General features: G+C 44.5%; 1 protein-coding gene and 1 pseudogene across 3 annotated transcripts; both read right to left on the bottom strand.

The window, feature by feature from the left end:
- Positions 1-4,351: 4,351 nt before the first annotated feature.
- Positions 4,352-26,857, bottom strand: Msantd3 (Myb/SANT DNA binding domain containing 3). Of its 3 annotated transcripts, none has more exons than XM_028882762.2 (3): positions 26,665-26,857; positions 13,083-13,534; positions 4,352-5,021 (listed from the first exon to the last, which is right to left on the bottom strand). In XM_028882762.2, exons 2-3 carry the CDS (start codon positions 13,498-13,500, stop codon positions 4,612-4,614), a joined length of 828 nt encoding a protein of 275 aa, XP_028738595.1. In that variant the 5' UTR covers positions 13,501-13,534; positions 26,665-26,857; the 3' UTR covers positions 4,352-4,611. The 3 variants fall into 3 exon arrangements, with proteins under 3 accessions (XP_028738595.1, XP_028738594.1, XP_028738596.1); XM_028882761.2 differs by lacking the exon at positions 26,665-26,857 and adding an exon at positions 26,366-26,452; XM_028882763.2 differs by lacking the exon at positions 26,665-26,857 and having other exon boundaries at positions 13,083-13,937.
- A 29,448-nt stretch (positions 26,858-56,305) lies between these two features.
- LOC114702317 lies at positions 56,306-56,579 on the bottom strand (annotated as a pseudogene).
- Positions 56,580-61,626: the final 5,047 nt, after the last annotated feature.

Raw genomic sequence — 61,626 nt, 5'->3', positions numbered from 1 at the left:
TCACAGATGGAGAAACTGAGGCAGAGATTAGTAAACTGTGTTGAAGAGCATAATATATGGCACACTTGGGAAAGCATCTGTTGCTGTCACAGGTTCCTGGTCACCTTTCCCAAGACTTTGGAGTCCCACGAACACAAAGGTAGCAACTGCATCATGGAAGCACGTCACGGAAGCATGGACTGAGGCTACCTCGGGTGCTGAACGAGCCGTCCTCTGAGCATATCCAGCACCAGCATTCTCAGACTTTCCACCTCCAGCATGGGCGAGTGGAAGCTGTGGTGAGGGCAGAAGGGGGCTGGAGAAACGGGGCTTGGGGGCGAGGGGAGACAAGAGAAAATACAGATAAGGAAGCAAGGGTGGGGAGGAGCAGGAGGACCGCCTGGGAAACAGCCCAGCAGGAAGGAAGGCACTGCAGAAATGAAGCGCCCTCCATCCGAAAAGCTCAGGCATCCAGAAAGGCTTCTGAAAGGGTCATTCTTAGCAATGGCATTACGGAGAGCCAAGCCGCTCCTCACAGCTTTGCCAAATATAATCACCAGGTCCTTGCGACATTCCCAGGAGGCACAATCATGCCTTTCCTCTGGTCTACACCAAGTGCTGATGTCACTGACCTGACACTGCAGACTGTTGACACCTCCAATGTACTCTCCTACCACGCCATCTCTGCCTCCTAGTCTCCTCTGAAGAGGATCAAAAGGAAAATGCATTTAAAGATTATCCCAGCAAAAAACCCTTGGACCATTCCTAAACTGTGCACCCACTGGGTAGGATCCCGTCTTTGAATTTTTTTTTTTTTTTTAAGGGCTGTGATATGCAGACATGGAGGTCACCAGCCTTTTTCAGCCAGGACTTCTCTACTCAACATGAGACATAAAACAAACAAACAAGCAAAAAACCCACCTCGAATTGGTGGGTACCAACTATCTAAAGAAAAACTGGAGGCCACCACAAAACAACAACAGCAAAACCCTCCTCTGCTCATCTTAGAGCAGCCCGATGTAAGAGATATCCAATGTGCCTCTGGTGGCAATGGGGATGTTGGTGACAGAGTCAGAGCCAAATGGGTCACGTGACTAAGGCCCCAGGAGGGCTAGTTCAAGCGAACAGGTGGACGGAACAAGGGTAGGTGAAGAGGAGAAAGTCACTGCAGAGACATGACAGCCAAAGACCCGAGAACAAGCACCAGTGTTTGTCCCTCGGCTCCTCCAGGACAGGTCATGTGTCCTAGAGGGCACCTGCATCATCCCTTCGGTTCAGTCATCGGCATTATTCTCTCACGAGTCTAGCTCTGAACACCTTCCACTCCTGTCCAACACAAACCATCACCAAGTCTGAGTCTACCCTTCACACTGGTCTCTTCTCCACCTCCTCCTGGTCCTGACCCCGCATCTAACCAAAGCCAAACCCTCCTACTTGTAATCCCCAACTCCAGCCTCCTCTCCTCTCAGTTCCATCTTCTGATTTTCCTCCTGCTGAACAGTTCTGATCCAATTTGAAAATCCCCTCTACCTCACTTTTCTCTCTCCCGTCTACGTGCTATCTAGTGATGTGCTCTGCTTTCCAAATCCCCACCTGCCAAAATGTCAGCGCTAAAGACTCAATTCAAATACCACCCCTCTATGATTCCCTTCCTCGTTTTTCTTAGTTTTCTATCAGCTAAAAAAGCATTTGGCGATGTGTTAAATCCACAGCCCGCTGTGTAGAAACCCTCCCCCCTCCTGGGTAACGTCTGAGATGTTGAACCATGTCTTAATATTTTTAATTATGTATCTTAATATGTACCTACCCCACAATTCCTTTCAAGAAATGGTTATTGCATTTCTACCTCAGGTAATAAAAGGCTTGAAAGTAAAATGAATGGGGATGTGCTGTGTTTGTTCATGAATGAAGGTGCTTCGGCAAGCACTCTGTAACATTATCCAGGTCTCAGCATAATACAAACTCTTGCTATGGCCGCAAGAGAAAGGGGAAAGGCAGCAGGTGGGGGGCTGTGTGTTCCAGAACCAAGAGACCCTGCCTGCAGGTCTCCATTGCTATTTACCAGCGACAGGCCACGTACCAGATGGGTTCTTCTCTGAACATCAATTCCTTACTTCTTCATGGCTGTGTGGACTTAAGAACCAACAGAAACACACTCATGAACTCTGCACAAAGTGGTTCTCAATCTCAATTAGTCATAATCATCTACAAAGGTTCCAAAACTACTGAATATCAGGCCCCACCACAAGTCAACTGACTCAGAACCCTCTGGAAGTGAGACCCAGCAGGACTAATTATTTATAAAATATTATTTCTAACACATAGTCAAATATTGCAAACCACTGTTGTAAACTCATAAATACCATTAGCGGTACAGCAAGCGGTTTTCGGCTCTGGCTTAATTATCCTGTATTTGTTCAGTCAGGAATTAGTTCAGTACTTTTATAGTCCAATTAAAATGCACTACGGTGTGGGGAATTTTTTGTTATTCTATGTTGCTGTTTGTGAGTTTAAGTCATAATTTCTTAGAAAAGCATAGCCAGCACATCACTGTATACAAAAGATGCAAAACTTCCTAAGGTCCCTTTAAGTCCTGTCATTCTGAGGTGTGCTGAGCAGACTATCAAATCAGGCAAAACCTGGGATTGCAAGAAAAGCAGAAAGAATCTCACGCCTTTCTCTGGGATGTGCATATTAATAAGATGTTTGGATAGATCAGTAGGTGAAGCAAAGGCAACCCTCTTCATCTTACATTTGTGTTTAGACCTTTCCATCCCTGTCCTAATCCTGAAGGGGGCACAGGGAGTCAATTTCTATCTTCCACATACCATCTGAACTGGAAACTTTAAAACCCTTCATTCTCTGAAGGATTCATTTAATAAAAACTAAGAACAGAAATCCTCATGAAAGGATCCTACATCTAGTCTCTCGTTGCAGGATATATCTAAAATAATGGACTAATTCCTCTAAAATATTTAAAATAGATTCAATGTACAAAATTGATACCTGCTTATGTTATATGCAGTGCACAAACTGTGAGCCTGTGAGAACCTTACAAAACCTTACAGGCCCCAGGGCCCAAATCCCAAAGCTTGGCCACTTTGGTCTACACTGGAGACAACCCTGTGTAGACCCATGCCCTCCTGGCTGCCGTGACGTCAGCAGTATGCACAGAGGCTGGTACAGGCTCCAAACGTTATATAGCTCAACTCCCTCGTTCTGTGGACGGGAAGCACCAAGTCAAGGTTTTAAGGAGTTAGCCAGAGTCACACAGCACCTTTAGGGAGAGCCACACCTAGCACACCAGCCCTGACCGCTCCCCCCTCCCCAGCCCCGTACAGAACCTCATCCTCAGAAACTGCTCATCTGCCTGGGCACTTAACTGTCATTCTGCTGCTTCCAGCTACTACTGCCCCCAACTCTAAATGATCTAAAGACCATTAAAAAAAAAAAAAAAAACAACATTAGGCTACAGCAGAAGTCTCAGAGTTCAATCAAAACACCCATTTATCCATCCATAGCTCCACATATGTTAGTAACAGATCCTTAGAAAGCCTAATCCTGACTGGCGGTGCAACACCAGCAATACAGCATTACCATCGGCTAGTACCTTGATGAGCACAACGAGAGCAAGGCCTTTCCTAAGGAGGCTAGAGACTAAATAAAGTCAGGGCAACCATTCACTCAGTAGTAAAAAGTTGGGAGGGATCTGGGCTGGGATGGCAGCACCTTCAAAAACATACACAGTGTAACTAATAACATTTTAAGACGTTTTTTAATAAAACAAAAACAGGATGTAGGAACCTAAATGAACATTAAACCCTCAAAGTTGTTATATCCCTACTTCTACTAAAACCACCATTGTGGGAGATACTACTTAGAAAGCCTCTTTGGGGAAAGCCTTGAAAGGCAGTTTGTGAGCCCTGTTAGGAAATACCCTTCCAAAGGCCGGGCTTTCCAAACATCCATCCACACTCAGAGCACGACACCAAAAAGATGGAGACACAGCCACGCAGGGCAGCCGCTACAGTGGGAGGGCTTTACATCCGGGTGCAAAAGCTCCACAGTCAGCTGAAAAAAAAAAAAAAAAAAAAAAACAAGCCTGGTGGTGGTGGCGCACGCCTTTAATCCCAGCACTCGGGAGGCAGAGCCAGGCGGATCTCTGTGAGTTCGAGGCCAGCCTGGGCTACAAAGTGAGTTCCAGGAAAGGCGCAAAACTATACAGAGAAACCCTGTCTCGAAAAACCAAAAAAAAAAAAAAAAAACAAAAAAAACACCAAAAAATAAAGTAGAAATCACCAGCCACACTCCTTTATCATCACACTCGCATTTCGTTAAAATAAAATAAAATAAAAAACACAACACTCACACATGGTTCTTCTATGAATTCTAATTAAGGAACATTACATTCAGAATGATAGCACGTAGTGGTGGTCTTCAGAGACTGGAACAGCTTCGTGGCCATGTTAGGGGGACATGGGTTCAGCTGTTTACCTGAATATACTCTTAAATGACTGCCTGCTACCACTCTAATTCACCTAGCCGTAGGTCTGTCACCGGCTACTGACCGCAGAGGTCACATCCCAAACTTGCCAACACAGATTCACTACGTAAGGGCGCCATCCCCAAGTCTTAGGGTGAATTGGGGAAGGGCCGGTTAAATGAGGAAACAGGCCACTCCTTGGTAAAAGTTTGTAGTTTTCTTTCCCAGTACATCTTCTTCTTATTGAGGACTTCCATTTTGATCCTGTGTTCTTCCTCGGCCATCTCACACTCCCGCTCTATCTGCTGGATTTTGGCCACGTGCACCTCATTCATTTGGATCAGCTGCAGCTGTAAGATAGACATTTGCTGATGGTGCTCTTCCTCGTGCATCTTTTTTAAAGCACCTTCCTGAGGGGGTTTGCTCCTGTAGTTTTTATTGGCTGTTATTCTGACGGCTGAACATGAAGGTTCGGGTTGTGAGGTCCCCTCACATACTGGGAAATGGACGAACTCTTTCTCATCATCGCACAGTTCTCTATTGGAAACAGCAAAGGATTCTGGAAACAATAACAGCAAAAACAGTAGCAGAAAACACGTTAAAAGATTTTTACAGGCAGAAGAAAAATGTCAGCCCAATTCCAAACAACAGTGCCTCACTGCAGGATGACTATAAACCAGTGTCTGCATTTGGTCCTCATGTCCAGGTCCTCTGACCTCACTTGACTTTGATAAAGTGTTTCACTTTGTCACTGGGACATCTCTGGGACATGGACAGAGATCCTGAGACAGTAATGCAAATTCCAAACTGAAATGTGCCCAACTCTGAGAAGCATGAGGTCGTAGGATGGGGGTGACAATGTGAGTCATCATGTTAAGTTCCCTGTCCGTCTGATCACCTTGGACAGTTTCTCCATCAGCCATGGGCCTTTTGTCCTATCTCAAGAGTACCATGGGGCTTCCTGCCACTGGGTCAGCCCTTACATTGCTCCTCCTTGGGGAGGAGTCTACACTCTGGTCTAGCTCCCGCATGTCTCTTTAATCACTTCCATCTGGCTGTGTGCCAGTCGTGTTCGGCTCCCTTCCCCTCTCCCCAGCACTTGACAAACCTTGGACTCTCCTTCCTCAGTTAGCTCCTGACATTGCCCTCTCCTAAGTGTTTTCATAGCCCCCTTCCTCTGAGTGCCCCTCCCAAGTCTCCTTGGAGTACTGGGGTTCCTGTTCCACTCACCTGTTTCCTTTTCATTATTCCCTTGAGGTCCCCATCTCTGGCTCTATTCTCAATCTAACTTTATAATCGGCTCCCAGCCTTGCCTCTTCCCTGTTTTACTGTTTTGCTCTTCAAACTATCCTGTGCACACTGGGGTCCTACCCCAAACACTCCTGCTGCTCTTCACAACCCTGCGGCTCACTATTCCCACAGCTTGGAGTTAGGCTCAATACTTACCCCACCCACCCTTTTCAAGCTCCTCTGTGACCCCTGCTGGTTCAGGGCCAACACTGCTGTTCCGAAACCTCAGCCCTCTCCTTCCTAAGTGCTCTCCTTCACAACACTCAGCACACAGTGTTCTGTTTGGGCCCAGGCCTTGCTCATTTCATTTATCCTTGGATACTAATTACTTTCCTTGGTACCTAGTGGATGGCTAGTAATACTCACTGGCCTGAAGACACAAAGAAAAGAGCACGTGGATATAAAAAGGTTCCTTTTGGTAGGTGCCGTGTGTACACTGGTATTTTTATCGGGCAATATAAGTATTAGAGAATGTCAATAAGAAAAGCACTAACTCCAAGCTTGTGGAGTCTTTTTGTTTGTTTGCTTGTGGCTGTCCTCCGACTTAACTGTGCAGCTGAGGATACCCTTTAACTTTTCATCCTTCTGCCTCCACTCTCCACCCCATTGCCTACCCTGGGATTGCAGGTATGTGAACCACCACATGTGGTTTTATATGAAGCTAGGAACTGAACCAGGGCTTTCTCACAGTAGGCAAGCACTCTCTATACCTCCAGCACGCCCAGAGACTGTGACTCCAAGACTTTCTTGAGAAGCTCTACATTCTCAATAAAGAGAATCTTCTCCTTGGAGAAAAGAAATTCTAATTTATTAACAAAATTGATTACATTATATGTCTATTACATTATTCGGGAAGATGGGATGCTGGGAATGTTAACAGCTGCTGGGGGAAATCTAATTCATGATGCTCTGCTAATGAAGGGAGAATGGCTACTGTCTGGATGATTCCACTCTGAGGGGTAAGGAAACAACTCTAAGTAGTCTCTAATTAAGACTAACGGAAAATACAGAAATCTGAAATTCTGAAACTTTGGCAGAGAAGGGAAAAAAAACAACTTGAGTATCATCTAGACAATGGAAATGTCTCTCTCGTACTCCTACCAAGTGCGACGGCTCTCACCAGGACTCGGTGTCCTTCCTGCAAATTCTTTCTGTCTTCCTGGCACTAGTTTAAGCCAGCTATTATTACACATGTCTGTCTCCTAATACCTAGAAGACTGAGGTGGGAGGTTCACCGGTGAGATGTCAGCTTAGGCTACATAGCAGACTTCTGTCTCAAAAATAATATGTGGGGCTGGAGAGATGGCTCAGCTGCTGAGAACACTTGCGGCTCTTGTGGAGCACCCAGGTTTGATTCCCAGCACCCTGATTTCAGGGGAATCTGATGCCCTCTTCTGGCCTCTGTGGGCACTGTGTGCATGTAGTACAAAGACATGTGCAGCCAAAATACTTATATACACATAAATAAAAATCAATATTTAAAAATAAATATCTACCCCCCCCAAAAAAAAAAAAAAAAGAAAGAAAAAGAAAGGAGGAAAAGCCTCTGGTTGGTTCCTTCCCTCAAGTCTCCAACTCTTTTGCAATAGAAAGTGCCTCTCACTTCTCTCATGTAGAGCCCAGCACAGAGCCTGGGACAGCAGTAAGCACTGAATAAATGCACACGGGTCACATCTCTCCCTCCCTGACACAGCTGAGGGACTGACTGGAGACGGAAATGGGAAGGGGTGCCAGGAATGGGAAGGGGGACCGCTGAGGACAGAGGCCCTCGGATGTGAGGATCCACCCCAGTACCTCACGTTTCCTTTCTGATCTTAGATCTGAAAATGGTTTTGTTTTGGAAACAGACACTTTTGTTGACACCTCTACACTCACAGCTCAATCACATGCCTAAGGAGTCTTTAAAGTTCATCCGTTCACAAGGTAAAACTTTCTCCCAATTCTCAACTACTCCCCTTTGTCTCAACAATTCTAGGCTTCAAGGCCGTGGGGGTGACAGTGACATCAGCTGCTGTTCAAGTGTATCACAAAAGGTACCAGATTCAATGTCTACAACCCTTTGAGGACAGTATGACTCCAAAAAAAACCAATCTAGTATCCAAGGCCATTTGGCTACATGAAAATCCAGGATTCTGATCCAGGCCTGCATAATAAAAAAAAAATCATAGCATCTTAATGTCTGTAAGGAAAGAAATGATTCCCTTTAAACTATCTTTTTTAAGATGTGTGCTGACATACACATTCCAAAGAAAAACAGCCAGACCTCTTAAGAAGTCTGGCAGAAGACAAGACTTAAAGCCAGACAGACTGGTAAAGTAACTTCCAAACCAATATTAGCACCAATACATAGTACTGGTGGCTAGTACTCAGATAGCCAGGCGACCCCTTAACTGGAAAAAGACTAGCCTGGGAATAGCAGCCTGCTGCAAATGCATACCCTGCCATCTCTCTCACAGGTGAAACAATGCCACCCGAAATAGAAGACAACCCAACTCTATGCAAAAAGAGTAGGAAGGCTTTTCTGGGACTGAGAACACAGCCAAGAGGGTGTTCTATCACTTGGGTAATTTGAGTAAATTTAGCATCCGCAGGAGAAGCCTACTACAGCAACAAAAAGATGAGAAGAAAACTGTGCGGGACCATCTCCCGTTATTCTCATCAGACGCAGGAAAGAGATAACTGAGAAAATGAGAAGGATGCGGTGGGTGCGTACTAAAGGAGCTTACATCTTAACGAGAGTGAAGAGGCTGGGTTTACACACGGCAGTGGAACTGGATCTTAAACATGCTATCCCAGGCGTGGAGAGCAAAAGGAGGAGCTAGCTGTAGCACAGGTTCTGACCTATGTGCGTTAAGGGGTACATGTGAGGGAATACGAAAGCATGGCAGACCCATGAGGATGTGACACAAGAGAATGAGAGTGGGAACGAGAACCAAAAGGGACACACGCGACTGACACACAAGAGGAGCTTTGCACAGACCAAGGATGCAAGTGTGCCCTGACTGGAAATACATCGCAGTCCTCTGTGCCTGAGTTCACACCCTAAAAGAACAGGACTGGGCTCAGCAGTGCTAAGGGGACTTAGAACGAAATGTTCGCACTTCATGATAGCGATACAATGCACACAACATTAAATACAACTTCTCCTAAAATATGAGGCTGCTACTGAAGACGCCTGGTCCTCATGAGTGTGTTTGAGGCACTGGTGAGATGGCTCCATGGGTAACCCTGATGGCCTGAGGTGGATGCCCAGGATCCAAGTGGTAAAGGTTAGAGCCCACCCCCCCCTCATTGTCCCCTGACACACGCCGTGACATGCACACACACAATTAAATAAACAATCTTAATGTATTTAAACTGTCATCCTACCTACCAGACCCCCCTCTCCACACCTGTTCCTCAAAAAGGATAATTAAATTAGCACAGATCACAAAGTCTGCACACTGGAAACTGTTCTAACTGTGCTTACCTGACAAACACTGGTTTTTCTTACAAATACGTCTTAAGTATATTCCTTCAGTGGTAAGACCACTGTGTTCAAACACTGTTGAACATGTTAAAGCCTTTGACAAAGCCATGAATATCCAGAGGTTAGTGACACAGTGATGCCATCTCCCATAACAAATGTAGCTAGAGGGAGGCCTCTAGTGGAATCCGTTAAACTCCATCCTGCTGAACATTGAATAATAAATTCTAGCACATCTCTGGGAACCCAGCCCTGATCAGCAGAGTAGACTATAAACTGCATGAGTAATTCTGAATGCTTACACCCACATTACAAAAGCTACACTGATTTTGAGATATATTTTAATCCAGTATATTTAAAAACTTAAACATGTAATTAACATAAAATTATTGATGAGATTTTTTTTTGTGGTATTAAAGCTTCAAAATGTGTGTGTGTGATTACAGAACACGTCAGCTTTGTCTGCTCATATCTCCACTGCTTCTGAGCCCCCGCCACTGTGGATCAGACACCACAGTGCTGCAAATACAAAAGCAACACACACACACACAGTCATGTGTCAAAAACACACAAGATGTTCAAACTTTCTACCTTTCGCCCCACTGATTTCCAGAAACGATCATCGGGAACCCTAGCCTTCCGCCGTATCTGTTGTTTGTTTAATTTTATTACTACTTGCCTGTGGGAGAGAGACAGAGACAGCGAGGGAGGGAGGTGGGGGGATGAGCACGTGCACCTCTCTTCTAGGCCAGAGGAAGACACCAGATGCCCTGCTCCAACACTCTGCCTTATTTTCTCAAGACAGGGTGTCTCCCTGAACCTGGAGCTGGGTTGGTGACTCCAGAAATCCTCCTGTCCCCACGCCCACAGAACCGGGGTGACAGCGGGCTTTTTATGTGGGTGCTGGACTCTGAACAGCAAGCCCCTTACCTGCTGACCATCTCTGCAGCCCCTCCTCCCCGCCTTCTTGACAGTCAACTGAAACATAAAATAGTAAATCGCCTTGCAAACAGTTCTAGTGCCTCAACTAGGAGTGTTAACATCATCTGGGCATACTTCTAAACTGACTGCGCACCAAGGCTCACTTCTCTCAGGTCTGTCACGGAAACAGGAGCTTTGACTGTGTTTTAATAAACACCAGCGAAAAGGGAAGCCTCCAGTGTTACCTGTGTACAAATGTCCAGGTTAAAATAATGTGCAGAGGGGGCTCAGTCATAAGAGCACTCGCTGCTCTTGCAAAGCACTGGAGTTTGGTCCCCAGGACCCACATCAGGCGGCTCACAACTGCCTGTAACTCCAATGCCAGGGGATCTGACACCCTCTCTGGCCTCCATGGGTACCCTGCATGCATGCGGTGCATATACATGCATAGACACACTAAGTCACATCTACATATGTGTAAAATCAAATAAACCTTAATACATTTCTTACAAATGAGTCTCTAGCAAATGCCACTACAGAAAGAGCATCAAAAATCCATATTTTGGCCAGGTGTAGTGTCCATCCTTTTAGTTCCAGTATCTGGGAGGCAGATAGACCTCTATTAGCTCAATGCCAGCCTGCTCTATACAAAGAGTTCTAGACCAGCCAGGGTTACAGGAGACTAAATCTGAAAGAAAGAGGGGGAGAGAGGGAAGAATGGAGGGGGTAAAAAAAAAATTTTATTTCCTTCTTGCTTGGAATTTCTACTTGAGTAAATGAATTGCAGTTTTTGAAAGAAAAGACAAAAAGACTTCACGAGATGAAATCTCTAGATACTACCTCAGGTTTAAAAGTGTGTGCGTGTGGCAGGGGATGTGCTTTGTTCCCCAAACAAAACCCTATAGGGGCTGGTAAGATGGCTCACGGATAAAGCTATCTGTCACCGAGCCTGACACCTGAGTGCAATCCCCAGGATTCACACCATAGGAGAAGTAAAAAAATAAAAAGACTAGCTGCAAAACTGACACATAACAGTTTGTGTCTCGATCACACGTTTGCTAAATAAATGGCATTCACGTGAGTATCTTCCCCAGCCCAGCCCAGGACCCCAGGACGGTCCGCCACATGAAAAGCAGGCCTGCTAACTCATTCCCTCCACTCCAGGAACCACTCTGAGTGCACTGAGGGGATGCTCTGCGGCCAACGAGAGAAGAGTGACGGAAGGTCAGCAAAGGAAGTGTGTGCCCACAGGAGCAGCACGGAGGAACAAGAGAGCTGGCAGTGCCCACACTCACTGTATCTGCCAAGATTTGGCTTGTCGTGGAAACCCGAGAATCAAGACCTAGACATGAGTCTCCTACATCAGGAAAGGATACACAAGGTCCTTGACAACTGACCACGGTGGTCACCCAGCCTACTAGCCTGGACTTAACCTTCATCAACCAATTAGCAAGCAAAGTTTGTGCCATAATTTAGCTTCCTAGGATGATCTGCCCACAGGGGGAAAAAGTGTTAATCAAAAGCATGTATTTGGCTCACATGGTAATTACCTTTCTCACTCTACACAGCATTCTTGGTTTCAAACAGTTTCTTGTGACTTTTAATTAACAGGAGCCAGGCCCTTGGAGCTCTGTCTACTCTGGGGACACTGAATTCAATGTTCTGCAAGCTAAGAACCAGATTTCCCAGGCAAGTGGTTGCCGGGTCCTTGGAGCACCTCTGTGCAGCCCTGTAGCAACCCCACCAGCCTCCCTCTGCTTCAGGGTGTGCCTTCTGCAGAATGCAATGAACTTTTATATAAAGAGGCCACTCCTGTCTTAAAAGATGTGGGAATTGTGGGAAATTTATCCACATACATGTCCACTCTCTGCCTGCCTGGAGACATGAGGCACTCCTTGACACTCACCTTTTGAAGCTACAAGTAACCATACGTCTTTCATTATAGACAGTCTCTTCCTTCCCTAAGAATTATGTGTGGCATGTTTTGCTCTTTCAACAGGAATATGCTAAAATTTAACTTTTGTCCCTAGAATTTCTCTAAACCCCTAGAATGCCACAAAAACTCTGGTTCACAATTATTACGGTGAGTAAAACCATTGGAATGAATCTGAGTGGATGCTAAAAGGGTGTTTTGCTTTATTTGGTCTCTGTACTTTTGATGCATTACTTTTTTAAGATTTCTATTTCTAGCCGGGCATGGTGGCACATGCTTGTCTTTAATCCCAGCACTCGGGAGGCAGAGGCAGGTGGATCTCTGTGAGTTCGAGGCCAGCCTGGTCTACAGAGAGAGTTCCAGGACAGCCAAGGCTACACAGAGAAACCCTGTCTCAAAAGAAAAAAAAAAAGTTATATTTCTTTCTCTGTGTGTGTGTGACTCTGTGGCTATGCTTGAGCATGAGGGGCCTGCACAAACCAGAATGGGGTACTGATCCCCAGAGGCTGGAGTTACAGGCAGTTGTGAGCTGCCCAATGCGGGTGCTGGGAACTGAACTCTGGTCCTCTGCAGGAGTAGCAAGTGCTCTGAACCACTGAGCCATCTCTCCAGCCACTAACCTCCGTACTTCTGTTTTTAAATCAGAAATAGTTTACTCATTCAGCACGGCCTTGTGAGTGACTTAAAGTAGTACCTAACTACTCAAAAATAACCCTTTAAAAGACTGAGTGAACGAGATCGCCATCAAATTTCCTTTAATAAAATGGAAATCGTTTAAGCTAAGGAACCCGAGTACCTCATTAGGGAGCTTGATGCACACGCGCTCTTTCTGGTTAAGCAATCATCATCTCTAAGAAAGACTACATAAAAAAACGGAACTTCTGTATGCCCTGTGTAACAACTCAGTCTGAGAGCGACATTTCTTACAAGTTTCCTAAAAATGAAGCCTTTCACAATTCCAATGATAAGCTGTTCCAGCCAGCACGGCCCGCTGCGTGGGGGAGGGATACCTTGGGCAGCTGCATCCGGGTGGTATTCGGGCTCCTCCTCGGGTGGGCTCTGCAGGAAGTACAGCTGCTCAGGCAGCATGTTGCCGATCTTCTCCTTGCCCAGGACGTGGTTACTCAGCAGTGGGCTCCCGCTGCGCTTCACTTTCTCCCTTCTCTCATGGGCCATAATTTTTTTGGTCCGAGCCTTGATGTTCTCCCAGCACTTCTTCAGCTGTTTGAAATCCCGCAGCGACACGCTGGGCTGAGAGTTGTATTCGTGGGCCAGTGCCTGCCAGGTGCGCTGCTTGAGGGCAATAGTTCGCGCATCACTTTTCTTACACTCCAACACATACTTGTACTTTTCTACCAAAGCAAGCAAGATGCTCTTCTCCAGCTCTGAGAAGTATTTGGCCGGCTTAATAATTTCGTTGTTTTGCATTTTCCACTCTTATTTCTCCTGGTCGTTAGCTAGCCTGCAAAGGGAAGTTTGAAGCAAGAATTACCAATTCCAGCAATAGAAATGTCACAAATCACTGAGGCTGAATCCCTAACCTGGTTCCCTTCTTTAAAAGGGGGCAAGTAACTTCTTTTTCATTACTGTTGAGCCAGGAACACAGCCAGAACTTCACTGAGAATGGGATTTCACAATCTCCAAGTTGATTTCCCAGGAGTCTTTGTGACACCTACATATCACTCTAATTTCCTAATTTATCTCTGCTTAATATAAGGAGCTGGTTCGTCTCCCAATGCTAGGCAGCACTGGAAATAAACAGCTTACTCTTTTTTTTTTTCTTTCACAGATGAAGGTAGTCTAATCAAACAGATCAAGTTATATAAAAGCACTACCAAGATTTCAGGTTCATAAAGAAAATGCTCCTGCATGTCTGATATTTTTGTTTTAATTGTTTTTTAGATTTATTTATGTACATGTTTTGCCTGTACATATGTCTATGTACCACTCACATGCCTGGTGCCCAGGAAGGTCACAAGAGGGCGCTGGATCTCCTGGAACTAGAATTACAGACAACTGTGAGCTGGGAAGAGAACCCAGGTCCTTTGCAAGAACAAGTGCTCTTAACCATTGAGCCATCTCTCCATCCCTGGTATCTGTTGCTTGTGGTTTTGTATCCTTGACCTAGGTGATGCACCTGGGGCAAGCTCAGGTCCTTCAAAAACGAGAGGGGGAAGCCCTGCATGGCACCTGATACCTGCAACCTCACTGCCACTGCAGAGGCTGAGACGGGATTGCGGCAAGCTGGAGCCCATAGAAGTTCTAGGCCAGCCTAGGCTACAGTGTGAGGTCATGTCTCAAAAAGGAAAGACATAAATAAAAAAATGAGAGGTGAGGTCTATGACCCATTAGGTCTGAAGGCCATTTATTTATCATTCATTCATTCATTCATTCATTCTGGTTTTTCCGGACAGGATTTCTTTGTGTAGCCCTGGATGATCTGGAATTCCCTATGTAGACCAAGCTGGTCTTGAAGTCAGAGATCTGCCTGTCTCTGCCTCCCATGCACCACCGCCGCCCGACAACTGAGAGCCATGTTTAAGACGGGACAGTGTTACGCAAACAATTTCTGTAATTTCAGAATTGAATCTGCATCCTTAGAGACAGAGTGCAGTGCTCCTCGCCACAACTGAGGGAACCAAGGGCCAAAAAGCTGAAGTGAATTGCCCAGGGCACAGAGAGAGTGACACACAGGTGTCTTTTTGTCCCTGAAGACCAGTGCTCTTGGTGTCGTCCTATGATGTTCCTTAGACTGTGGGCAGTTTCAAATGATTCGACCCCGCCCTCCTCTACGGTGCTGAGAACCTCATAAATGCTGTACTGTTCTGATGTGTACGAAACATCTTTCTTCCCACATCTTCTGCTCACAGGAAGTTTCCTAAGAGATGACTCCCACACGCCAGTGGTGGCAAACATGGCCGAGCCACAGCAGCTGCAGGAACAAAGTAGAGCGCTGGTAATATCCCCTGCTGGAAAGGACCAACACAGCCCTGGACCCGTTATGTTCTCTAAGCCTCTGATTTTTCAGAGTCAGTAGACAGCATCAAGATATTGATGGTGTGGTCCATTTAAAAGCGCCCACTTCTTATCAGGACTGGCAATGAACTTGGAAGGAGTCCTGAGAGCTAGAGTGAGGTCATCCGAACACCAGAGTGGCAGATACACCACGTTCACTACATTGTTTTCTCAGTTATTTTGTGTGTTTGAGATTTTCCATAATAAAAACAGAGGGGAAAGGCTGTGGCTTTTCTTTCTTCTTTTTTGATACAGGATTTCATGTAGCCTATGACTTTAAAAAAAAAAATCACATTATGGGGTTTTGAGAGATGACTATTTCAGAGTGCCTGGTGCTCTTCCAGAGGCCCAGAGTTCAGTTCTCAGCACTCAGCAGGGTTCAGTTATAGAGCAGCTCACAAACAACTATAATTTGAGCTTTAGGTGATCCTCCTCAGGCCTCTCCAGGTGCATGCGCGCGCGCGCGCACACGCGCGCACACACACACACACACACACACACACACTTTTTTTTAAAAAAATCTTATAACCATCCTATAAAAATCAAATGTGAAAACAGTTACTCTCACCCACGATACCTGCTGAGAGGTATCCTGTTGTTGTCAAAATGAAGCCGGAGCAGACCAGGCCAGCAGAAAGTCTGGAAGCTGGGCCTTTAAATGAGGGTAACAGAGTCTGATGAGGGCCTTCACAATGCTCTACACCTCATCCCAAGGCAGGCTTAGGATGAATACTACCAGGGAGGGCTAGGCCCTCCCCACCAGACTTCTCTCTTCACTGTCACACTGGGCACACCTAGTACCACAGTTACCAAGACAACCAAACACGTGCCAGAGGCAGGTGTGCCTCAGACCTTAAGCAAAGCTAAATAAGGCGCCATTTTTCTTCAAGGACATGACCCTGGCCCCTTTAAACTTTCAAACCTGTGCTTTGATTATATGACACTCATAGTCCCACAGTGGCACCCAGTCGGGGCTCCCTTTTCCCCACAGGACAAAATTAATTCTCCGCCTTCATCAATATGTCTCTTCACTATAATCCAATGTTTCCCAAACTAAAATTTGTGAACACAGGTCCTGCACAGCTTCCCTCTTCCATGTCATCTCTATCTCACAACCCACCCATGTCCAACCTTCTTTGGCTTTTATATGGAGTCAGTGGGTACAGTGGGTGTCCTTAAAAAACAGATAGCTCCCAGAGCCTACTCTGACTCCCCCACACCAACACCTCTGCCTCAGCAGACATGATATGTCTACTTTCCCCGGGTCCCCCATTCTTTTAAGAATGGCTTCTCTAAAGACTCAGATTTCTTTTTTTTTCTTTTTTCTTTTTTTTTTTTTTTTTTTTTGGTTTTTCAAGACAGGGTTTCTCTGTGTAGCTTTGCGCCTTTCCTGGAACTCACTTGGTAGCCCAGGCTGGCCTCGAACTCATAGAAATCCGCCTGCCTCTGCCTCCCGAGTGCTGGGACTAAAGGCGTGCGCCGCCACCGCCCGGCTAAGACTCAGATTTCTAATTCACAAATGAAAAGGGTTTCACTCTATTTTTTTCTGGGAGGTGTAAAGCTATTTTGTATGTAGCATATATTTGCATAAGCTTACTTTCTAAATAAATATCTCTTATGTTGACTATTGCTTAAAAAAAAAACTCCAGAAGAGGAATTGTTGCCTCAAAAGATGAAAGCATTCAAACTGTCTTTGTAAACTGTGTAGCTGACTTACATCCCATCTACAGCACGATAGTCTAGCTGTCCATCACTTCCTCTGCTCTTGTTGCTAACATTCTAATTCCACCCAACCGTGGAGGTGAAAGACATCCTTTCATTGCTTAATGTCCTATGATATCTTGGCTCTCAGGCAAACAAACCACACTCTGAGGTTCGGTCTCTGTGACACTGGTAGAGCTGAAACTGTCAAGCAGTTTAAGAATTCTTCCTTGCCGTGTGTGTGCAGTACCGCTGGCTGCCAGCAGGTGGTGATGGAAAGGGATGGGCTGGGGTGGGAGTGTCTACATTTCACAGAGTTCTGCCTTAAGGGTGGCCAGGTTGAGCCCCAGTGAGAGCAGGTAAGTTTTACTGAGTTCTTATTGTGAGTTAGACTGTATACCAAATGCTTTAGGTGCAGTATATCATTTCACCTTCCCCTAAATCACTCTTGAGAGCATCATCCATTACACTTTAATTTTTCTGTTAAAGAAAAATCTAAGTACCAGAAGAAATTATACAACTGCTCTCAAAGCAAATACCCAGAATTACCAACACCTGGGGACCATTAACAGCCTATTAACTAAACTGTTATTTAATCACTAGCTAAGTACAACCAGAGTTGCTAATTTACTTTGCTTAATTTCGTAGAACACCAGGCCTCTCTGGGCCGTGTGGTTGTGTTCGACAGGAAGTTAAAAGGGACTCCAGTGTACGCCCAAGCTTTTGTACCCCAAAGTTTCCTTATGGATTACCAACAGTCTTGTCAGATAGGCTGCTTAACTCTACAAACTCATCATTATTCTATTTCCAATATAAGAAAGCTGAGGCCCAGGAACCTGCCACGATGACAGAGACAGTGAGTGGCGAAGCCAGAGTCACAGCCGGCGCATGTCTGCCAGGCCCACACTCCTCTACTCTGCCCAGCTCTCTCCGTTCAGCTCTAGTGATGGTCTCTACTTCCTGCTAAAATGGTCTCAATTCCTTAGCGATCCAGGGAGCCGCTGGCAAAGGTCCAGTGACAGGGCAGCTCGGGAACTGTGTCTGCTCTGCCCACCTCCACTTGTTGGCTCTGCCCTCTTTCCTCCCCACCCCCTTGCCTCCATTACCTCCTCGCTCCCTCTTAAACGGAGGGCCCACATCTCTCCCAGGAATGCACCCCTCACCCCGTCTAGTCAGAACTCTGAAATAATTTCCCCAGCCGATCTGATACAAACCGGAAGTAACTGCAAAGATAATGTAGAACTTTAAAGTGGTCCCCACCCCAGGGGTAGGCAGCAATCCCACTACAATCCCACGGGAGCAGCTGACTGACAGTTCTCATCAAACAAACAACTTCCCAAGTAAGAGATCTCTCCAGCAAAGCTCATCACTGGAAATACCAAGGCCAAAAAGCATAATCTAGCTTAAAACTAATCCACAATGTCCGTAATAGGTTACAGATGGCAGCTCAGCAAGCCTTCCCTGTTGTGTGAGCTTTTGCTAGAGCTGGGCTGCCTTCCCTGCCCCTACTCTGCTCAGCAGCAGCTCCTCCTTATGGATGCTGTTCTGTTAGTATACTCCCTGCTAGTATATTGCATGGTTGTAATCCAACAGCAGCCTAGTGACCCTCACAAGTGGGCCCCAGTAGACAGCGAATGCATATGTACATTTTATATAGGTTTAAAACTACCAGCCACACGCAGAATATTATAAGACAAGGCTGTGTTAAAGTGTACTAAAAGCTGCATTAAAGTAAAAATGGTCAATAAAACAGCAAAATCCAAAGGCAGTCAAAGTTCCCCTGGGGCTTGGCAAAGATCTGAAGACAGGTCTAAATAAAAGAGCACAATAATTCTAATATCGTAAAAGAACAAAGGGGAAGCGATTAGCACAATTCCCAAAGCACTAACATTGATTAGACCACCAGAAGTTGATGACCAGGTACTAGTTCATTTAATATTCACCTTAAAAGGAAAAGCCAGCTGTTTGTGAACTGAACGACTGTATGTTACCAACTTCCACTGCCACACGGTTAATCTCCAGTGGGCCGCGCTTGGGATTAGACATTTAAAGAAGTAATTAAGATTAAATGTGACCCTAAGTATGAGCCTTTGATCCAACAGGAATAGTGCCCTAACAAAGAGACATCGGAGACCTTGCACACTCTCCCCCGCCCCCTCTGGACAAAGGGGGAGGGACAGATGAGCATACTATGAAGTGGCAAGGACTGACATGCCAGGACAAGAGCCTCACAATGAAACCTTTCTTGCCAATACCTTGATCTAAGACTTCTCGGCCACTGAAACGACAAGGGAGAAACTTCTGTGCTCAAGCCACTCAATCTGCAGTATTTTGCTAGGGCAACCAAAGAAGGCTGATGTGACAGTCTGTGATTTGTAAGTCCACCAAAGGTGAAACTAAGTCTTAAGGCTTGAGCAAAGTCTAGAGAAATGGCAAAGATTTTGTTCCTATTGCCTTTTGTAGGGGGAAAAAATCACCCTTTGAAGTTAATCCGGTACCTGAAGAGCTAGGATGGAGAACTCAGACAGGGGTCAGGACAGTAATAAGCTAGGCTCCCATCGTGAGGCGAAATGAAGCAAGACAGGGCTACTGAGAACCTGTGCTCATATCCTAACATGGGAGCTGTGCCCCTCTGTGCATCACCTGTGAGATGGATTAGTAACCCTGAACCCGCAGGAGGCACAGCAGTGTAAGAAGCAAGATCAGAGCGTCCGTGCACTGTGCTTCTTTCTCTGTTTGTTCCCATTTCAAACTGTTTCCAAAGTAGCATGATCTCTATAATGTATACCCAAACGTATATTGACCAGCCTTTTATTTCATATACATAAACTTTAACCAGTACAGAATACACTCCCATAGATGCCTCAGCACTGTTCTAAAATATAGGGGGGACACAAAGATAAACCCCACATCTTGGGAAGAATACTGACACAAACTGATGCCTGAAAGGAAAGGCGTTCAGGAACAGACACCCTAACAAAGGACCACGTGCCCTGGCTGCTCAGGGGAGGGAAGAGGGGGTCTGCCCTCCTGTGAACAAGAGACCATGAGTTAGACTTCTAAGGATGTGAACAGGAGGAGCCAAAGGAGAGAACTCAGATTTCTTTAAAAAGGGAGGGGGTGGGATAAGAAAGGCTCTGCACCCGGAGTGGGACAATGCTCACAGGGAGAAAGAAGCGTGTTAAAGGATGCTATGCCCAGGACGTGTCTGTGCACACACAAGGGTAAGGGAGGCAGAGCATGCAGAGATGCTGCACTGAGATGCACTAATGAGCGTGGCCTGAACGAGCGACAGTCCAGGCTGGCATCAAGGCGAACGGTGCTCCCTAAGGTGGAGAGATGGCAGTCCCACAAAACTGAAGCAGCAGAGATCTGTAGTAGAGAGGCGAAAAGGCAGCGTGAGGAACAGCAGCAGAGCCGTGCCCAGGACTTAGTTCCAGGACAGAGCTATTCCTAAGAATATGAACCTGAACGCCTACGAGAAACAAATTAGCAACAGAACAAAACAGGATCACAACCTGGGAGACACAAAGGACTAACATATTATACATGGGCATTGTGGGTGGGCCAAGCAACCTGTCATACACCTCCCATGGAGGCCTGCCAACAGGCTCTAGGCTGTCCTAAAAAACCAAAGGCTATTTCCTATTTTCTGTTACCACTCTGTATCCTGATTCAACATCTTGAAAATAATCATTCTTTGAAATAACCTAAACCCTAGCATATTAAAACTTTAAAAAGAGAGAAAAAAAAAAAAGACCTCCCCCAACCTCTCTTTCTTCACAAATGAGAAATCTAAGGCTTGGCACAAATAAGCGCTTCCTAGGGACCTGGTACCAGGGAGGGGACAGCCTGCTGCTGAAAGTTCATGGTTTGTTTCCCAGCTCTTTCCCCACATCTTCCCATTAAGGTGCCCTTTTCTGTGAGGTATTTTCAAGCCGTTCCCCCCCGCCCCGCGCCATCCCATCTGCTGTGATTTGGATCATAAGGCCCCTTGTGTGAGAGCCTGGTGCCCAGCTTGACATTCTCAGGAAGAACTGGAACCGTCAGATGTGGATCTGGTGAGGTGACTTCAGGACACGAACTAAGCGCCTAAAGGAGAGAGCAGAACTCCAGCGCCCCTTCCTCATCTTGTCTTGGCTCCCTGGTAAGCAATTTTTCTCTACCATGTACTCCCACCATGCCACACTGCCCTGCCATAGGCCCAAACCAACAGGGCCAACTGAATGAATGAAGACCTCCAAAAGAATGAGCCTAGCCACATGGATGGCACACACCTTTAATCCCAGCCCTTGAGGCAGAGGCAGATGGATCTTTAGGAGTTCAAAGCTAGCTTCATCTAAATAGCGAGTCCCAGGCCAGCCAAGGCTACATAGATCCTGTCTCAAACAATCAAAAAGTATGGGCCCAGATAGCCTTTACCACCCAATTCCCAAACGCAGTGCTGGGGACCAAAGCCAAAGCTTCATGATGCTGGGCAAGTGTCTGCTACTCAGCGACACCCCCAACCCAGGCCTTTTCTTTTTATAAACCGATTAGCTCAGAGTTTAGGCACAGTGACAGGAAGCTGGCTGACATGTCATCTGAAAACTTAAGGGCACTCTGTCACTTAGTCTGTGACATGCAGCAAGCCCTCCTTCCTTACTGTCAGTTCTTCATCTCTACATTACCCCTAAAGCAGGTGTTCTCCAAGCCCCTTCCAGGCCGGGCAGTGTTTTTCTGCAACCTAATTTCCACCACCAAACATGGACGGCATTTTCTGATTATTCACGAAGCTAGTAGGGGTTTGGACCAGTGAAATAAAATACTGTTCAAAACAATGAGATGTTTTCCTGGCACTTCAAATAGCCCTTCTTGCTCTAAGGCCATATGTAGGTTTAACTTTATAAAGGAAGCAACCCCGGGTAATGCAGCTAAGGCCAGTGATCAGTTCTCCAGTGTCCTGAAGGCTGTCCACCATACTGAAGGCACTGGGTACATATTTGCTGAATGCGTGGTGACACACACCTGCTTGCCATTTGTATGTTTTTACTAATTACAGCTACACGTTCTACTATCCAAAGTATCTCTTTTGATAAGGAATAAATAGGGGAATTATAGTTTTCTGGTTTCTAGAAAATACCATGAAGAGCCTAAAGGAAGTAGAAATGGCAGTTGTTCAGAGCCTCATGCTAACTGTGGCTGTCCTTTTCTGTTCACATGCTCAGACCTCCCTGCCCAGGACGGGCGCTCACCCACCCCCTTCCCTCCCCTCCACCTTCTTTCCTTTAGAGGCCTTGCACCAGCAGTGGCCTTTCCTCTGTGTCAGCCCCCTTCCCCACTCTCTTCAAGTAGCCGCAGAACGTGGAAGTGTTTATTTTTGCCATCTGTATCTGAGTGTGACTGAGACCGGATCCAGCCTTGTGTTTAAGGCAAGCCCCCCACTCCTCACCCTCCTCTTCTCTGTCCTCCCACTTACAGAAACCCTTCTTTAAACTAGATGAGAGTTCTTAAAAGTCCTGACCCCCTCCCTTCATCTCCTCCACAGCTCCATTCTAAACCAGCCCCCGCCCAGGCTCCCCTGAAATGCCTTTAGATTCATTATTAAAGGCTCCCCTGCAGGAAGCATTTCTGACACGCAGAAGGTGCCCTTCTGGGGGTGTTCCACACCATCCTGCTTCTTGTCTTAGCCAGGACACTCTCCTCCACTCCCACACTTCAGAAGACTGAGTCTCAGATCTGCTCTAGCCCGGGGCTATCAAGTCCTCAGCTCTTACCACAGCATCTCTTATAACAATTTCTCCACACTACTATCCATCTGCTCTGTCAAGGGGGAGCTACACTGTGTGCGCATCTTTCACACGGTAGACGATCATTGCTTGTTCAGACATATTGCCATCTCTCTACCAACTTCCTCTATCACTGTCCCATATGGGCACCTCAGAAATTATTAATTCTCCAGGGAGCTAAAGCCATACTAATTATTCCCCCACCATCTACAAGTCTCATGACATCTGGTGACTTCAGCCCTACCCACGGCGCTTCCCAAGCAAAAAAAACCTCAGCATGCTCTCCCACATGAGCAACCAGTAAGAAAACCCATCCTATGATTTCCTTCACTATCTACTGCTGCCTCCCCTACTCTCGCTGCGCATCTCTTCTGTCAGACCTTAATCTGCAACTGCTCTCCCGAATGCCCAAAGCATCCTCCATACCACCATGGGACAGGGTGTCCTGCTTTTACCCTGTGACACACCCCTGCTTGTACCCCGTGGCATCTCTTCCACTTCTTAAGTAATAAAACAAGTCCAAACTCCTCACAAGACACTCAGGCTTTTCTAGATCCTTCTTGAGTCTCAGCACCTCCTCCATCTGCCCCACCTCATGTATCTTTCAACCTAATCCGACCAAACTCACCCTCACGCCCTTAAATTGGCTATCTTCTCATGGCTCAGTTCATGTTGGACTCCTCTGCCTGTAATCTTTGCTTCAAGGTCCATTCAGTACCCATTTCCATCCTAACAGACCCAGCTCCCATGTAATTGTTCTAAAGCCTGCCTAAACTAATGCCCACAGGCCTGCTTATAAGTAACGGCTTTCCTTCCAAACTGAGTTTAAGCCGTGTAAGGTACGTTATATTGGTTAACCGTCCTCTGCTCTTACTGGGTGAAGGCTGACGCTGGGAGAGGGGAGGCCCTGCACTGTCTGGGGAAGGCTGGCTCCTTCGCTCTCTAACTAGGAAAAGAGCAAGCCACAGTGGGCATTAGGAACACTGTCCTTGAGAACAGATTAGGAGATAAACTATTTGCAACCACCTTAACTGAACACGAAGCTAGAAGTTCATCCATAGAAAGCTCATGGGCGGAGAGGCTGGAGAAGACCCTCCTGCCCAGGAGTCTCTCAGTCAGGAACTCCAGCTGACTGCCTCAGTTTCCACAGTTTGTTTCTGCTGGTTGTAAACTCCCGATTCGATGATGTTCTTGGTCTGCTGGTGTTTGTCCTTTACCTGAGAAGATGATCCCATTCTACCTAGGACTCTTGATCGGAAACTCCAGCTGGCTGCCTCAGTGGGGCTTCTCCAAATTTCTGCCGCCTATTTGTAAGCCCTAGATTTGATCTGGTCCAGTGGTGGCTCTCTCACTTGGTCTACATCCAGTCCGTTGGATGTTGTGATCATCCAGTTTGATGTTCTGCCATCTAGCTATGGCCTTCCTCTATCTGCTACTCACTACTTAAGTCTTTTATTTTTGCTAGCTATCTGTTAAATAATTCACTCATTCAACACTGAAGGTGTGACTATTGTAGAACATGCTCCAGACTCTGCCGAACCAAAGAGCTTACACGCTATACGTACAATGCAACTGCGTTTTTTAAGACAGGGAATGTCACAGCTGAGACTCAACAGCATGAATGAGATAAAAAGAGGTGGTCATAGAACATTCAGAATTTCTGCCCTAGGGCTCAAACTCAGTGTGAAGCGCACTGGCCCTGAGTCTCTAGCAAATGAGGTGACCCACTCTTCTATAAGCCCACAGTCAATCATAAATGTCAACCAGTAGCACATCTCACATTTTTTTATAACTTGCTCTTTGTGTCCATCTCCCTCACTGGAATGGGAAACTCCTGAGGAAATATATAATTTCTGACTCATCTCTGCATCTCCACATGTAGCCTATGACTCAGCAAAGGACTGGCACTCAGGAAACATTTATTTTGAATGAATTTCCTAATGGCCAGGAAATATAGTAAAATGTTGTTGAGTTTCCTGCCAACTACTTGAAAAAAGAAAATCATCTCTCTCTCTCTCTCTCTCTCTCTCTCTCTCTCTCTCTCTCTCTCTCTCTCTCTCTCACACACACACACACACACACACACACACACGTACTATAATCACAAAGGTAAGAGATAGCAGGGAAATGGCTGAGCACCCAAGTTGTCGATCTCTCCCAAAGCACTTGCTCTTTCCACTCTGCATAATATTTGTTGCCCTTACCATCATCACTGTGGACCCCAAACCCTCTTCCAAGTCCTGGTTTAAAACAAAACACCTTTATCCAAGAAATCTGTCCTGCTCACTCACGGGAAGGTGACACTGGGTAAGCAATCCAGAGAGCGCAGAGTGCCTGCCTCCCTGGTGGCTTCCCGCAGTGTACTGAAGTGGCCAGCTCCACTGCTCTCCGTCCTACTGCAGACCCGGGCACCTTTCCTGTCTCCCTCCTTTTCTTTCCTTACAGTTCTTAGAGTTCTCCCCATTCCAAACTGAAACTCAGAAGTTTCTTCAGTCCCACTGTGTCACTGAAGCAAGTGAAGAGAGGTCCCAACTCCCCTTCTTCACATCAGTTAGGCTTTTAAGCATCTTACAACCAGGAACCAACCCCTGCATCCTAAGACGCGCAATGCTTTGCCAGGCCTAATGTTAGTGCCTGCAATTCATCGGAACACTTCCGCCCAGCTGCAGGAGTAAAGAGAGACAACTTCTGATCTTTCTTCGGGCTCCTCCCACTCCCCCCCCCCCAGGGCAGACCTGTCTCAAGATGCAGCTGTGGGGAGAGGAAATGGATAACCCCATCTTTCTCCAGGTTTTAGAATTCTTTTTCCCCATTCCTTATCTCCCTCTCTGGCCTCAAACTCTCACAGCTGTCCTCAATCCTAACTCAGGAACTATTTTATTAACAGTCAACAATTTCCTGAGTAACCACATACCCGTGGCCTCTTCTGACACGTTTAAACCCCTACACAACTCAGGCCCTAATATCCCAGCTCCCGTTTTAAATGTGTGAAAAGATGTGTCTTCACCCTTGATCCATTCTCCTAAGTAGCGCAAAACATTTGTACTGTTAAATGTTATCACAGCGATAAAACATCCATTCTCTATCATCAGAACAGGCAGACTAAATTCGTGTTTCTTACTCCAACAGAACAATTATCCCTGCAATTTACAGAGCTACCTCAGGGCCAGTGCGATGATTTAATAATTCATGTCAACTGTTTAGGACCTGGGCCCTGGGACATGAAGTACTTAAATTTAGCTATCAGCAGATACACATTATCTCTCACAATAGTACCTGGGGGTGGGTATTACATCACACCCTACTCCCCCATTATAGAAACATCAACCCAGCAGCCTCGGAGCAAAGGAGCTTCCCCAAGGTCAGTCGGGCAGGGATGTGATGCGCTCTTTCCCTCCTAAGATCCTCTGAAGGAGGGACCCAGCCCATTATCCACAGGACCGGACCGAAGGCGGGGGTCTCAATGGAGACAAGTACGGAAAAGCGGCGAGCGCAGTTCCCTGCACACAGTGGGAATGTGAGGACCGCGGCACCGCGGGGCTCGGCTGGATTTTTCCCCCAGCGCCTCCTGGGCCCCGGGCTCGGAGTTCCCCCTCCCGGGAGCTCCAGCGCGTCTGCGAGGCCCGCGCGCCGGCGCTTTGTACGCGGCAGGCCGGCCGGGTTCCCGGGGCACCGCGGCGCGCGCCGGCGGCCGGCGGCCTGCGGGGAGGAGGGCGCGGCGGCTCGGCCCCAAAGCCCGCCGGACCCCCGCGCTCCCGCTCCGCCCGCCTCCCCGGCCCGCCGCGGCCCTCCCGGCCCCAACCTCCTACCTGCAGCGGCGGCGCGGCGGCCGCGGGTCCCGGGGAGGGGCGCGGAGGCGCGAGCGCGGCGGCCTGGGCTGCTCTGGCGGGCTGAGCGGCCGGCAGGGCCGCGGGCTCCAGGCGCCGGGCGGCCGCGCGCCCCCGGCCGGCCAGGCCCCGCCGCGCGCGCCGCGGCCACAAAGCCCCGCGCCGCCGCCCCCTCGCGGGCCGCCGCCGCCTCCTACCGCTCGGTGGGCGCCGCGGAGGGCGGGAGCGCGGCCCCGCGCAGTCCCCACCTCCCCGAGCCGCGGTCCCACTGCGCTGCCCACCTTGGCCCGGGAGCTGCGGAAGGGGACTGTCTCCGCCAACAACAAAAGAATGCATTTTCCTACACTGGGGGGATGTGGCAGTCACCCGCAGGAGTTAGCGCCAGCCTCCTGATTGACATGGGCCCTTTTCTTTGCAGACTCCAGGAGGCTAGGAATGGCACCCCCTCCTACTCTGAGTTCATCGCCAACTTTTGTGGGTTGTTTTTTTTTTTTTTTTTTTTTTTTTTTTTAAATCGGCCGGATGTGTCTCCTAAGAGGGTGTGCGCTCTCCCTCCCCCCCAAAACCCCGGCAGTGCCCACCGACCTCAGGACCCGCCCTGGGTGCCGACACGGTGGGACCCAGCGCACGCGGCTTAAACAACTGTGCTGCTTGGGGCCCTTCTTCGGACAAGGCCTCTACCCCTCCCCCAAGGATGAAGACTCTTTCTTTTGCCCTGGATCGGTAAAGAAGATTCCAAACCCAGAGAAGGGCAAAAGAGGGTGCTTAAACTTTTACTTTTTCCGCGAGATGAAACTCAACATAACATAAAGATAACCGTTTAAAAATTTACAATTCAGTGGCATTTATTATACTTAAACAGTCAGCAATGACCCCCTCCTAATTCTGAACGGTTCCATCAGAAGGAAACCCACACACAAATTAATCAGTCGCTCCACTGCCTAGTCCTCTGAAAAACCATTAATGCATTTTCTTTCTCTATAGATTTACCTTTTCTGTATATTTCATATAAATGGAGTCGTTTTGGGCAGTGTGTGTGTGTGTGTGTGTGTGTGTGAGGCTGTTAGTGTGTCGTGCTGTTGTGTGTGTGTGCTGGTGTCCGCGACAGGCGCTGCGCCATGCAGCGCAGGCTCGCACTCTAGAGTTACCCCAGGCTTGGCCTAAATACCTAATACTGCACTGATACTACAGAATGCAAGGTCATATGGTAACTCACTTTGAGACAGTCTCTGTTACCACTAAGCAGAGGATGAGCTTGAACTTCGGATCCTCCTGCCTCCACCTCTGAAATGCTGGGATTACAGGTGTGAGTCACACATCCAGTCACCCACAATCTTTAAACAGGTGATCATCCAGGGTTTTGACTGCAGAAAAAAAAAAAAATAGAGAGACACCCAAACATTCCCTGGTGTGGGGGCAGAAGCACCTATAGAATACTCTAGACTAAGAATTATAGCTGCTTTTTGTTCCTTAATTTAGCAATGATTTGTGTGGTGTCCCAGGAGCTTTGAAATTGCCCAGAGAGCCAGGGAACAGACTTGATGGTGTGGTGAGGTGAGGGGGTGGGGTGGCATTCTATTGGAAACAAACTTTATGACACACCATTCCAGAAGCCAAAGCTACTCACCATTTGCACGTAAGCTTTCCATGTAATTCTGTGCTAGAAGTCCTTAAAGATAGTATTCTTAAGTGAGGATGCAGTGAAAGGAAAACTGCTGGGCTATGAAATGAGAAGATCACAAATTTTGAATGATAGGCAATAAAGTGTGGGTAAAGCAGGAGGTGTATGTAGCAAGGGGGCCTGGCCTGTACTACTTATTTCCACATGGAGTATTTTATCTGCCTTGAATCTGTTTTCTCATTGCTTAAGAGAGAGCTAATGCTGCCTACCTGATAGGATAGGTAAAAGCTTCCAGCTCGATGGGCATGGTGGCACACACCTTTAATCCCAGCACTCCGGCACAAAAGCAGGTGGATCTCTGAGTTTGAGGCCGGCCTGGTCTACAAAGCAAGTTCCAGAACAGTCAGAGCAACACAAAGAAACCCTGTCTCGATAAAAACAAACAAACGGAAAACAACAACTTCCAGCCTAACCTCAATAAATGATCAGCGCTTTTGATTTAAAATGCTGAAGATTGGCATGCGCCCCATGAAGACAAGCTGCTATGAACACAGTTGACCATGTGTTTCTCCTCAAATCAAGAAAGCAGGCTAACTTTAAAACGATTAAGACCAGGGTAACAAGTCAGATCCCTAACACAATTTCTGCATCTCGTCTTACTCTGTTTCCTGACTCAGGAAGGCAAATTACCCTGGTCAGGTTTTTTAACATGGCTCAATCTTATCTGTCAAGTGGAGTAACACCTACTTAATAGGATTTGACGAGACGGTGCATACAGAGGGCTTAGCCCAGAGCTGGCAAATAAAAATACTATTACATGTATTGATAACAAAGCTATTCTAAATTCTCCAAGGAAAGTATTAGCAGAAGATCAAGATCAACAGAAAGGTGAGTAAATCAAGCTATAGGGGAAAACTGGTCCATTGGACAATTGCCTTAAGACAGCCCGGTCCATTCCCACGATGGGTATGAGCACTACACTGTACTCGGACAGTTTGTTGAGAATAGCTTTAAGCACAGCTTTTTTGCTCTGGCCCAGGCTTACCGAGCAGTTTTGACAGAGCAGCCGGATTCCACAAAAGCTCTCTGAAGGAAAGAATATGAACTGAGCATCTAACCTGAATGCTGCAGCATTCTGAAAAATCACAATGTCCTTTGCAAATTGGCATTTCATTTATCTCTCTGTTACTATTTTGCGTGGACAATGTTCCTGAAATCTAACTGAGAATGGATATTAGAAAGTACTTTAAGCTGCCTTTTCTAGCAAGTAACAGAGTCTCATCCAAACTTGCCAAAGGAGGATGTTTATTTAATCTGAGGCGAACTGGAACTGCAAAACCAGCCTGAGCAGGACGTGCAGTTAATTAAAAGCCACTAGGGACTGATGATCTCCATCTATTTCGCTTCAGGCTATCAATCCTTCCTTCTCTCTCTCTTTGTTTGACAGTCTTGCTATGTAGTCCAGACTGGCTTCCAACTCTCCTGCCTCGGCCTCCTGTATGGCGAGATTACAGGAGGGCACCGTGACAACCCGTTTCTCAGTGTGGCTTTCCATGTCTCTCTCTGCCCTGCTTTCTTTAGTTTCTGTGTCTTCTCTTTCTTTCTCATGTAGATGAGCTCCAATTCTCCTCCGACTCCCAGCCTGCTTCCTCTGCTTGACTATCTTGCACTCAGCCATAATGGACATCACGACCACCATCACACCAGCCTGTGGTAAGTGTGGAAATGTCCTCTCCCTGGGTTCCTGTTTACCCAGACAAAAGGCAAACAAACAAGCTGAGCCCACTGCTTCAAGCAAGCACACGCTAACAACATACGTGCTGACTGCTTTTGGATTAGAAATCTACTTCTGATAATAGGTGGTTCTGGCATAGAGGATGGGGACACCAGTTGAGAAATAGCCACCCAAAACAAAGGGGCTACACGTGGAAGAATTCACCAAAAGTTAGCACAGGAAGAGAGATACTCTGAAATCCTTGCATTAATAGAACTGTATTGTTGGAACAGCAACAAAGAAAATTTGGGATAGAGTCACATGGCATGGAGATACATATAAGTGTAACCCCACCTTCTTTTTTTTTTTTTAAAAAAAAAAAGTTGTCTTTTTGTAACAAAGACCATCACAGAAAACCACAGCTGGTTAAAAGGTAAAGAACAAGGCATGATGGGGTACGAGTGATCCAGCCCCAGTGGATACATCTATAACACAGCTGCACCCGAGGCTCAGGAAATATGATGGGCAAGGGAACAGAGAGAGTGTGAGAATCAGAGGACCCGGAAATGACAGGGAACCTCCACCCATGGTGCCTCAATAAATATGGCAAATAAGACCTGAACAAGGACAACACCAATACACTTGCCAATGAAGAAAGGAGAAATCCCAGGGGACCCCACTCCTAGACAAAGAACTCTAGGAAACTCAGGCGTGCTGAGATTGGAAGAATTAGTTCTTTCCAAGGATGACCACCCCCAACTGGTTATCCAATATCAAGTGGTCAGCCTGAGATCGTACATAGAAGCAACATTAAGTGGACATATCAGGTTGTTTTTTAATATTTATACACACACACTCACACACAACAATAACAAGAAAATGAGACCATGAATTTGAGAGGAAAAGAAATGGGAATATGGGGAAAAATAAGACAGGGAAGGGAAGGGGGGAGATGACAATTATATTTTGAGTTAAAAAATACATTTTAAATTAGGATGAGTACTGTAGAAGATGTTGGTGATATACTCTCTGGTGGTAGAGATAGTCTAGGAGATGTAGTTCAAATGCTAAAATATTAGAAAATCTGAAGTTATTCATGGATATTGACAATAATGAAGAAAAATTTCTGAAACTCAAATATTCCTGGAAAATCTTATTGACTACAATGTATCATAGTATAAAGCAGAATACCCTCATCATGAAAATGTAACAACATTGAATGATTTTTAAATATGTAAACCAATTAAAAGTTTGTACATACTGGGACTGGAGGGATGACTCAGCAGTTAAAAGCACTGGCTGCTCTTCCAGAGGTCACGAGTTCAATTCCCAGCACCCACATGGTAGCTCACAACCATCTATAATGAGTCTGATGCCCTCTTCTGGCATGCAGGCATACATGCAGATAGAGCACTCATACATAGAATACATACATAAATAAAAAAATGTTTAAAGTTTCTACATAAATATTAGCTATGGAGGATAAGATAGTTGTTGATCTGTTGCAAGTACTTACATATGCTGAACATTTGCATTGTATTCAAAGGCTGTAGGGATGGATAAGATAATCAAGAAGGTCCTGCAGAACAGTGATTCTCAAGAGATGACTAGATCAGCTTTCTTACCTCCCATTTGTTGAAAAGAAAGATTAAATTCATAAGTCTGACCCAAACAGAACCTTGGAGGCTGGGCACCACAAACCTTCCAGGTAGATTATTTTGCATACTAAATTTGAGAGCTAGTTGAATTAGGAGTAGTTGGCATACATCAACCAAAATACCAAAGACATTTTTATGGACTTGGGCTAGACGATCCTAATATTTGTTTGAAAGAAAAAATGATCAAGAATAGCAAAGAACATTTTTCAAAAGACTCAAGATGGCATTTACCCTACCAGGTAGTAAAACTCTCTATAAATTTATAGAAATTCAATCTGCATAATACAATAAAACAAGGCCCACAACAGATTTCTGAACATGTTGAAACATTTAAACCATAAAACAATGGCTCTCAACCTTCCTATCACTGCCACCCTTTAATACAGTTTCTCATGTTGTAGTGACTCCCATTCATAAAATTATTTTTGTTGCCACTTCATAACTGTAATTTGTTACCATTATGAATCATAATGTAAATTTCTATATTTTCCAATGGTCTTAGGTGACCCCTGTGAAAGGGTTGTTGGACACCCACAAAGGGGTCACGACTCACAGGTTGAGAACCACTGCAAAGGAAAGAGTTGTTAAGTCCACAAATGAGATTAGTCATCCGTTAATAAAGAATTAACATTTTTCCTCTGCATCATGTAAAATGAATGATTCCATCTGGGGTTTAAAGCCACATATAAAAGACATACAAGTAGTGATCTAAAAATAGAACATGTTTAAGCGAAGGACAGCAGTGCTTTCTCATGTACAATGTACAAAGCAGGGCTGGTAGTGTAGTGCAATGGTAGAGCACTCAACTAGCATGTCTTAAGTTCAACTCACAGCATTGCCCCCTCACACAAAGAAAGATACATAAAGTAAAGCCACATAGGACAAGATTGGAATTTTAACTATGCAAAAATTGACTTCACATGAGTAGCACCAATATCTTCATTTCTAATAAAAGGATCCATTGAAGAAATGGCTGCTTCTGGGACTAGTGTAGAAAACATGGAGTAATTTATAGCACAAGAGAGTAAGCAGTAACTAAAACACATACAACAACAAGAACCAAATATAATAATAAAAAAAGACAAGCAAACAAAACGAGGTTCTAGTTAAGACATCAGATTCAGCAAAAACTTAAGCTGATTGAGAAAATGGGTTCTCTTACTTTCTGGAGGAAGTGTAAGTTGGTCAGGCTGTTCTGGGGGACTATAGCTACAGGTATTTTAGAGTTCACAGTCCTGTTTAGCTATAGAAATTCTCTTGGACAGAAGTTAAAAAGGAACATGAGACGCTAGAAAGATGGCTCAGTGAGAAAGCATACAAGCTCTACAAGCGTAAGGACTTGACTTTGACTCTCTAGGACCCATGGAGGAAGCTGTGCATGGCTAGGCTTGCCTGTAAGATCAGGATTTGGGGTACAGAGACAGGCAGATAGCTCACTAGCCTATTCGGCAAGCTTCCTCTTCAGGAAGAGACCCTGTCTCTAGGCAATAAGGCAGATAGTGACCCAGGAAGGTTCCCAACATCCAGCTCTTGCCTGTGAATGCATGGGTATAGGGACACTCAAGTGCATATACCAGACACACACACACACACACACACACACACACACACACACACACACACACACACAGAGCGTGGAGCAGAACCAAGGTTTTAACCAAAGCATATTTTAAATGCACACACAAATGAAAATACCTGCCAAAAAAAAGAAATGATGAAGTGAGCTAAGGGCTAGTCGCAGTGTAGAACAGCATGTTTCATCATCTGCAGGGATGACAGCAACTACAGACATCATCATTTTGTGTATCATTAAGAAAGAAAATGTGTCTAATTAAACTATGGCACAAAACTTGTGTGTCCATTTGTAATTTTTTATTTCATACTTCTTGGGAAAGTTAATTGTGACTTAAGATGAAGATTTAGAATTGTGCACCATCCCTTTGCATGTGTCAAAAAGGAAAATGTTCATGAAATGAATTGATTAGGATATACCTAAATTCTCTTCTTGGATCAGTGAAATGGCTCAAGAGGTAAAGACACTTGAGCTAAAATCACCTCAGTTGAATGCCCAGGACCTACAAGGTGAAGGGAGAGAATTAACTCCCACAAGTTGTCCTCTGGTCTCCACATATGTGTTATGGTATATGCAAACATGAGTGTGTGTGTGTGTTTTTGTGTGTGTGCGCGCGCACATGCGCGCGCATGTGCATGTGTACAAACACATAAAAAGTGAAATAAAAAATTTAAATTTAAAATTTAAATCCTCATCTCCAAATCAGACTCTCCTAAAGGGCACTCAGACCCAGAACCATCAGTACTCCAGGCTGCTAACCTGCATTCTGTGAGTTTTGATGCATACTCAGCAGTAGATGACAACGGTGTCTCATCTGTTGCCTCACTGGCAGCAACTGTAAGAGGCATACCAATTTTCCAGGCTGTAAAGTGTGAATGAGGAAGTGTGCCTTAGAATAATAAAGATCATAGGTAGTAGCTAAAGGAACCAAGGGCATTCACAGATGCCACTGCTGGATGCTTTAGTTCATATTGCTAAGAAAATGCAACACTTTGTAAAAGCAAATATGCAGTACAATATTATTCAGGGGAAAAGCAAACAAACCTTGGGATTTCTATGGCAGACTCTGGAAATTCGGGCAGCCATAGACTGCAGCTTTCCTTTACTATGCCGTGTTACACTTTACACAGTTGACTGCTAGTTTACCCGGGCTCTGTGCTGAGACATGATGTAATCAAGTTTAGGAGAGCGAACTGTAAGCAGACAGTCCCCTGGGTTTCCTTTCGTGAATGAGAACAGCTTGGCAAGCAGATGATGTTTGGCCTTTCCTGCCCAGTACATGGACACAGCTTCTAGACAGGCTGCAATCATCTCCAGATCAAACAAGGGCAAGAGCAGTACATGGTCAACTCAAAGGCTGAAAGAGCCTGGGATCTTGGTGACGTCACTGAGCCTCAGCGCCTGAGGGTGTGCAGCCGGTCTCTGGGTAAAGTGTACCTCCACGAACAGTTCAGTAGCATGACACACAGCCACACTGTGCAACACCTATTATCACTATCCATTAAGACATTCTCGTCATTCCGAACTCTGTTCCCATTTCAAGCCAGCTCTGTGTTCAGCCCCACCCCTCACCTCTGGCAGCCATTCTACTTTCTGTCTTCATGTTTTGACAAGTTCAAGGAGCTCGTATCAGTAGAATCATAAGTTCTTTTGTGCCTAGCCTTTTAAAAGATTTAGTTTATTCTTTTTAATGATGTCAGTCTGTGTATCTGCATGAGGCTATGTGCGCAAGAGTGTAGGTGTCTGTGGGAGGCAAAGGTGTGTGATTCCCCTGGAGCTGGAGTTACAGGCAGCTGTAAGGCTCCAGATGTGGGTACTGGGACCCAAATTTGGGCAGGTCTTCTGGAAGAACAGCAGGTGCTCTTAATCACTGAGCCATCCCTCTGACCCATCTGCCTTTTAAGTTTTTCTTTGTATACGTGTCACACAAGCATAGTTCCCCCCCCCATACCTTTGTTCTACCCTTTTCCGATCTCCCCCACTAATAATCCCCTTTGCTTCTACTTTCATATCATACATACATGATTTTATATATCCTCATAAGATCTAAGAACTACAAATGAAAGGAAGCATACAGCAGTTGTCTTTCTGACTAGTTCAATATGATTATCTCCAGTTACATCCATTTTTCAAACTTTGTTCCTCAGGAATGAAAAAAAAAATCCATTGTGTACATGTGCTAGTTAGTTAGTTTGTCTGTTTTTGTCAACATGACAAGTTAGAGTCATCTGACCTCAGCGGAGAAAATGTCTCTATTAGATTGCCTATGAACAAGTCTGTGGCATATTTTCTTAATTAATAATTGATGGGGAAGGGCCCAGCATATTATGGGTAATGCCACCCTGGGCAGGTGGTCCTAGATAGTATAAGAAAGCAAACTGAGCAAGTCACGGGGAGCAAGCCAGCAAGCAGTGTTCATAAGTTCCAGTTTCCAGGTTTCTGCCTTGAGTTCTGCACCAACTCCCGTTCACAGTGGACTATAGGCTGTAAACTGAAATAAACCCTTTCCTCCCCAAGTTGCTTTTAGTCATGGTGTTTCATCACAGTAACAGAAAGCTACCTAGGATGTTAAGTAACACTACACTTTCAGTCTTCCTTCCTCTACTGTTAGACACGTCCATTTGTTCCATAACTAAGCTATTGTGGACAGTACTACGGTAAACATTAATGGGCAAGTGCCTCTATGACATGGTGACTTGAGTCCTTTGGTAACAATGCATAGCTAGGTCATATGGTAGATCTAGCTGAGTTTTCTGAGAAATGTCCACACCAATTTTCCACCTGTCTGGATTAGCTTGCACTCCCACCAGCAGTGAATAAGCGTTCCCCTTTTGCCCGCATCAATTGTTGTTTCTTAATGACTTCCATTCTCACTGGGTTAAGACCAAATGGCAGCGTAGACTCATCTCTCTGAAGGTTAGTGACTTTGGACAATTTATATATGTTTATTAGCCTTTTTTAGTTTTTTTTTTTTGAATAGCCTAGATATTTATTCTGTCAAAGATGTTCCTCCCTTTCTATAGGTCGTGTCTTTACTTGTTTCCATTGCTATTTTTTAGTTTGATGAAATCCAATTTGTCATTTGTTCAGAAAGTCCTTGCCTATATCTTAAAATTAGCCCTCCTTTTTCCTCTACCAATTTCAGAGTCTCGGGTCTTATATTAAGGTCTTTGACCCATCTAAGGTTGACTCTTGTGCAAGGTGAGAGGTAGAAATCTAGTTTTATTCTTCTACATATGGATACCCAATTTTCACAGCATCATTTACTGAGGATGCTGTATTTTCCCCTATGTATATTTTTGTCATCTTTGTCAAAAAAAAAAAAATCAAGGTACTGGAGCTGTATGGGCTTATATCTGAGACCTGTACTCTGTTCAGTTGACTACATGTCTGCTTTAGGGCCAGCACAACACTGTTTTTTGCTACTATTGCTCTGTAAAATAACTTGAAATCAGGTATAGTGATACTTCTGGTTTTATTCTTTGTGATCAGGATTGCTTGGTCTTTTATATGTTTTGTTTTTAGCTTATTTAATTAGTATAATGTTGTCACTGAGCATCCATAGTGTAATATAAATAATAATTTCATTCTTTTAACAGCTGGATAAACTTACACTGTCCGTATGTATATGTCACATTTTATCTTTGATGCAGGGACATTTGAATTATTTCCCTGGGCTTCTTTTTGAATGAGACTAATAAAATGGCTTTCTTTCTTGGGTTTTCATTTCAATTGTAGTTGAATAGATTCATAACTACTGCAAGGCATATGTGTAGAGATGTATGCATGAAAACATGGGGAAATGCACTGGATAATTATACAAGTGGGAATAGGGCATGGAGGATACATTTCCTTCCATTTAAAATCTGAACATTTCTAGTTTCATTCTCTCCCAGCAGAGCAAGTTAAACAATAGCCAGATCTTTGCATAATAGTGCAAAAAAAAAAGTGGCTAGCAGAATTTGTGTAGGCTAGTGTACGTGCAATCTGGATGATTCCCACATATGTGTATGCGGATTCCTGCTTGATAGCCAAAGCTAAACATTTTCCTTTAGATTTCAGCCAAAAGTGTATTCCTGCTAGGCTGTGAGGAACAAGAGGAACCAGGTACGGAAGGACCGATGCTGTTCCCATTGGTGCCAACACTGGGAGTTCGGCACCAAAATCTTTCTCTATTTTGTTCGGTGCTGGGACTCAGACTCAGGGCCTTGCACATTCTAAACAAGTGCCCTACCACGGAAACATATCCCCAGTGCCCCAAATAGATTTTAAACAAAGTGTAAATGGGAAAGGGGTTTTTGTCCCACCATTGTAGATGAGTATTATTCCAATGTTAAGGATGCAATTTAACTTCTAACCATCTGGCTAAACAATAAAAACAAGCTATTATGTGACCTAAAGGTGACAAGAGTTGGTGTGACAATTAGTCGTAGAAACCCTAGGGCCCGTACTACATAAAATATTGCAGCTATTTTACAGCTGTGTGATATAAGACTTAATAAATCGGGGGTGGGGAGAGGAATCAGGCTGGAATTCTCATGAGCCTCCAAGGGTGTGGAAAGCTGCAGCCAAATGCCAAAGCCACATCTGGGTTAGCTAGCACCCAGTAGCGGAGCTGGTGCATAGGCAGGTGGGTGCATAGGCAGTGGGTGCATAGGCAGGTGGGTGCATAGGCAGGTGGGTGCATAGGCAGGTGGGTGCATAGGCAGGTGGGTGCATAGGCAGGTGGGTTATGCTTCGACATAGCCAGGTGTTGTCCTGGCAGCGCTCTGCTCTGTCTCTGACAGAAGTCGCTATTTGAGTGGCTTCTCAGCTTCGAGTAGAAGTTTCTCAGTTGGCAAAAAATGTTTCACATTGTCAGTGGCTGGTGGAAGGGTTGGGAGGAAAAGCTGGCTCAAGGGGTCAAAAGAGGCAGCCAGTAGCTTTTGCATTCTCTGGGAAGTGTTGCATCACAGTATAGAGAATAAATAAATGTTAATCATTCTCCCTATTAGACCTCATAATGTATCTATCAACTATGTTACTGGTAACAGAAACAAATGCAAAACATTATTGGTGGAATTTGCCAGTTGTAGTAGAATATTATTTTAAGGTGTGTTACTTTTGTTTATGTTGCATTTGTTTAACTCTGTGAAGCTGTGATATTGTGCCTGTCTAAAAGACACCTGATTGTCTAATAAATAACTGGCCAATAGCAAGGCAGGAGAAAGGATAGGCGGGGCTGGCAGGCAGAGAGAATATATAAAGGGAGAAAGTAAAATTTACAGAAGTAAGAGAACTGGAAAAGCCCAGAGGCAAAAAGTAGACGGGATAAGTTAAGGAAAACTGGCTAGAAACTAAGCCAAGCCAAGCCAGGCATTCATAAGTAAGAATAAGCCTCTGTGTGTGATTTATTTGGAAGCTGGGTGGTGGGCCCCCCCAAAAGAGCAAAACCCCACAGCAACAGCCATTGACTTAAATCTATTAGTATTGATTAAAAAAAAAAAAAAATTTATCTATTATGTATATAGCATTCTGCCTACATGCCAGAAGAGGGCACCAGATCTCATTACAGATGGTTGTGAGCAACCATATGGTTGCTGGGAATTGAACTCCAGACCTCTGGTGGAGCAACCAGTGCTCTTAACCACTGAGCCATTTCTCCAGCCCCTACTATTGATTTTTTTTATAAGCAGGTTAAAAGATGTCATTGCCTTTAAGCCCATTTTGTAGTAAGTTTCAGAAGGAATATGGCTTTTCTTCTTTGTATCCAGCACATATGAGATGTGTGTCTTTAATTTGCTGTAAGATAACCTTATTTTATGTCACTGGATATGTGGTTCTAGGGCTAGAACCCAGACTTTTGTACACAGTAAACAAACATTCTAACAACTGAACTGCACCCTCTCTGAGTGTATACATTTGCCTATGAAGTGAGTAACTTGACCTGACTCTGTTATTATAGGGGTTTCAGGACACACAACCTATATTTTTGGTGTCTTAATTGTAGATTGCAAGTGATTTTCCTTAAAAGCATATGATTCTCTTAGTTCTTACTGTGTGTCAACTACAGTACTCATATAAGCCTTATTCACTAGTAAAAGGAGAGGCCCTATATAGTGTTTTCATAATCTGAAATGGACTAAGTTGACTTAAATGCATTAAGTGTAGTTAGTAAAGACTCATATACAGTGTCTTCAGTTTTGAATCTTGAGTTGATGTGGATATGGAAATGGAATAAAGAAATTATTTTCTATAATCAGAATCTTTGTGCCAGGAATTCTTGCCTGGACAGTATGCCTATGTGATCACATAGTGATTCTATAAGTGGGCATTATTAGAGCATCCTGATGTTGATGTTGCATGTATGATGTTTTCCGTGTGTGTGTGTGTGTGTGTGTGTGTGTGTGTGTGTGTGTGTGTGTGTGTGTGTGTGTGTGTTATAGTCAGCAGGGAGGGATGGGGTGAGTGGAATAAAGACCATGACTGAGAAACCAAAATAGAAACAAGTCCCTACCAGTGACTTTCCACTGTACAAACCTGATCCCAGAAGCACCTCAATAACACTGGAAAAGAAAATATTGCTTCCCTTCGGGCCAAGTGCAGGAATGAACAACCAAATGGACCACCATCAGCATGGCCCCTTGTACACCTGCCTCCACCCAGTCACACAAAGACCAATCAAGATTGCCCTCATTTACATGACAGCATCCCCATGGTAGGAACTCAAACTGGAAGGAAGTTAGCTCCCAAATGTAGACCAGCAAGTTCTCTTCAGCTTTGCCTGCTACTCCTTTGCAATATGCTCAGTAAACTTGTCTTTTTTCCACCCACCAATCCCCCTGCAACAAGGGCATGTTCTGATAAAGTTTCACATGACATGCCAAGGGTAGCGGGGGTTCCTAATCCAAGTTCTCATATGTGTCATATTTTTAAACTAACAAAAATACAAACTCCAGACCAAATACGTCATCTAGCACGTTCTAACCTTCAGACTTGAATCTCATTTACTTTGCATGATCCCTAATGGTTGCTGGTTCCCAAGTACAGTCAGTAAGTAGAACAGCTGCATACAAAAGACCCTGACACAGCACCCACTCCCGCAAAGAAATGATCCTGGCTTTCTCCTGCAAAGTGGAGCCCATTACACTGGCAACTCTCGTGTAATCGCTCCGAGCCCTGTGGAATACAATTATTATCAATTCCATTTTATACAGGCAGAAGTGTGGACAGGTCACTTGCCCAAGACGCAGGCTCAGAACGAAAAGAACGTGAATCTGTCGCGCGGTAAAGCAGTTCCTCAGAACTGAACTGAACTAAAAAGTCAAAGGACAGAGCAACGTGAGCTGTGAAAGGCATGCGGCGTGGAAACTCGGGCGAGTTCCTCGTGGGATCTCTGGTCCCTCCAGACACCCAGAAATGGCCCAGTCAAAAAAGAACCCCAAAACACCACCACCTCAAACTCCCTTAGGATCTTTGCAGTTAGAACTTGCTACAAACTCCACAAGTCCCGCCCCTTCTCTAACCACAGGCCCCGCCTGCGCAGGCGCACTAAGACCCGGAACTGGATTCAGAGACTCCGTGGGACAGCGCCGAGGCAGAGGGACCGTGGTCTATAGGACTGCGCGCGGCGGGCGGGGCCTTTGTGTGAGCCACGGAAAAACCAAAACTTTTCACCCGATAGATGTTCCAAGGAGCTTGAATTACCGGGGGTAGTAGCACTTCAGAGGCTGAGGCTAGCGGATTGCCACGAGTTTGAGTTCTCTTACTCTGCGGTCCTGCCCGTGATAAATACAACAAACAAGCAGAGGCAGGGGGCACATCCCTTGGAAGCCCACCCTCAACCCCAACATCTCTCCGTGAGACTGTAACGCAACAGGAGGAAAACTGCGGCCTGTAGCAGGGTTCCTGTCTGTGCTCAGCAGATAAATGACACCCATGTTGTCTCGAGGGACAGCATTCCATTCTTTGCTGACTCTCCAGGCACCTGTACCCAGCCCATCCACACTCATCCAGGGATTATGCAATCGCCTCTTTGGGTGTCCATGTCCTTCAGAGATTGTGGTCTAGGAGAGTGGGGGCTGGATCTTGCTATCACTGAATCTCCAGTGCCGATCTCAAAGCCTGTCGCCAAGAGCCACAGGAGTCGGGTAAACAAACGGGCCGCTAATCTTTTCAGTGGCCCGTGTGGTGACTCACGTACAAAGATGAACGGGCTCAGTCTGTCTAGAAGCTTCCAGGCTTGTTGTGTTTGGACACTCCACCACTGAAATGAAATGAGGAAAGGAGGCATTCAACAAAAGAGCAAATAGCAAGGGATATTCTGGTCTGAAAAAGACGACCATTGCTGTTTACACTGGTTCCCATGAGAAACCAAAAGAGAGAGGGACAACGGTGTTTTTAAATATACACATTAAGGCTGCCTGCAGACCCTCTCCTGTCTCTCTGTTACCCCAGACCTAATCCCCCAGTCTCATCCTCAGTGCTGCAACAGAACACCCATGGCAGCCTTCCCTGCCCCTGCTCCATCTACTGTGGGTCCCACAGATCTTCCCCTTCTAATCTTCCTCCACCCGCTTGTTGGCTTATTCCTTGCCCCCAACTCGATCAGGTACCCCCTGCTAACCCAAAGTCCACTCCTCCCAGAGCAACAAGTAGGCTGAAGGAGGACCTGCACCTCTCCTAGGCTACTGAGATCCAATCCCCCCCATTCTCATCCCCACCTCTGTAGCAAGAAACCTGCTGAGGTCTCCCTTTCCTCTCTGACCCTGTCCCCAAAGGATCAAAAAGACCTTCTCCTCCAACCTTCCTTCCCCCAACTCATCCGGTATCCCAGCCTCCAACCCCGCAGGCATTCCTGGGAGCACACCAGTTGAGCAGGTCAGGAAAAGTCAACACACAGCCATCATCCTCTCTGAAAATCCAGAGAGGAAACAGAAACCAAGGAGCAAAACAACAAAGACAAATCCAGAAATCAGCACCTGAAACTTTAATCATACCAAACACAGATGCCAAGACGCCAGCAAAAAAACACAATCAACTTCAGGCAGGGTAATATGTCTCCATTAGAGCCTAGCTATCCCACCACAGCAGGACCTAAACATTCCAACACAGCTGACGCACAAGAAAAAGACCTTAAAACATTCTTTATGAACACGATAGAGGTTCTTAAAGAGGGAATAAAGAAATCTCTTTAAGAAATCCAGGAAACCACAAACAGTGGAAGGTAATGGATAAAACTGTTCAAGACCTGAAATTAGAAATACAATCAATAAAAAGAACCCAAACTGAGGAAATTCTGGAAATGAAAAATTTAGGAATTTGAACAGGAACTACAGAGGCAAGATTCAACGACAGAATACAAGAGATGAAAGATAGGATCTCAGGTGTTGGAATAAAAGAAATTGATACATCAGTCAAAGAAAATGTTAAATCTAAAAAACTCCTGCCACAAAACATCCAGGAAATCTGGAACACTATGAAAAGACCAAACCTGAGAATAATAGATATAGAGGAAGAAGAAGAAACCTAGCTCAAAGGTTCAGAAAGTGTTTTCAACAAAATTATAGGAGAAAATTTTCCTAACCTAAAGAAGGAGATGCCTATTAAGATATAAAGCATACAGCTGCTGCTGGGGTCTGTGTTGATGTCCCTAGCCCATGTTGCCACAAGGGGCCATGTGGATGCCTTGGGTCTGTGCCACAGCCTATAACCATATTGGTGTCCAAGAGATGTGCCATCACAGGGGCCAGGCTGATTTGAATGGACAGAGCTGTCAACTGGAGCCATGGTATCGTGCAGACCAGTGATGCAGTGAGGGTCATGTCTGAGTCCATGGCCCTGCCGTAGTCAGGGTCTGGGTTGATATCTGTGGCTCCTGAGACCATTTGAAGACTGTGCTAGTGCCAGAGGTCTGGGCCATCACTTAGGGCCATGTTGGTGCCCAAAGGCCACACTGCTGTGGGGTCATGCCAGTCTGGTTGGCCTGCACTGCCACCTGGGACCATGGTGACATCTGAGCCTGGGCTGATACCTAGGACCATGTCTGAGTACGTAGTCCTACCACAGATAGAACATCTGTATTTATGTCTGTGGGCCATGTTGCCACTAAAGGCCACACAGATGCCCAGGGTCTGAGCCATGAGGGTGTCTGAGGGCTATGCTGCCACCAGGGACATTCTGATTGGAGTGACCTGGGGCCATGGTGTCATCCGGGCTGCCAAGAGCCATGTCTGGGTCTGTGGCCTTGTAGTGGCCAGGGTCTGGGGTGGTGTCTGTGGCTCCTGTTACCATCAAGGGCTCTATGGATTCCCAGGGACTAGTCAGCCATCTGGAGCCATGTTGGTGCACAGAGACCATGCTGCCGGTAGCTGGGGCTGTGGTGGTGTCCCAGCCCAAGCTGCTGCTGAGGGCCATGTCTGGGTCCACGGTTTGGATGTAGCTTGGGTCTGTGGGGATGCCCATAGTCTCCATGGCTGTGCTGAGCCAGCCCTGGCCATCACTGGGCTGATGAATACTGCAGCAGGAGAGCTGGCCCTACCCCTCAGGTGAGAGCTATTCCTCTCCTCCACCCCCACCCCACCCCTCACCCCACCCTCACCCCACCCCTCACCCCACCCCTCACCCCACCCCTCACCCCACCCTCACCCACCCCTCACCCCACCCCTCACCCCACCCTCACCCCACCCCTCACGAGGGAAAGATGGCCCTATACTTCACCACAAGTGTGCACCTCACCTGGATAACACACTAGAGCTGCCCCTGTGCTTGGGACTGCAGGTGATCTGACACTGAGGGTGTGAGAACAGAACTGACCCCGGCCCCCCTCATCTGCCCTGTGGTGGCAAGGGCGAGAGAAAGATGCCCTCTCCCTCACCCATTACCACCTGAGGCAGGTGAGAGAGCTGACCCTGAGGTCACAGGAGTCAGAGAGCTAGCCCTGACCCTTACCAGCTGCAGTGCACAAGAGAGTGGGCTCTGCTTCCCATCTGAGCAGCACAGTAGAGCTGACCCTGCTGTGGGAAACGCAGGCGAGCCAGCCCTGATCGTGTGAGAGCCGGAGAGCTGCCCCCTACAACAATCAGGAGGGAGAGTCCTACACCTTGCCTGGGCAAAACAGAAGAGCTGGCCTTGGTGGTGTGAGTGTGGGGGACCAGGATCTGAGGACCTGAGAGCAGAAGAATTGGCCCTGCTCCTTGCTGCAGGCTGCAGTGGGTGAGCTAGCCCAGGCAGTGCTGGAGAGCTTACCTGGGTAGTGATGATGAGGGAAGGCTGGCAGCTGACCAACCCAGCTACCACCCAGGCCTTGATCCAGGGCCATGAGTTAGCCCACTCCAACAACTGCCTCATCTGTGAACTGCTGGAGCAGGTGAAGGGGACAGACCTACAGATCCAAAACAGCGGGATCTTCATGACACAGGACAACAACAGGATATGCAAAAGGAGCCCCAGGGAGGGCCCATAATCAGTGGTGTAGCAGGAGCCAGAGGCCTCGAGCCACACCAATGACTCATGGCAATGAACACTTTCAAGTAAAGATGAATGGACTAAAGGGTAAACCGTGTGACTCAATGGGCCACACTAGAGCTTCCAGGACAAGATGATTCTACTTCTGATTCTCCTCCTCCTCTTCTTCTTGTTTGTTTGTTTAGTTTTTGTTTGTTTGTTTGTTTGTTTCTTCGTTTTATTTATTTATTTTAAATTTGGTTTTTATTGAGGGGGTTCCAAGAGCAGAGGAAAGATGTGAGGGGACAGGGCCTGGAATGCACGATGTGAAATCCACAAAGAATCAATAAAAAGTTAAAAAAAAAAGCCGGGCGGTGGTGGCGCACGCCTTTAATCCCAGCACTCGGGAGGCAGAGGCAGGCGAATCTCTGTGAGTTCGAGGCAGCTGGGCTACCAAGTGAGTTCCAGGAAAGGCGCAAAGCTAACAAGAGAAACCCTGTCTCGAAAAAAAAAAAAAAAAAAAAAAAAAGTTAAAAAAAAAAGTACACACAACATCAAATAGATTGAACCAGAAGAAAAAAATCCCCTTGCCACATAATAATCAAAACACTAAATATACAGAACAAAGAAAGAATATTAAAAGCTGCAAGGAAAAAGGAGCAAGTAACATATAAAGGCAGACCTATTAGAATTACACCCAACTTGTCAACAGAAACTCTAAAAGCCAGAAGGGCCTGGACAGATGTTCTGTGGACTGTAAGAAACCACAGATGCCAGCCCAGACTACTATACTAGCAATTTTTTTTTTTTTCCGAGACAGGGTTTCTCTGTGTAGCTTTGTGCCTTTCCTAGAACTTGCTTTGGAGACCAGGCTGGCCTCAAACTCACAGAGATCCACCTGGCTCTGCCTCCTGAGTGCTAGGATTATAGGTGTACGCCACCACCGTCCAGCCTAGCAAAATTTTTAATCACCATAAATGTAGAAAATAAGATATTCTTTGATAAAATCAAATTTAAACAATATATGTCTATGAATCCAGTCCTATAGAAGATGCTAGAATGAAAACTCCAACCTAAGGTTAGCTAGCTAAACCATGAAAACACAGAAATAAATAATCTCACATGAGCAAAACTAAAAGAAGGGAAAAGCGTGCACGCACATGCACACGCACACGCATACACATTACCACCACAACAAACAACAAAATAACAGGAATCAATAATCATTGGTCATTGATATCTCTCATTATCAATGGTCTTGATTCCCCAGTAAAAAGACACAGACTAAAAGAATGGATGCAAAAACAGGATCCATCCTTCAGCTGCATCCAAGAAACACACTTCACCATCAAGGGTAGATATTATCTCAGGGTAAAGGGGTAGAAAAAGATATTCCAAGTCAAAAAAAAAAAAAAGCTGGTGTAGCCATTTTAATACCTAACAAAAAAGGCCTCAAACCAAAACTCATCAAAAGTGACAGGAAAGGACACTACACACTCATCAAAGGAAAATCCATCAAGATGACATTTTAGTTCTTAAACATTCTTAACATCTCTGCCTCACATAAGGAATCACAAGGAACACTTTAAAAATGTGTACTCCACCAAATTGGGAAATCTAAAAGAAATGGATAATTTTCTTGATAGGTGCCACTTACCAAAGTTAAATCAAAATCAGATAAACAATTTAAATACACCTATAATACTGAGTGAAATAGAAGCAGCCATTAAAAGTCCCACCACCAAAAAAACAAAAACAGGGCTAGACAATTTTAGCACAGAATTCTATCAGACTTTCAAAGAAGAGTTAACACCAATACTTCTCAAATTATTTCACAAAATAAAAGCAGAAGGAACAGCTGGGCGGTGGCACACGCCTTTAATCCCAGCACTCAGGAGGCAGAGCCAGGCAGATCTCTGTGAGTTGGAGGCCAGCCTGATCTACAGAGCAAGATCCAGGGCAAGCACCAAAACAACACAGAGAAACCCTGTCTCTAAAACAAAACAAACAAGCAAACAAAAGAAGGAACATTGCCAAATTCATTTTATGAGGCCAAGGTTACCCTGATACCCAAGCCAAATAAAGACTCAACAAAGAAAGAAAATTACAGAACAATTTCCCTTATGAACATAGATGCAGAAATTCTCAATAAAATACTTGCAAACTGAATCCAAGAACACATCAAAAAAATCATCCACCGTGATGAAAGTAGGCTTCATCCCAGAGATACAGGGGTGGTTCAACAGATGTAAATCAATAAATATCATCCACCACATAAACAAACTGAAAGAGAAAAAGTACATGACCATCTCATTAGATGCAGAAAAGGCTTTTGATAAAATCCAAAACCACTTCATGATAAAGGTTCTGGAGAGATTAGGGACACAGAGACATACCTCAGCATAGTAAAGTCAGTCTACAGCAAGCCCATAGCCAGCATCAAGTTAAATGGACAGAAACTTAAAGCAATTCTGCTAAAATCAGGAGCAAGACAGGATTCTCCACTCTATCTATATCTATTCAATAGAGTACTTGAAGTTCTAGCTAGAGCAAGAAGACAACTGAAGGAGATCAAGAAGATAAAAATTGGAAAGGAAGAAGTCAAAGTATCAGTGTTTGCAAATGATAAGACATGTGACCCTAAAAATCCACAAGAGAACTCCTAGAATTGATAAACACTTTCAGTGAAGTGGCAGGACACAACATTAACTCCAAAAACTCAGTAGCCCTGCTATATACAAATGACAAATAGACTGAGAAAGAAATCAGAGAAACAGCACCTTTCACAATATCCTCCAATGATATTAAATACCTCAGGGTAACTACAACCAAGCAAGTTAAAAACTAGTATGATTAAAAACTTCAAGTCTTTGAAGAATGAAGCTGAGAAAGATATCCGAAGATGGAAAGATCCCCCATGCTCATGGATCAGAAGGATTAACATAGTAAAAATTGCCACCCTTCCAAAAGCAATCTACAGATTCATTGCAAACCCCATCAAAATTCCAACACAATTCTTTTTCAAAAAAAATAATTTATTTATTTTTATTTTATGTACATTGATGATTTGCCTGCGTGTATGTCTATGTGAGAGAGTGTCAGGTCCCCTTGAAGTGGAGTTACAGACGGTTGTGGGCTGCCATGTGGGTGCTGGGAATTGAACCCAGGTTCTCTGGAAGAGCAGTCAGTGCTCTTAACCACCTAGCCATCTCTCCAGCCCCATCCAGCACAATTCTTCGCAAACCTTGAAAGGACAATTCACAACCTCATATGGAAAAACAAAAAGCCCAAGATAGCTAAAACACTCATGAACAAAGAATGAACAGCTGGAAGTATCACCATCCCTGATTTCAAATTGTACTACAGAGCTATAGTAATAAAAACCACATGGTATTGGCATAAAAACATGCTGCAGACCGCAGGAACACATCATAAGAACTCAGCCGGTTATGACAAAGTCACACCTGGAGGGGTCAAGGAATTCCTCCAGAAGAAGCCAAATTCCAAGGAGCTTTTGGTGTTTTTTGGCTTGTTATATATCAGCTGTATTCTGTTATGAAAATCATGTGTGCCTTCATAGTTTTCCCAATTGATTTTTCCCTAAGAAGGGCTACCAGTGTGGACTGATCACTCTCTGGATATATACATTCAAGGTATTTGGAGAACAGCCTCAGGAAAGGCTTCCTCTGGAATCAGATATCTCCCTTAGCCACTTTCAAGGACTAACAAAAATAGCAGTCCATGTGCAAGTCTCCTGATTTAATATAAATTCCACAAAGAGACACTGCCTAGGTCAGGTGGACGTTAAGTAATAGCTTTACACAATTTAGCTCAGACCCTCCTTTCTTACAGCCTTACTAACTTTATAGACATCTAACGCCTTACCTAGCCACTTCTAGGAATATTTAGATAACCTTCTGCTCTGACAGCTATGCTCAGCCAGAACCCCAGTTCAAGCTTCCCTGTAATTATCATCATTGACAGCATCCGGCCAGGTCCATCCCCAGAAGGAGGAAAGGACCTTATCAGAGATACCTTTGTACTCTTTAAGAACAGACTTAAGCATCCAGGCTACCTGTTTGAGAAGGCCTGGCAGATGTGCCAATTAAGCTTAACTTCCTCCTTTCCCAAATCTTACCTCTAGTTCCAGATCTTCCCTTAACTATCACCAGAGGCATCTAGCTGTACACAGGTTGCCTAGCGACCGAGCACACTTTCCCCCACCATGCAGAAAAAAAACAGCAGATAGCTTGAACAGATAGGAGCCACAGGAAAAAAGAAGGCAAATTTATTTTCTTCCATTGACCTAGCAACTTATAGATTCTTAACATTTTCTACCAATCACATTTAAGACTATAGTTGAGCACATAAGATCCCTCTTCTTAGATATTACCCAAATCTAGCCTTTAGTTAATTCATTTTCCCATTGGTCACTTCCCTTTGGGGTTGCAAATGATAATTAATGGTTATTGCCCCTCTATGTGATTCTTATCACCCCTCCATTTTACCCTGGAAGCCTGGCTTTGCACTGCCAAGGGATTACTGCTTGTAAGTGTATTTAACTGGGACTTCCAGGGCACAGGGGAACAGAGAAGAGAAAAGAGAAAGGAAGAACTAGATGGGCAAGAACTTGAGAGGAGCAAACTGAGACAGGGAAGAACTAGGTTAAAGGGCTAAAAGAGAGTACTAGAGGAATGAGATGGAAGATGAGGAAGAGCCAGATGGGGAAGAACAAGATGAGAGAGAAGGAGATGGGAGAGGAACTGATATGGGAAAGAACTAAATGGATGAGAACCTAGAAGGGGCAGAACTAGATGTAGGAATTAAGGTAGAACCTAGAGGGACAGCAGATAAATGAAAGAGAAATTGGGCAAGAAAGGAGCTAAAAATGAGAGCAGAGTATAAGTTTGTAGAGAGAGAATTGACACAGAATAATAAAGTATATGGACTAAGGAGTTTCATGTACATAGACTCATTTATTTCCATCAAAGATTAATTATCAGCTGGTTGTAGATTCTTCCCAGACCCTGGGAGGGGACTATCGAGGGGCTGGACCCCCATAGTCCCCGATAAAAACAGACAGGTTGATCAATGAAATCTAATTGAAGACCCAGGCATAAATCCAGAAACATATAGACATCTGATTTTTTGATAAAGCCAAAAAGACACACTGGAAAAGAGACATCTTCAACAAATGGTGCTGGTCTAACTGAAGTCGGCATGTAGAAGAATGCAAATAGATCCATATTTCCCACCCTGCACAAAACTCAAGTCCAAGTGGATCAAATACCTTGATATACAGTCAGGTACACTGAAGCTGATAGAAGAGAAAGTGGGAGCAGCCTTGAACACTTTGGCACAGGACATGACTTTCTGAACAGAACACCCATAACACATGCACTAAGATTAATTAATAGATGGGAGCTCATGAAACTGAAAAGCTTCTGTAAGGCAAAGGAGTCAGCCTATGGGATGCAAAAATTTTTTTTTTTTTTTTTTTACCAACTCTGCATTCAATAGGGGACTAAAATTCAAAATATAAAGAACTCAAGAAACTAGATATCTCCAAACCAAATAATCCAATTAACAATGGGGCACAGATCTAAACAGAATATTCTCAATACAGGAATCTCAAAGAGCTGAGAAACACTTAAAGAAATGTTCAACATCCTTAACCACCAGAGAAATGCAAATCAAAACAACTCTGAGATTCCCATCAGAATGGCTAAGATCAAAACCACAAGTGACAGCTGATGCTGAGGAGGGTGTGGAGCAAGGGGTTGTTTCACCTCACACTTTACAGTCCTTTATGAAGGGAATGCAGGGCAGGAGCCTAAAGATAGGAACTGAAGCAGAGATCATAAAGAAGGCTGCTTCCTGGCCTTCTTTCCATGGATTTCTCTCCTCCCTTTTTCATACAACCAAGGGCCACTTGCCCAGGGACAACACTGCACATGGTGACCTAGACCCTCACACATCAATCATTAATCAAGAAAATGCCCCACAGTTTTCCTACAGGACAAGCTGATGGAGGCAATTCCTCACCTGAGGTTCCCTCTTCCCAGATTTGTATAGGTTTGTAGAAAGTTGACAGAAACTAACCAGCACAGAGGTAGAGGGCTTGCCTAGCCTGCTGGAAGCCCTGGGTTCAGTCCTCAGCACCATATAAACTGTGTGTGATGATGCACATCTATAATCAAACGTGTGGGAAATGGAGGCAGGGGAATCAGAAGTTTAAGGCTGTTCTCATTGTCAGCTACATAATGAGTTATAGGTAGAGTGGGATACATGAGACTGTGTGGGAAAAAAAAGAAAAACAACAAAAACACGAAGCAGGATATTCAATGTGCCTGTCAAATTCTTCAGTTTATGCTGTGTTCCTACTCTTTCTTTCTTTCTTTTTTTTTTTTTTTTTTTTTTTGGTTTTTCGAGACAGGGTTTCTCTGTGTAGCTTTGCGCCTTTCCTGGAGCTCGCTTTGGAGACCAGGCTGGCCTCGAACTCACAGAGATCTACCTGCCTCTGCCTCCTGAGTGCTGGGATTAAAGGTGTGTGCCACCACCGCCCGGCTCCTACTCTTATCTTTATGTTTCACCCACTGGCCTTCCTGTAGTTCCTTAAATACTCCATCCCACTCAGAGACTTCCCACATGCTCTTACCTCTGCTTGACAAGCCCTCCACATTTTTAACAGAAGTACATGCTCTAGATCCGAGGTTTAGCATCACTTCTTACAGCAACTTTCTCTGACCAAGTGTAGCTAGAGTTTTCCTGCCTGCCCACAGTCAGGACAAATCTTTGTCTCCCACCATTCCCACAGCCGCTCAGACGCAACCAAGTAAACACAGAGACTTACATTGCTTTAAACTGTATGGCCGTGGCAGGCTTCTTACTAACTGTTCTTATAGCTTAAATTAATCCATTTCTACAAATCTATACCTTGCCACGCGGCTCGTGGCTTACCAGCATTTTCACATGCTGCTTGTCCTGGCGGCAGCTGGCAGGCAGTGAGTCCTTCTGCCTTCCTGTTCTTTTATTTCTCCTCTCTGTTAGTCCTGCCTATCCTTCCTGCCTAGCCACAGCCGATCAGGTTTTATTTATTGACCAATCAGAGCAATACATTTTCCATACAGACCATCCCCCAGCACAGCCAAGTGCAGACCATCTCAGACACCTGTACTCAGGCCCATGGTCCTAATCATCCTCTATGCGGTCCTGCTGGGTAAAGCCACGAGGAACCCGAGAACGGGCTCTCACAGGACATACAGAACATCCCACAGCAACCAAGTCTTTCCAAAGATATACTATGTCAAGTAAGCATGAAAAGTAAAAGCTTCCCTTTACTTTTCCAGGTGCATCCTTGGTTTTTTTTTGTTTTTTGTTTTTTTGGTTTTTTTGAGGCAGGGTTTCTCTGTGTAGTTTTGGTGCCTGTCCTGGATCTCACTCTGTACACCAGGCTGGCCTTGAACTCACAGAGATTTGCCTGGCTCTGCCTCCCTAGAGCTGGCATTAAAGGCGTGTGCCACTGCTGCCTGGCTTCCTTGACTTTTCTTTACCATGCTTGTGTCCACAGAAGCTAACCCATGTGTTTTTACCATGTCTTCCTGGCCCTCTGGCCAGCAGAAAGCACAGATAGGAGATTAGCGCAAGAATGATTCCCAGCAGAGTTGCCACAAGCTGGCTGCTCCCCCAGCCAAGGGCCAGCTCCAGCTCTGACAGGATGTTTCACTGCATCCAGGTTCAGGATCTGTCCCTTCATTGTTGTCCCTCCAAACTCAGAGATACATTCAAGTGTGCTGTCAAATACAGCACTTGTTACTTATGGTTCCCCCTAGTGCCCACTCACTCCTTCACAAATGGTTCTTCTGTTTAACATCCTCAAATTACCCTCTGGAAGCACACCATCTGTTTTCTCTAGAGAGGAAGCAATAGAGACGCTGCCCCAGGGAATTTTTCCTGTAACTAAAATTTACATCATCAGTGTCAAACATTTTCCTTATGGCCAAAAATAAGGGACTATTGAATTCTTTGTGTTTACAATAAGGATGCTTTTGGCCACTGAAAAATTATGTTTTGAAAGCAGAAACAGAACACAAAAAATATGGTATATTTTGTTTCAATATTTTTTTAAAACCCAAAACAGGTGTGTATGTGTTAAGAAAGATCCAACAGAAATGCTCTAAAATATTTGGTTGTGACAGGTTTTCTTTTTTGTAATTTTCTACATTTTTCTAGTTTTCTGCAGTAATGCTACATTACTATTATTAGTGATATGTAATGTTATTTTTAAATGTTTTCAATCTGACCTAAGAATGGAAGTTATAAAAGTCACTCATTAGTTAAAGTATGTCAAGACAATGAAAGTATTTTGCAATCCTTGGTATGTGTGACAGTTAATCATGGTTGTCAGTGTCTCTGGATCTGGAATCAGCTAAAAGCTGCAAAACCATGGGCACTCTGTGAGAGATTTTCCTGTTCAGATTGTTTGAAGCAGGAGCACCCACACTAAAGGTAGGTAGAACCTTCCGGTGACAACTCCAACCAAAGGAGATGGAAGCAGGAAGCATTGCTGTTGGCCCACTTGCTTTCACTCCCTGCAAGTTCATTCATCCTGTTGCTTCCATGTTCTTTGACAGACAACAGAACTCAGCCTTTTCAGGATTCTAATGTATAATGAAGACAGAAACTCTCCAGAAATCTTTCAGGCCTTCAGCAACAGACTGGCACTGCTGTGACATCCCTTCTCATGGACTGTGTGAGACAGCAACTGTAGACTTTCCATAGCATATAATTTAAGCCAATCTAATAAATCCTCTTTAAAAGTCAGTCTTAATGGCACACACCTTTAATCCCAGCACTTGAGAGGCAGAGGCCCGTGGATCTCTGAGTACAAAGCAGCTTGGTCTACAAAGTGAGTTCCAGGACAGCCAGGGCTACACAGAGAAACCTTATCTGAAAAAGCCATAACACACACACACACAAACAACTCTCTCTCTCTCTCTCTCTCTCTCTCTCTCTCTCTCTCTAAAAAAAAAAAAAAAATATATATATATTCTATCAGTTCTGTTGCTCTACTGCAGAGGACTCTGATGAATACAGTATGCATCAATGCATCAGTAGTCACTTTCTATACTTTTCTTCCTTCTTAAATGTGATAGTTTGAATGAGAATGGCTCCCTAGGCTCTTATGTGTGACTATCAGTTCCTGGGTTGGTGGAACTGTTTGGCAAGAATTAGGAGGTGTGGCCTTGTTGAAGGAGGTAGTCACTGGAGAATGGGCTTGCAGGTTTCAAAGCTCTCTCTGCCTCATGGTTATAGCTCAATATGTGAGCTCTCAGTTCCTGTTCCAGGAATCTCCTGCCTGTGCTTCCCATGAAGATGGTCATGGCTCTAATCCTCTGAAACTGTAAGTCCCAAATAAACTCTTTTTCAAGTTGCCTGGGGCATGGTATCTTATCACAGCAATAGAAATTCAAGACATTAAGCAAACTATAGAGAGTACAAATCTGCCTTTTCTAGGTGACTCAGGAATATAATTATATTGTATATTAGTAGAACAATGCTCCGAGCTCATTTAGTTCAAGTCTATCATTTAACATACAAGGAAATCTGTACAATGGCTTCATCTCCAGGGAAGTTAAGTGACTTCCTTGAGGTCATATATGGCTTATTAGAGTTCTCCCTTCACCTTTTCTCTCTAAAGAGCTCCTCCAAGTTCTGCTTCCTTCTCTCTGGAGTAACACTTCTTTCTCTGTATTTGTCATTACCCACAATTTACTTAATTCTATTATTTCTTTCTTTAATTAATTAACCCCATTTCTATCTTTGTATGTTATGTGATACCATACTACACCACACCACACCACCACCATCCCTTGCTCCTTGTTTTGGTTCTATTTCAAGCCTGGAAGAAATCTTTGTCAAGTGAAATGAATACTCGTGATAGAAATGGTGAAAAGACATTTAAGGAGCACACAGTGCTCAGTTCCCAGAACTCACATTGGGTGGTCCACAATCACCCATAACTCCAGCACCTGGCGATCCAATATCCTCTCCTGGCCTCCATGGGCACCTATACTCACATGTATGTATCACCCAGACACACTTGGGTATACATAATTAAAAGTTAAAATACACTTTCTCATCAGATTTAAGGCCTGCTCCACAAGACAGAAGCCATATATGGCACTGTTATCAGGGCCAAGAATTTGTCTAGCGAGATAGGTAACAGACCCTACAGAAGAACCTAGGATTATTATTACTATTATTCTGCTAAATGGATATAATATTAAATTGACTCCTAATAACAATAAGAAGCCTGAGCTATTGGCTGAGCATTTATAATTTATGTTAAGCCTCCAAGTCAATTTTTTTGGGAAATGGCTGCCAGGTATTTGGGAATAGGTGGGTGAGAGAGAGAAACATCCATCTATACCCTACAGTAGTCTGGGCTTTCCTGCTTCAATTAGCAATTTAAAAAAATGTCCCACAGATACATCCACAGGCCAATCCAATGGCAGCAGTTCCTCCATTGAGGGTCACTCTCCCCAGGTGTGTCAAATTGACAATGGACACTAACTACAACAGTGTGATTATCATTTTCTTATTCTGAAACATGTTTAGTTTGAGTCCAGCTTTCCATCACTGTCTTTGTGCTTTTCACTACTGTGACAGAACATTTGAGAAAATCAGTTTAAATGAGGAAGGCCTTATTTCAGTTGAAGGTCACAGAGGGGTCAGTCCATGGCGACTAGGCTCATTGTTCCTGGGGCTGTGGTGAGTCAGGTGAGGAACAGAGAACAGAGCAGCTCACCACATCTGGAAGCAGAAGGAATGAAGGAGGAAGAGCCTGGAACAAAATGTATCCTTCAGGGACACACTCCTAGTGACTCGGTCTCTCCCAGTAGGTCTCATCTCCTAAACTATCTACTATCTACCATTAATGTACAGATCCATCATCAGTGGGTTAGCCCATGAAAGAGGAGAGCCCTCGTGATCCAATCACCTCCCCACATCTCCTCCTCTGAACACTGCTATACTGGGGACCGTGTCTTCAGTAACTGAGCTTTTAGGGGTAATTTCTGATACAAATTACAATTTTACTTATTCATCCTAATTGAGTAGTCCTTTATACTCTAGAATTACAGTTTCTAGGCAATGAAATGAAGACACTTAAACTTTTTTTTTTTTTTTTTTTTTTGAGACAGGGTTTTTCTGTGTCAGAGCCTTAGCTGTTCTGGAGACCAGACTGGCCTTGAACTCACAGAGATCTGCCTGCCTTTGCCTCCCTAATGCTGGGATTAAAGGAGTGCACCACCACCACCTGGACACACTTGAACTTTGAAGTGAATCAACCATGTAATAAGGCTGAGGATTGACCTTATTACCTGTGATTCATCAGTCTGGCTGGGGCTGAAATTCTTTTGTCAAATGTTCATCACCTTAGAGAGAGCAGCCAAGGAGCAAGATGTAAGCAGGCTGAGAGACAAAATTAGATGTTGAACCTTTTAGAAATATTAATGAGAAGAGGGACCTTGGAAGTAGTTCAGTTGATGGAGTACTTGCCTAGCATGCATGAAGCCTTGGGCTCAGTTCCCAGTATCATATAAACCATACATCATGGATCATGCCTGTAATCCAGCAATTTATAGGTATAGGTAGGAGGATAAGAAGTTCAAGGTCATCCTTGGCTACACAGTGAATTCAAGCCAACCTGGAATACATAATACCTCTCTCTCTCTCTCTCTCTCTCTCTCTCTCTCTCTCTCTCTCTCTCTTTAATTAAAAAAGAATTTATTGATGAATAATCTTTTTTGACCTTTGGAAGTCATTTTCTTTTCTTTTCTTTTCTTTTCTTTTCTTTTCTTTTCTTTTCTTTTCTTTCTTTCTTTCTTTTCTTTTTTATCCAAAATGTGTTGATTGGGCTGGTTCCCACTCATCTTGAATCAGGTGCTTTCCAGTGCTGCTTCCTCCTGAAGGAGCATCCTTCTGTCCGCCTGCTTTTCCGCCTGTGGGCTGACAGAGGACAGTGGAGCAGCCAGCACCCAAGACCACCGTCTGTGCATGGCTAAAGACCGTGGTGATCTTACAGCATCCTGGGCATTGCACTCCATAACGTAGGAACTGGGGCTCTGCACCAGGGGATTTTTCTTGTGTTTTCTCTTTTCCTCTTCTGGAGAGGGATGAAAAAGATTCTTTGCGAGAGGCATGTTTTCGTAGGGAGGTCGTCACCACCGGAAAGGGTGGAAATCATTTTCAAAGTGGTTTTAATTCACTAATTATGATGGCCATTGGAATAACAGCATTAAAATATTTGACATGCCTGAATATCAGGTATTGTAAATACACCACATATAGGTGCTTTTTGAAGATCAAAAGCGTATAAATTAAAGATAGATACAGTCTGTCCATCTTGTACACGTTATTCAAAGGCAAGGGACTTAAAATAATGGGGACAATGTAAAATCACTATAAAGCAATTGGGTTAATGGAGAGTCTAAGTGAAAAAGTCTATTATGTGTTTCCCAAGAGAAACCAAAGGGAACCCAGGCTATTGGAATCTTAGAATATGCTAATGTAGCTATTAATAGCCTAAAGAAGGAGATACTGTAAAGTTGTTGTCATGAATAGCCTACACTTAGAATGGTGTTTTCATCAAGCTAGATTTTAAATTCCATTATGGTAAATATTTAATTATAAGAAAAAAGGCTATTCATACATTAGTGTACCCCAGATAACATCTAAGTGACACATAAATTTCAAAGAAAGGTAACCACCTTACTCATTAACACACTCTCTATGAGAATCTTGTGATGAAAGAATTAAATAATTTTCAAATATAACTTAATAGAATCACACACAAGCAAGCAATTGTGTGCAATAATGTGTTGGTGTTCTTGACCATGTTATTTATTTCATCATGTATATGGACATCAGAACACTGTGTTTGATATCTTTATACACAACTGATATATCCCTTACATATGATTTTTGAAAGAATTACTAGGTTACAATGTTAGGGAGAATTGTGAATTCGGAAAACAAGCATGGCAAAAGTATAGGTCTTATGGGAACCCACAGAGGCCAGTAAGATCTGAGCTTGCTTTACCAAGCAGGGCTGCATAAAAGGGATAGTTGGACCACAGGCCTGGGTACCAGGTGTTTGGAAGGGTCTGCACTTGGCTGTATCTAACAAGGGGGAGGTCTTTTGCCTCACCCCATGGCATTGTTATAAAAGGCCCTTTGGAATAAAGTTCTGAGCCATTGGGAATTGACCCAGGTCCTCTGGAAGCTATCCTGTGTTTCTGTTTTTCCTCTCGTCCCTCTCTTCTCGAGAGTACCCTGGGAAAGGTGGGGGTAGGGCCCCCCAAAAGGTCTATGGTGTGTCTGTTTGAAATATTTTTGCCAGAATCACCATTTATTTTCATATGATCCTTAATTTATTCAAAAAGGAAGACAGCAATTATAACATGTAAGAGGAGATGGTGAATTTGGAGTCAGGCTGGGCCTTTGCTGATCTTCACTGTGTCTCAAAACAAAGCAGGGTGGTGATGTATCATTTTCCTAACGGGGTAGCCTAAGTCACCTCGTGGATTGCTGGAGCTCCTTACAAAATCTATAAAATTAGAGTGGCTACTAACATTTTGCAAGATTGTTGAGTGAATGTCATATGTAATCCTCAGACAATGAATAAATGTTCCCAAACCAAGGAAACAAGGATTATAATAAAAATAATTAAGAATTATATAGGAAACAATCATTGAAATTAGAGGCTCCCATAGAGCTTGGCACAATGTAAGCTCTTGGCCAAATGCCAATTTCCTTTTCTCTTTTTGTTTTTGTTGTATTTCATTTTTCTTATTAAATGTGCACTGTACATATATGTGTGTGTATGTATATGTATATGATGTATATGAGTGTTCTGAATGTACATGCCTGTGTACCATATGCATGCAGTGCCTGTGGAGGCCAGAGAGGGCATCAGATTTCCTGTAACTGGAGTTATAGATAGCTGTGAATACTCCCTCATGTGGGTCCTGGGAATTGAACCTGGGTCCTCTGGAGAAGCAGCTGATGCTGAGCCATCTCTCCAGCCACTAATGTGCTATATTTTTTTTGTGTAAGGAAGTAAATTTTGGCAAGCATTGAGTACACATTTGATGACCACCCAGCCCTTAATGTGATTAAATCATTAGCAACCCACGGAATCAGCTTTATGATCAAAGGAATTTATTTGGGGGTTAACTCACAACCACGGGAAATTTATCGTAGGGTCTGGGGAAAGCTGAGCTATGTCCTACGCTGAACGGCTTGGTCCGGGATCTCAGCATCCAAACCACGAGGTAGCCGAGAGAGCTGCATAGGTGCATCCTAGGTCTTAAGGGTCCCCAGTGGCCACGCCCCAGGGGCATGTACCTCAAGGTATAACTGTTACTACGGCGGTGCTTCAGGGCATGGCTCAAACAAGCCCCCCCCCTTTTGATGACCCAGCAGAAGGGATGCCAGTTTAGTTCCTGGAAAGAGTGAAACTAGGAGCTATCATGTAGTAGTTAGGGGAAGTTCTTTAAACTGAACCTGAGGTAGACGGCAGGTGAAGTCCCAGGATTTAAGCAAGCCCTTTCCTCCCTGGTTTTAAAGCACTTTATGACTTTGTAGGAGCTGATTGTGGAGGCATGGAGAGTAGGGATAGCTAAGGTTTTATTTCTGGGCCGGACTGTTTGCATAGCTGACTGTGGTTTGCAGAAAAACAAACTCCTTGGAACAGCAGACTACAGTAGCAGGCAGAACTCTGGAACCTACGGCAGGTGCCGCCATTCATTTCTTTTTCTTTTCTCTAATTGTCTTCCCTTGAGTAGTTCATGAGGAAAGCTTTCACTTTCCAAAAGGGCAGCTTATTCCAAAATATAATTCACAAAGTTGAAAGGAGTACCAATTTAGAAGGGGCTTACAATCTAAATCCATGTAAAACATTTACAAAAATCCTCTTTTTTTTTTTTTTTTTTTCTGAGACAGGGTTTCTCTGTGTAGTTTTGGTGCCTGTCCTGGATCTCACTCTGTAGACCAGGCTGGCCTCGAACTCACAGAGATCCGCCTGGCTTTGCCTCCCGAGTGCTAGGATTAAAGGCATGAGCCACCACTGCCCAGCTTCTAACTCTTCTTTTAAGTGTGTGGTTCAGTAGCGAAAACTACTAGGAGTGATGTGCCTAGTCTCCAGGATGCTCCATTTTGCAGATCTGAAACTCCATACTTAACAAACAATAACTTCCCACTTCCTAGCCACAATAACTCTCCCATTTCCTAGCAACACCATTTTACTTTCTGTCTTGATGAGTTCGATTTCCCACTGTGGAATCATATAGTATTGTCTTTTTGTGATCGGCTTATTGCATGTAGCATAATGTCATCAAGGCTTATCCATGTTATAGCACACAGCAAAATTTCACTCATTTTAAAGGCTGAATAGCATTCTATTGTTTGTACAGACCATATTTTCTTTAACTTTTCATCCATCAATGGACATTTACATTGGTTACATCTTCTGATTATAGTAAATGCTGCTGCTATGAACATGGATATCCACATTTTTCTTTAACACCCTGATTTCAATACTTTGGGATATGTACCTAAAAGGGAAATTGTTGGCTCACATGTTGATTTTATTTTTAATTTTTTGAGGAATTATCATAATGTTTTCCATAGTCACTAACCATTTTGTTTTTATTTTTATTTTTTTTTTTTTGTTTTTGTTTTTCAAGACAGGTTTTTTTCTGTGTAACAGCCCTGGCTGTCCTGGAACTTGCATTATAGACCAGGCTGGCCTTGAACTCACAGAGATTCTCCTGCCTCTGCCTCCCGAGTGCTGGGATTAAAGGCATGTGCCGTCACTGCCTGGCTCATGGCAATCATCTTAATGGTTGTGAAGTAGCGTTGCAGTTTTACAGCCATTAGTGATGGAAAGCATCTTTTCATTTTACATTTCAATAACCTAATACATGTTAATTTGACCAAGCTAGAAAATATATTTAAATATTAGTGCAGAAAAGAAAATTATCCTTAATTCTACAGGGACACATAAACACCTCTAACTCTTTTAGTTAAAAATTTATGCACTTTTCTGTAGATGCCTAAGAATGTAATGTACGTATGCAAGTACCTTTTGTGTGTCTTGATCAGTGTGGGTTCTAGCAAGTGACAAGTAAACAACTGGTTTTTATGTCCTTGTGGCCAGAAGACCAAGGCGAGGAATCGGACAGCACAGGCAGGTTCTGGTGAGGGCCCTCTTGCAGAGACTGCAGACACCCACCGTCTTGTTGCATCTTGTCTCCAAGCTCTCTTGGCCACTCTTATCAGGGTAAGGGAGATCCACAAACAAGGCTACACTTCCTAAGCGTTGTAAAGTTTCTCAAAATTTGAAGGCTTTGGGACACAAGCGTTGAAATCAGAAACATTTAGAGGATCCATCAGATTTAAACCATAACAGCCTCATAGCATAGTCTAAAGCATCAGGATTCCTTTAAAGGTTAAGTCATCAAAACTTGACTTTGGGTGTGAATTTTTCTATTTAGGTATCATATTGCATTAAATACTCCTGTGTAAATCTTGATGGGGCTGACTGTGTATTTGGTTCTAGCGTTTAGAAACATACCCTCACTGTAAAATCATATTACAGTCATGAAAAAAATTCAGTTACAGTAGGAAGAAAGAGGGTTGGAGCATAAAGCTAGTGCTTTAATATTGAAACATTTCAAGTATTATAAACAGTTCTTTCTTCCCTCCCTCCCTCTATCCCTTTCTCCCTTCCATCCTTCGGTCCTTCCTATTTGCTGCACTAAGGATTAAACCCAGGGCCCTGTGCATTTTAGGCAAGCACTCTGACACTGAACTACATCCCCAGTCCAACAATTTATTTATTTATTTATTTATTTATTTATTTTTGGTTTTTTCGAGACAGGGTTTCTCTGTGTAGCTTTGCGCCTTTCCTGGAACTCACTTGGTAGCCCGGGCTGGCCTTGAACTCACAGAGATCGGCCTGGCTCTGCCTCCCGAGTGCTAGGACTAAAGGCGTGCGCCACCACTGCCCGGCTCAACAATTTATTTTTAATAAGTCTCCTTTTAATTCAAATCCACCTCTTAATTATGAAGTATGACATTGATTTATATTGCATGCTTTGATTTACAAACTTATCCCTCAATAAAGTGTTAATTTTCAATGAGCATTGTCTGCAATTACCACACACTGTCACCATTGACATCTTG

Source organism: Peromyscus leucopus, chromosome 2, assembly GCF_004664715.2.
Source record: "Peromyscus leucopus breed LL Stock chromosome 2, UCI_PerLeu_2.1, whole genome shotgun sequence".
NCBI lineage: Eukaryota > Metazoa > Chordata > Mammalia > Rodentia > Cricetidae > Peromyscus > Peromyscus leucopus.
This window is presented reverse-complemented; position numbering and strand designations above follow the sequence as displayed.

Excerpts from the sequence above, each read along its gene's own strand:
- Msantd3 (XM_028882762.2), bottom strand. The coding sequence starts at position 13,500 with ATGCAAAACAACGAAATTATTAAGCCGGCCAAATACTTCTCAGAGCTG. Across the intron at positions 5,022-13,082 it reads CCCGGATGCAGCTGCCCAAG|AATCCTTTGCTGTTTCCAAT; the intron begins GTATCCCTCCCC and ends TATTGTTTCCAG.